Source organism: Urocitellus parryii, chromosome 2 (assembly GCF_045843805.1).
Source record: "Urocitellus parryii isolate mUroPar1 chromosome 2, mUroPar1.hap1, whole genome shotgun sequence".
NCBI classification, from domain to species: domain Eukaryota; kingdom Metazoa; phylum Chordata; class Mammalia; order Rodentia; family Sciuridae; genus Urocitellus; species Urocitellus parryii.
Genome location: NC_135532.1, coordinates 119,098,753 through 119,170,841, shown reverse-complemented (window position 1 = coordinate 119,170,841; position 72,089 = coordinate 119,098,753). Strand labels below are relative to the sequence as shown.

The 72,089-nt window shown below is 40.3% G+C and overlaps 2 protein-coding genes across 2 annotated transcripts; one reads left to right on the top strand and one right to left on the bottom strand.

Moving 5' to 3' along the window:
• Positions 1 to 33,795: 33,795 nt before the first annotated feature.
• Positions 33,796 to 37,792, bottom strand: Serp1 (stress associated endoplasmic reticulum protein 1). The gene is made up of 3 exons (XM_026408156.2): positions 37,431 to 37,792; positions 37,199 to 37,274; positions 33,796 to 35,774 (listed from the first exon to the last, which is right to left on the bottom strand). Exons 1-3 carry the CDS (start codon positions 37,512 to 37,514, stop codon positions 35,734 to 35,736), a joined length of 201 nt encoding a protein of 66 aa, XP_026263941.1. The 5' UTR covers positions 37,515 to 37,792; the 3' UTR covers positions 33,796 to 35,733.
• A 229-nt stretch (positions 37,793 to 38,021) lies between these two features.
• Eif2a (eukaryotic translation initiation factor 2A) lies at positions 38,022 to 69,484 on the top strand. Its single transcript, XM_026408153.2, has 14 exons — positions 38,022 to 38,129; positions 45,817 to 45,886; positions 49,229 to 49,303; positions 51,712 to 51,830; positions 53,558 to 53,657; positions 54,253 to 54,335; positions 57,637 to 57,710; positions 57,853 to 57,997; positions 58,394 to 58,510; positions 61,289 to 61,860; positions 63,167 to 63,280; positions 67,162 to 67,290; positions 68,283 to 68,348; positions 69,097 to 69,484. Exons 1-14 carry the CDS (start codon positions 38,102 to 38,104, stop codon positions 69,160 to 69,162), a joined length of 1,758 nt encoding a protein of 585 aa, XP_026263938.2. The 5' UTR covers positions 38,022 to 38,101; the 3' UTR covers positions 69,163 to 69,484.
• The last annotated feature ends 2,605 nt before the right edge of the window (positions 69,485 to 72,089 follow it).

Below are 72,089 nucleotides of genomic sequence, written 5' to 3'. Positions count from 1 at the left end.
ATAGAACTCAGGGCCTCGTGCATGCTAATCAGGTTCTCCACCATCGAGCTACATCCCAGCACACAGCACACTTTTAAATAACTATTGAGTCAAAGAAGATATCAATAGGGAGATTAGAAAATATCTCAAGACAAGTAAAAAAGAAGCAATAGAAGCAATATGTGAAGAAGAGGAAAGATCTCAAATAATCCCACTTTATGTCCCAAGGAACTATAAAGAAGAGCATCCTGAGCTCAAAGTCAGGAAACAAAGGACATAACGATGATTAGAGCAGAAAAGAAAAAAAAATAGAGGATATAAAAACAATAGAAAAGAATCAATGAAAGTAGTAGTTGACTTTTTTAAATAATTTATTAGTTTTTATCTAGACTAAGAAAAAAAAGAGAAGACAAATAAAATCAGAAATGAAAGAGGAGATATTATAACCAATGCCACAAAAAAGATTATAAGATATTATTGTAAATATATGACAATTGGATAACCTAGAAGAAATGAATAAATTCCTAGAAACATATAACCTATCAAGACTGAATCATGAAGAAATATCTAACTTGATGAGAACAATAAGATATTATGAAACTGAACAAAGAAAAGTCCAGGACCAGACAGCTTTGCTTATGACTTTTACCAAATATTTAAAGAATGAACACCAATCACTCAAACTCTTTTTAAAGACTGAAGAAGAGAAAATAATTCCAAACTCACTTCATGAGGTCAGCATTATTCTGACACCAAAGCTAGATAAAAATACCACAAGAAAATTACAGATTAATAGCCTGATAATATACATGAAAAAATCCTCAACAAAATATCTTCAAGCAAACTGACTTCCTGAGCACAATTAAAAGGATTATACACTAGGATCAGAGGATTTATCCTTGGGAGGCAAGAATGCTTCAATATGTTCAAATCAGTAAATGTGATGTATCACTTTAATAGGATGAAAAATAAAAATCACTTTTTATTTTTTGTAACGGGGATTGAAATTAAGGGGCACTAGACCACTGAGCCACATCCCCAGCCCTATTTTGTATTTTATTTAGAGACAGGATCTCACTGAGTTGCTTAGTGCCTCACCATTGATGAGGCTAGCTTTGAACTCTCAATCCTCCTATCTCAGCCTCCTCGGCTGTTGGGATTACAGGCATGTGCTATCGAGCCCAGCAATAATTTTGACAGATGCAGAAAAAGTTTTTGACAAAATTTAATACTCTTGGGCTGGGGGTATATTTCAGTTGGTAGAGTGCTTGCCCTACATGCACAAGGCCCTGGGTTCAATCCCTAGTACACCCCCCCCCAAAAATAAATCAATTATCTTTCATGAAAAAAAATTCTCAACACAATAAAGGCCATATATGAAAAATACCAATGATTCCCATTATTATATATAATTATAATGCACCAATAAGAAAAAAAGAAAAATCCAACAGTTAACATTATTCTCAATGGGGAAAAACTGAAATTTTTCTCTAAGATCAGGATAGAAAAGATTCCCCTACTGTTGCCTTTTGTATTCAACACAATACTAGAGGGGCTGGGGATGTGGCTCAAGCGGTATCGCGCTGGCCTAGCGTGCGTGCGGCCCGGGTTCGATCCTCAGCACCACATACAAACGAAGATGTTGTGTCCGCCTAGAACTAAGAAAAAATAAATAAACATTAAAATTCTCTCTCTCTCTGTCCCCCTCTCTCTCTCACTCTCTCTTAAAAAAAAAAAATACTAGAAATTCTAGCCAGAACAATCAGGCAAGAAAAAGAAATATAAGGCATCCAAATCAGAATGGAAGAAGTAAAATTATCTCTGCAGATGACATAATCTTACTTGTAAAAATCTCATATACTTAGAACTCATAAATTAATGGAGTGAAGTTGCAGGTTACTGAGGCCACAAGGCAAAAAGAAGACAGTGTAGGTAATCAATAACTGGGTCAGAAAGATGGGGGCTGATTCAGGAGGAAATGAAATGCTAAAACCTCCAGACCCCTGCAACCAGAAGTTAAGGAGACTTGCCTCCAGGGAATTGTTCCTCTCTACAAGGGGCTGTTAATGAAGGCCTCTTGGGTGCTCCTTCCTGCCTGGACCCCTGGGGAGCTTCCTACCCTTGGCCCACCTTTTGGTCAGGAGTCAGGTACACAGGATGGGGAGGAAAGGCCATGAGAAAAAAAATCTAAAATGTATAAAAGGGGGAAGGACATCCCAACTTCCTCGGATACTAGCTCCGGATCCCCTTTCTCCTCCAGGAGAAGTATATCTCTGTTCTATCCTTTAGATAAAACTTGCTTTCTATGCTTGCCTCCGCACTTCTTGGATACTCAGTCCTGATTGATTTTCGTCACTGGCAATATCAGGATCCAATCAACATACAAAAGCTAGTTACATTTCTATATGACAACAATGTGAGAATAAAATTAAGGAAGCAATTCCATTTATTATAGCATGAAAAAGAAGAAAATATTAAGGAATAAACTTATACAAGGAGAGAAAACTCATGCACTAAAAATATAAATTATTGATGAAAAGAAGTTAAAGAAGACACAAATAAATGGAAAGATATGACCATATTCATGGAGTGGAAGAATTTTATTAAAATATCCATAATACCTAAAGTGATAAGAAGATTCAGCACAATTCCTGCCATCCAAATCCCAATAGCGTTCTTTTTTTCAGGAATAGAAAACCTTAAAATATATTTGGAACCATGCACAATATACACATGCTCTCATGGGTGCAGGAGAGCGCATGCACGCGCGCGTGCACACACACACACATGCACGCACACAAGTGATCCTGAATAGCTAAAGCAATCTTGAGAAAGAAAAACAATACTGGAGATATTATATTTTCTGATTGCGAAATATACATGATTCTGAGGCCCGAGCTAAAGGGCAGTCAGTGTAGATAATGAACAATTGGGCCAGGAAGATGGGGGCTGATTCAAAGGAAATAAAGCACTAATATCTCCAGAGTACTCCCCCGCTCCTCCAACCTGTTGCCAACCTGCCTCCTTCCAAGGGGTGGTTAAAGAATGCCCCCTGGGCGGCTCCGTCCAGCCTGTATCCCTGGACAGCTCATTTCAGGTCCTAGGATCACGCCACCTTTTGGTCTCCTAAGCAGGATGGGAGGAGGGGCTTGAGAACAAAGGAATCTAAAATCTATAAAAGGGGCAGGACACCCCCACTCCCTGGGGCACTAGCTTTGGACCCCCTCCTCTGCAGAGGACCCTCTCCCCCCTCCTCCCTTCCCCTCCCCCTCCCCTCTCCCTCTCCCCCCTTCCCCTCTCTCTGCCTCTTCCTTTCCCTCTCCCTCTTCCTCTAATCCTTGAAATAAAACTCTTTGCTCTTGCCTTAGTGTTTCTCCAGTGTTCCATCTTCCATAGCGGGGAATGGACCGGATCCTGCTTTATTCTCAACACCGGTGTCATCTCTGGTTTTAATCTACTTAAGTGAAGTAGCTAAGATAGTCAAACCCCCAGAAGCAGAGAGGAGGAGGCAAGTGCCAGAAGCTGGGGGAAGAAGATCTCCAGGTATCCCGCCCATCGCCCTTCCTGTGGGCTGGGGTGAAGCTCGGGGGCAGAGCACTTGCCTGCCTTGTTGAGGCCTGGGCTTCCATTCTGAGCATGAGACAAAAAATTATGCAAGATAATTAAGTTCTAGAGGTCGGCTATCTGTCCTTGTGCCTACAGTTAACCATTCTCTATGTCACACTTTAAATCTGTTAAGAGGTAGCTGTAGTGAAATGTTTTACTGCAATGTAGATAAAAGACAAGAAAAAGAAAATAAATGGCAAAAAGACAAAGCAAAACAATATGTCTTAAAAGACAGATGATAATAAGAGGTCAAAATAGCAGTAAGAGTAACAGAAAATGTCATAAGGGCCACTTCTCATGGCAATAACATTTTACTTTAATTTTAGAGTTATAATATAGTTAACTAAAGTGGGAAAAAAATCTACACTTTTTTTAGAGAGAGAGAGAGAATTTTTTTAATATTTATTTTTTAGTTTTCGGTGGACATCTTTATTTTATTTTTATGTGATGCTGAGGATGAACCCAGCACCCCAGGGAGCATGCCAGGGAGCGCGCTACTGCTTGAGCCACATCCCCAGCCCCCAAATCTACACCTTTTTAAAAAAGGAGAAAAAATACCTGAGGTGGGAGGCTGTAATCCACCCTAGTTTCAGACTGTGAATCTCAGGTGAGCCCAGAGTGTGTGTTTCTAGAAAGCTCTCAGGACTGCACTTTGGAGGCCACAATGTAATCCATGTGCTTTCAATTTATGTTATGAAGATGTAGGAATGTAAGAAATACATTTTACATGATAATCCAGTACTCACACAAGCACACCTTTAATGTGTCAATACTTACAATACACGCTGTCATTTTGTATTTTATTTTATTGTTTAAAATTCCACTAACTTGCTCTTACTCTCTTACTCTTACTCTCTCTCCTCCTCTCTTACTCTCTTACTCTTACTCTCTTACTCTCCCTCTCCCTTACTCTCCCTCTCCCTCTTACTCTCCCCCTCTTCTCTCTCTCCTCTCTCTCTTCCTCTCTCTCTCTCTCTCTCTCTCTCTCTCTCTCTCTCTCCCCCCCCCCCTTCTCTTCTGCGACTGGCCACTATGGTCCTGCTAATAAAATCTCGGACAGGTAAACAGTTGTTTTGGCTTGTTGAGTTTACGGAGCTTTTCCACTGTTCTTTACATTGGTGCTGAAACCTGGGACGAGGATCCTCGTTGCTCAAGGTGGAACCCCGTTCCCAAACTCCGAGCCCAACCGTTCCTATTGTAGTCCACTCCTCTGATTGCCTGCCTGACATCCACCACCAGCCTGCAGATTGCTCCTCAGGGATTACCAGGTACTTGCCAATAAGCCAGACAACATGCACATCCAGTCATCCCAAGAAATCTCCACCAAGTGCTGACAGATGAAGATACCGAATGACAACTCCACCAAAAGGCCATCTCTACCCCACCATGCCAAAGAAATGAGCCCTTGGTTTTCAGCTTTATATGTTCTAATCTGCCTTCTCCTGGGCATAGGCTTTTTCTACTCAGCCCTACAGACTGGACGACATGCCAGAAATTAATGATGTTTCTTTTCATAGTTGTAGGGCACGTTCATGGACTTCTTCCCGGAGGAAATCCATGCCTTCAGTGCATGGATATGGGGCCTCCTGGCCCTTCTTCTCCAACCAACTGACCTACCTCCCTCCCTCTAAACGATGCCTCTACTCAGCAGGAAGTAGCCAGATCGAGTATGACGCCCCCAAACCAAAACAAAAAAGGAATGAATGTTGGTAAAGATGGCGCCCAGAGCGCTTCTCTTCCAGGAGCTCAGGTCCATGACTCACTGAATGGCGCATGAACCATCACCTCCAATCCCTGTGAATGGTGCAAACTTTGAATGGCGCACCTCCAATCCCTGAAGTGGCGGGAACTCTCAGCCAATGAAGAAGTAGCAGCCCACTTACCTTGCTCCTCCTCATCCTGCATTAAGTCCATAAATATCAACACCCTGTTCCTGTTCGATCTCTAACTCTCTTACTCTTACTCTGTCTCTCCTCCTCTCACCCTCTCTTTCTCTCCTCTCTTACTCTCTTACTCTTACTCTCTCTCTCCCTCTTACTCTCCCTCTCCCTCTTATTCTCCCCCTCTTCTCTCTCTCTCTCTCCCCCCCTCCCTTCCCTTCTACGACTGGCCGCTGCTAGGGTCCTGCTAATAAAATCTCTGACAGGTTAAAAAAAAAATTCCACTAACTTGGTATTATAACCAAGCAGCAGGTTACAACCAGAATTCGAAAAAACATTGAATCTGGCCTAAGCAGCACCTCTAAAGTTGCAAAGACTCAATACCTTCTGAGAGCATGCCTATTTGTTTTTATTGTAAAATAATAATAATCATAAAAATGAAACTCTTTTAAACGTTAAAAATAAAAGGAGGAACTTAGATTCCCCTCCCACCTGATTTATTTAAAATTTCCAAGTGTTAAGGGAAGAAATGCGAATACCATCATAGTTTTGTCAAAAACTTTCATATGACGTAATCTCACAGAAGTCTCCAATAGGGCAAGTGGTGTGACTCAAAGTATCTGTGAGATTAGTTTTTCTAGAATAAGCTGGTTTTCTCCTAATGACATGACAATGAGCTAGACATTTCATCTGAGGGAGAGGCCCTCATGGGGAAGTTCACCTTCTTGCTGAGCTCTGGCTCCTAATTTGTGTCCAGTTCCTGGTAAATAAGGAGAAATGAGCACCCCACATGGGGCCAGTTCCCCTCCATGTGGGGAGCGAAATGGTTGGATCCCTCAAGAGGCAGAAAGCAGGGCCCACTGTCACCTGATATCCCCAGAAGGGAAAGTCTTTTTTATCATAGAACATCTTGGAAAGGCCCTAATTAGGCACACAACCCTGAGACTCCCGGTGCGTGTGCGGGCCTGCACACACAGACACACACAGACACACACAACAGGTTTCATTGCCTCAGGGCACTTCTATGGCCACTAGAATTAGAACGTCCAAATATCATGGAATGAGAAACCCCTATCTTAAAAAGAAAAGAAAAGCGAGCCAGAAGACTCCTCCTGTGGATGTTAAATATCTCGCCTGAGACAGCACTTCTAACATCCAAAGAAGAACTTTAAAAACTCCAGGGATTCCTTTACATGGGATAGAAAAATATTTCAATTTTGGTGGAAAGAGAAATCTTCATTTTAAAATTAGACTTTGAAGTTCACAAATTAAAACAGACCCAACTCCCCGTTCAGAGAGGGGCTGTGGGAGGCTGGTCAGTCTTTGAAGGCTCTGTGGGGCTGCTGTCCTGGATACCCTCCCTACAGTGGACAAGAAAGGGCCAAAACCCAGCTGCCCCTGCCAGCAGGGACAAGAGGCCTCCTCCCCACCCCCCCACCCCCCCACCCACACCCCCCCCGCCCCGCACCTTTCACTCTGTGTGTCCCTGCTTGTGTCTGCTGTTTAAAGTTCCTCTTGCATCTATTTACTTTTCTTTTTAAAAATAATATCATTGTATTTTTACATTTTTATTTTGTTTGTATGTTTAATGTGGTGTTGAGGAAGAGCCCAGAGCCTCACATGTACCAGGCAAGTACTCACCATTGAGCTACAGCCTCAGTCCTTTATTTTTTCTTCATGACTGTTTTTCTCTACCTTATTTTACACATCCTCTAACTGGCCAGAATGTAATGTGGAAATATCTTTACTTTTGTTAAACTTATTTAAAGTACACGTTTCCCTTTTTTAATTTCATAGGTCACTGACTTGAGCACGCTGTGGTTCTCTTCAAAAAACTGTTTTGATGGTGCAGATGGTCTTTGAGGTCAGTGGAACACTTACAAGAAGAAAAAAAATAAAATTCTCCCTTTCTTCCATTCAGATTAAAGAACTGCTCCCAATCAACACAAAGCACAGAATATGGGAGGTGCTTTAGTTCTGTTTGGTCTCCACCTGGTGGTTGGAACTCAGAACCCAGTCCTTAAAGGAACTAGAAAACTTACTCAAAATGAAACATTTTCTAATTCAAGAGTTTAAGTTCCTAAAGTAAACTCTTCAATTAGAAAATGCTTTCGAACAGGAAAGATGTAATTATTATGAAATTTAAATAGCATAATGTATGACTTACGTTTCGTATATTGTTCATTTACAAGAACGAAGAATAAAGACATCTTCTTAAATTTCATGTTTAATTCTAGGATTACTTTCTATCAGGTTTGGGCTCTCCCAGATGTCTTATCTTCACCTACCATGGTATAGTCTTCCTGGAAACACTGTGGTTTTTAATGATCATTCAAATTTTGAAACTTAAAAAACACAGCATTGGAAGATCAACGACTGTATGACTTTTTTAAAAAATAAAAACACAAAAAAATGAACAAATTTTTCATTTGTTCATTTCAAATGTGGAAGACCCACCCCTGCCTTTAGTAAGCTTCACTCTGCACAATGAGGATCCGATGCTGTTTCTCCCCTTATTCTTTTAATGCAGCACTTTTTCACTCTAGAAATATTTCTCATGAGTACCATCTGAGATATAGAACCTTGTGATGCTACTCAGGGACCTGTTGTAGAATCTTACCAGGCTCCTTCATATCACAGGTAGTTAGTGACAATGACAGTCAGTGCTTGGTGCTCCTGGTCGATGTGCTCTCTGAGCTGCCCTGAGCACTGAGTCAGTGACCTTGACCCTGGCTCCAGGGAACCACAGGCCGGGCCCCAGGGCCTCTGGTCTCATTCTCCTTCACTGTTCAACACCTTGTCTTGCTTTACGTGTGCTTCCTTTAAAGACAGGTGACTGCTTCCTTTAGTACAGGTGACTGCTCCATCAACCCCCAGCCCAGGGCCAACTCCTGCCTGAACCACGTGTCCCCAACACTTTCTTTATGGCCCCTCTCATGTCCCTGCCCTTAGGAACACTAGACAGAACTTCAACACCACTCTTGGGGACATTTCAAACGCCAAGATCACAAAAAAAGAGCACCAAAAAAATGAGGAAAATGTGAAGCAAAATTGGCTGTGAAGAGGGACTTTGTTAACCGCCGCCCTCTCCGTCTCAGGGAGGAACACGTGGGACACAACGTCCAAGTTTTTACTGCTCTGCGCATGTCGACACACCACTGAAGAGTGGTAAAATGTTGAGAGCTTACAAATAAATTTTAACAAGTAGGTATGAGGGACTGAATTGTGTTTTTCTAAAATTCATATGCTGGGCTGGAGATGTGGCTCAAGTGGTATCGCGCTCGCCTGGCATGCGTGCGGCCCGGGTTCGATCCTCAGCACCACATACCAACAAAGATGTTGTGTCCGCCGAGAACTAAAAAATAAATATTAAAAATTCTCTCTCTCTCTCTCCTCTCTCACTCTCTCTTTAAAAAATAAATAAATAAATAAATAAATAAAATAAAATTCATATGCTGAGGCTCTGGCCCCCAAAGTGACCATATTTGGAGACTGGACCTTGAAGGAGTTGATTAGGGTTAGCTGAGGTCATAAAGGTGAGGTTCTGCCAACAGGACTGGTATCCTCGCAAGAGGAGGAGGAGGAGGCTGCAGAGAGCACACCCCTTCCCACCCCACCAAGATTCCTAGGATCTAAGCGGCCATCTGTAAGCAGGAGGGAGTCTTGTCAACACCAAACTTTCTCCCACCTCAAATGGACTTGTCGTCTCTAGAACTGTGAGCAAATGCTCTTCTGCAGTTAAGTCACCCAGGCTGCGTCTGATTATGGCAGCCCTAGCTGACCATCACCGAGGCCAACCCACCAGTGCAGAATCCCCGAATCCCGAAATTTGGGTACACTCCTCTGCTGTGGGTCCCCCTGCAGCAGTGCAGGCTGCAAGGGCACAGGAACCACTCTTCTCCCTTCCTTAGGGGCACTGTTTTTCCCATGGAAGACACAACAAGCCAGCAGTGCCGAGATGTCTAGCTTCCTTTCCTGTGTCTTTCCTTCCCCTCCTGTTGTTCTTGCACTTTTAAAACACTATGTTTCATGATTCCACATATATATATATATATATATATATATATATATATATATATATGGAGGAGTGCAGGGGATTGAACTCAGGGGAGCTTTACCTCTTAGATACATCCCTAGCCCCTTTTATTTTTTATTTTGAGACAGTGTCTTACTAAGTTGCTGAAGGCCTCCCTAAATTGCTGAGGCTAGATTTGAATAGGCAATCCTCCTGCCTCAGCCTCTCGGGTCACTGGGATTATGGTGCACCACCATGCCCAGCTGCTTTTTCATATTTTAATATTGTTGAGAAGTGAGGATGGGTCCTGCAGCCTGACTGCATCCTGTGTCTACTGTCAGCCTGGCCAGGTCTGTGACACCGCTGTCCTTGCCTATGTGTTTGTAAATGTGGCCATGCATGGCCATGTTAATCCTGCTTCTGTTGAGTTCTGTGCATCACTCCTATTGGATGTGTTAAGCTTACTTGCCACTTAAAATGTCTTCAAACATTTTCACAGCATGATTCAATTCTGAAACAAAAGGTCATGCACACCAGAAAGGCCCAGTAACAAGGGTAGGGACAGGAGCGGGATGTTTGAAAGCCATGTTCGTAGTGGGAGGAATTCCTGCAGCTCTGTTTACTTGTAAGGCAGTAAGCATGCACTTCTGAGACCACAGCAGGGAAGGCACCCACCAGAAGATGACAGGGAGCGGCACCTTACTAGTCAACAACTGGCCCACAGTGGCAGTGCTGGGCTCACCAGGGAGCGCAAGGGACATGCAGAATGCCAAGCTCTTTGCAGACCTGTTGAACCAGAACCTGCATTTTTAATAAGACTCCCAGTGATTCATGGGCCCTGTCAGAGTTTCAGAAACACTTGCCTATCACATTCCAAGAAAGGCACCTGAATGGCTTTCAAGATCTTATCAAATCTCTCAAAAGAGATGAAAGAATTGTCAAAGCAATAAGACAGTCAGTGTGACTGATTACTGGGTGGGGATCGCAGCTGAGACACCGACTCAGCTTAATGGGCAGCGTTCTCCTTGTACTGAGTGGTACATATGGCAGCGGTCCCTCCACAAGCCATGGGTCTTAGTGAAACACCATGTGGCCTTGAGATCTGTTTCCTGCTCTGAACGGTCACAGGGGTAGGTGTGGAGACCCGGGGAGACCATCTGTGATGAGTACAGTCACTCATGCAGCAAAGTCTCAGCTCATTGTTTTTCAGCATTAGGTCTTAGGAAAGCCTAGATTCAAACCCAGTGGAGCAGGGAGAGACAGACGAAGGGCCTTCTCCAGAGAAGAGAAGTCACACAGCACTCCTCAGGTGACCTGAGCACGTAGAACCACTACCACCATGACTACAGATGGATGGGGAATATAGAAGGAAAGACCCAGGAGGGAAAAGTGAGGACGCTCTTCAGGTTGAGAGGTAAATACCTTTAAAAGTCTCAATTAGAAGAACTAATTGTCGTCTCTAGAACTGTGAGCAAATGCTCTTCTGCAGTTAAGTCACCCAGGCTGCGTCTGATTATGGCAGCCCTAGCTGACCATCACCGAGGTCCTCCCCCTTTATCATTCTGGTTCCCTGTGATACAAAGTGAGCATTCACAGAATTAGAAGAAAATGAAATCATTGGCTTTATATTAGCAAGACTGATTTTTCTTAGGCATTTCTTAGTTTTTACAGGTTCATACTTGATACAAAATGTATACAAACACACATAAGATAGGTCACTTCATATGATGAGGTTCATTTAAACCCCCAGACTCTGAAACTACCAAAATCCATAATCCAGACCCCCCTTAGTTGTGCTATGCCTTTGGAAAGGCACTTAACCTCTTCATGACTCAGTTTCCTCATTTGAAAATAGAAAAATAGAAGTTGTGGTAAAGGGGTGGTAAGTAAGTCCCTGTCACCACTGTCTTGTATGTGATGAATGGCCCACATCCACACTGTGTGGCTCTTCCTGATATGACTTTTGGAATTAACCCTCTAAAGTCCCCAGACCAGGAGCATTGGGATCACCAGGGAACTTGTTAGAGATGCAAATTCTAGGAGGCCAACCCATAACTAAGCCACCAGAGGCTGGTGGAGTGGGGCTCAGCAGTGGCGATGTCTTAAGAAGCCTGGCAGCTGCTCTGGAAGCAGGCTTGGGTTTGAGGACACCTGCTAGAGGGGAATGTCCCTCTTTAGCTTCCTTCTGTTTTGCATCATGAAAGAGCCAGTAGGTGCATGCCGTCAGTTTATAATCATGTGCAAGAAGATTATAAAGGCTTGATACTGCTCCTTAAATTGCAACAAGCAAGTTAAAAGCAAGCCGTGGTAAAGATCAACCTGCAGAGGGGCCAATGAACAGGAAGCCAAAGTCCCCAAAGCACTTAAAGTACAGGCTAACACTAGTGCCAGTAGAGGGAGGTCCCTGGGTGGCAAAGTCGTGCTCCTTGTGTGTGCACCTGTGGAAGAGAAGAATCAGTTAAGAACGAAAAGGCAAGATGGCCAGAAACAGCAGGCAGCTGGGCTGTGAAGTCCAGTGCCTTCCCAGCTTGCAGGGGACCTGTGCCCTACTGTGGAGTTGGTTTAGGTATTCCTTGGGGACAGGTACCTTTAAATTTTCAACAACAAGATGCTGACAGGCTGATCTGCGTCTGACTATAAGGTGGCTGTGTGTTACCTGGAGGGCCTTTGCAGTGGCTGTCACTCTTTTGACAATGATCATGTGATCATTGTTGGCTGGACACAGGCACAGCTGAGGGAGGGGTAGATAAGAACTCAAAGCCACATGTCCAAATTCCACTTTTTCATTTTTTGGAGCCCTGGAAACCAGTCATTTTGCAGCACATCCACTAAGGAGATCTGAGATACCACACCCACCCCTTCTTTCCTTTCCTCTCCCACTTCCGCCAGGTCAAGACTAACTCTATTACCTTACCTGCTGTCCCATCTGAAGGTTTCGTTGTCTTATGCAAATGAACATAAATCCTCAGGGGACTTTTGTGATACCTGCTTGATTAAAATGACCACATAGCACTTCCAAACACTCCGTGCTATGCACTATCTTGACTATAAGGAAGCAGCACTGCTGATGAACAGGGACATGTGATTCTGTCAGGTGACATTGTTCTCCATTGAGTTGTTCCTAATTAGACAGTAGTTTGTTCAGCAGGACAAAAAGCACCAAAGGCCTGGGGAACATGTAGGAGGGTAATGCAAGTGACCAGAGGGTCATAGGGTCTGACAGCACCTGCTAGGGAGACGCGCATCTGAGGTTACCTAGCTGCTTAAATAAATGCACAAACACCATGAAGTGGCACATGATCCTTTTCTATGTACCTTTCCTCCAAATAATGTTGTCCTCAAATCACAAAAGTATTCCTTATAGCAAAAGTGATCCAAAACCCCCGAAAGTAGAAGCTACCCAAATGCCCACCTCTGAATGAATGGATAGACAAAATGTGAAACACACACACACACACACACACACACACACACACACACACACACAGCAATGTTAGGCTGCTTTAGAAAGGTTGTTCTGACATATGGATGCCCCAGCATGGATGAGCCTGGACTGCACTGCCCAAGTGAGAGCAGCCAGCGACCAGATCAAACACTGCTGATCCACTTAGGAGCAGCACCTGCAATAGCCAGGTTCATAGAAATAGAGAAGGGCAGTTAGCCTGCTGGGGGAAGGGACGGGGGAGTGGCTTAATGCATAGAGTTTCAGTTTTGTTTTTTTTTTTGAAGTTGTAGATTGACACACTGCCTTCGTTTTACTTACTTATTTTTATGTAGTGCTGAGAATCTAACCCAGTGCCTCACATGTGCTAGGCAAGTGCTGTACCACTGAGCCCCAACCCCAGCCCCCAGTTTCAGTTTTACAAGATAAAAATGGGATTAAATTTTGGAAAATCATATTAATAAAGGTTTATGTCTATATATAAGGAATTCTTACAATAATAAAAAACAAATAGCTCATTTTAAAAAATAAACAAAGGATCTAAATAGATTTCCCACAAATATATACTAATGTGTAGATGGGTGCGGTGGTGCCCACCTGTAATCCCCGCGGCTCAGGAGGCTGAGGCAGGATGGCGAGTTCAAAGCCAGCCTCAGCAACAGAGAGGCACTAAGCAACTCGGTGAGAGCCTGTCTCTAAATAAAACACAAAATAGGGCTGGGAGTGTGGCTCTGTGGTCAAGTGCCCCTGAGTTCAATCCCTGGTACCCCCCGAAAAAAAGGTACACTAATGTGGTCACGGAAAGATGCTCCACATCACAAGTCATGGGGAAATGTGAATCCAAAGCACTGTGAGATGATGATTTACAGCAGCTAAGACGGCTAGAATCCAAAAGGCAAGAGAGGAGAGTGGTGAAGACAGGAAGAACTGGACCCTTACACATTGCTAGTGGGAATACAGATGGTGCAGCTGCTTCTTAACCAACCGCTTCACCAGTTAAACAGCATTACAAATGATCCAGCCGTTCCACTCCCAGGTATGGACCTCAAAGAAATTAACACATACGTCCACTGTCCACACAAAAATGTGACCTGAGTATCCACAGCAGCATTATTCATAATGGGCAAAGGGTGGAAAAATCCAAATGTGCTGATGGATGGATAAAGGGAATGACTATGCTCAGACAATGGAATATTTTTCAACAATAAAAAGAAATGACACAAAGATGATTAACTATGTGAGGTAATGAATTTGTTAACTGGCTACAGTTAACTGTTCCACAATGAATCTGTGCCTCAAAACATCATGTTATACATGATAAAAACATACGATATTATCTGTTAGCTAAAAAGAAAAATGAGACACTGATAAATGCTGTGACATGGGTTTACCCTGAAAACAAACCCATCACGAGGATTGGATATTGTGAAATTCCATTTATATGAAATATTCAGAATAGACTGATCTACAGGGAGCAGAGGAGTGGTTTCGTGGGCCTGCCTGGGGAGTGGGGTTTTTGGGGTGAAAAAGAACAAACCCATTGCCTCTAACAGTGCCAGTGAATTTAACCAGCACAGTGCTGAGAAAGCCAGGCACCAGGATGCACATGCTGCTGGAGCAGGGACACCCGTCCAAGGGCAGGACACGACGGCAGAGCTGACCTCTGAGGTCACTGCCTGGGCACAGGGCCTTGGAGCACTGGAGTGGCCTGTTAGCGAGACCTGGAGGGACAGTGCACATGCGTACAGAATGCGCTCAGTTGCATTTGCTTACTGTGTGAGTTAAACCACGATTTAAAAAACAAAGCTGTCTGGCAAAATAAAAAAGAGCACCATCCTGCCTAGTTAGCCTGCGCACCTCCCCTCCCTCCCGAGACCACACCCACTGCCACTCTCCTCTCCTCCAGGGCCTCCTTCAATTGTCACTGCTAACTGGCTTCAAGCAGATAGGATAGTGGTGACAGGGTGACAGGAAGGAAGGGGAAGGACAGAGAGGGAAGGAGAGACTTGTCGGGGCCCAGCTGCTCCCCTGTTTGTCCTCCTTCCCTTTAGGTCATTTCTACTCATGTCAGAGCTAGAAATAAAACTTCGGGGTTGCTTCTCTCAAGGGTCCAGTTGCTCTGCATTGAATGTGGCTCCTCTCCCCATACCTCTCTCCTCCTTCACCCCAGAGAAGGCCAAAGGCCATGCATGTTTCTGTCCACGCAGGACAGGCATGGGATTCAGGTCCCACTGCCCCCGACCCAGTGAGGCCAAAGCAAAGATGGCAGGTCCTCACGGCAGGAGGCCACGCTGGCTTGGGAAGCCCAGAGTGTCCGGGGACAGTGGTGGGCCCAAGTGTCTCAGTCTTAGTGGCAAGGCGCATTCCCAGGGACAAGCCGGGGAGCCGCTCTGTGGCATCTGGTCTTCCTCTCACTGTCCCCTCCCACACCCCTTTGCCACATGTACCTGCCAGCAGCTGATGTGGAGTCACTCCCAGCTCTGTGACCAACACAGAAAAGGGAAAAAATCCTCCGCTCGCCTCACAGGACAGCTGCTAAAAGTCCCCAAGACACAGTGTTGAATACTCCTAGGAAGAGAAACACAACTACCTGACGCAAGCGACAGTGGCTTAAACTGAGACGTCACATAAGTGACCAAGAGGTCATTTTAACTATGGAAATCCAAAATTCTGGTCAGGCAGCCAAAGTAATCGAAAGCACAGGAACAGGCTCTTCTATGGGGCCTTTGGGTCCAACAAATGCCAAGTGCCCACCCTGAAATCTGAAAAGAACCGAACCAACCTCAAGGGGGCAGCAATGCTCGGAAATGACATCACAGCACTCCCAGAGCTGCAGCCGGCAAGACTCATCAGTGCCTAAACACAGTGCACAAACGGGTGGCCAACGACTGTCCAGAGGTGGGCTCAGCCTGAGGGGGGCCCTGGGTTCCATCTCCCACCCTGGGGGTGGCCAGCAGCAATAGCTGCACTGCCAACCTGCTGAAGTGCGTTCTTAGCTCTGCCCCAGGCTGCTGAAGCAGAGCCTTGTGTGTGTGTGTACCGTGAGTGTGTGTGTGTGTGTGTGTGTGTGTGTGTGTGTGTGAGAGAGAGAGAGAGAGAGAGAGAGAGAATGAGAATTTAGGACCCTCCAGGTGCACCCAGCTTCTCCCAGCTCCCAAGCACCAGCACGATGGAGGTCTTTGACCCTCCTCCGGTTCTGGGCAGAATTTATCTGCTCTGTGTGTGGTTTCAGGCTACAGCCTTGGCCTCACTTTCTGTTACCTTCCTTCAGACTCTCCTGACCAGCGCAGAGGGAAACAGGCACAGGAGGAGCTGGAAACTAGGCCTCACCCAGAAGCCATCAGACTCTGGCTGACTTTCTCAAGGTCCCAGACTCCACACCCCAGAGGCCTCAGCAATCCTCTGCTCCTATGGGTCCCCCACTTCCTGTCCCCTGTAGCACTTCCATCCCAGGAACTTGCTGTACCACTCCACTCCCTGGCCTCTAGGTCCCAGCCTCCCACCCTCCACAGTCCCACCCTCCAGAGTCCCACCCACAGTCCCATCCTCTTCATCCTCCTTTCCTTGAGCTTTTACAAAAGACCTGGGAAAGTTGAACTTTGGGTAGCTTCTGCATTTAATCCTGCAAGAAGAGCCCAAATTTAAAGAGAACTAACGCAAATTAACATGGGCATTTCCTACTCTCACTGGAGTAATCTGATGGTATATGCTATTTAACACCCTTTGGTTTATATAATAACAGGAAAAATATGAAAAGTTGCAAACAAGTTGTAATTACAACAATAAGCAAAAGCGTATTTTTCTCTTTCTTTATCTTTGCTTTTTAAACAATTATCAAATGATTATTATGGACACATTTATCAAAATATAATTTTCAAAAACATACACAAACCTATCACAATAAAAAAGAATCCGTTGAGTTAATATGTCCTGTATTCCTTTCCCATTTTATGGATAGATCAGTACACTTGGTATTTTATATCCTTTCTCAGTTACTATCCATGAGTTCCATGTTACTACACAGCCTTGTGAAACTAATTCACAGGACCGCCTGGAACTGACTAAAATATGTGCATATCTTTCAATATACTAATTCCACTCTCAGAATTCCATTTACACAAGCATTCAGAGCAAGTTTTTCAGCCTTCTCTCCCTGGGAAATCTTTCACTTCTCCCTACATTAGAACAAACAGAATGCTTGGAGAATTCACCCCATCCCCAGACTCTCCTCTGCTTGAAGAAGCAACTGCCCATCAAGTGCCTCTGTGCAGGACGCTGACAGACAAAGGCCTGGCCACTCCTGAAGGAGGTCAGTTTCCTGCTCTCCCCTCTCTTCACTGTTTTCCTAGGTGGGGCTTGCAGTTCCCTAGGTGGGGCTTGCAGTTGAGTTGCCCACAAGGTGCTTGAGGAGCTGTCATATGGCCAAAATCTGCTTCGTCTTCCTTCCAAAAAACAAGTGCTAAGGCCCAACCCTGAAATCTGAAGGAAAGAGTCCTGAATACAGTTCATTTTTCAAACTCCTGTACAAAAAAAAAAAATGAATACAATTCATTTTTCAAACTCCTGTACAAAGGAGCTGTCTGGAAGGGTCCGGGGAGAATGGATTTCTTTCCCCAGAACTTTGAAGCATTTCTACAAATCAACAGCAGCACCTGCTACCTATCCAAAGGGAACTAGAATCAAATGTTCATTTAATACTCTTAGATTTTCTCAGAAATTTCAGGAGGAAATAGGAGAAATGTTTAAAGTACAGTTGGTCTTCCATCTTGGTAGACTCAACCACCACAGATGGAAAATATTTTTTTAAAAATTGTGTTTGTACTGAACAGATTTCTTTCTAGTCATTATTCCCTAAACAATATAGTATAACAACTATTTACATAGTTACATGTATATTTACAACGTACATAACAACTGTATACATTGTGTTAGGTCTTATAAGTAATTTAGAGATGATTTAAAATATGCAGGGTGTGTGTGTAGGTTCCATGCAAATGCCACATCATTTTATAAAAGGGACTCAAGCATCCTCAGATTTTGGTATCCCAGTTGGGTCTTGGAACCAGCCCCCTGTGGACACCAAAGGATTAATGTAGTAAGAGATGCACCTTAGAAAGGAAACAGAACCTAGAAGAAATGACATGCAAGAAGGAAAGGTGACCTAGGCAATGGAGGAGCATGGAAGAGCAAAGGAGGGAGGGAGGGAGGCAGGAAATTCATTAAAAACAACAGCAATAGGGGCTGGGGCTGGGGCTCAGTGGTAGAGCAGTCACCTAGCACTCGGGTCCTCAGCTCCACATAAAAATAAATAAATAAAATAAAGGTACTGTGTCCAACTACAACTAAGAAAAAAATTAACAAAACAAAACAATGGTAACAGCTTATGTGGGAAGCCATCTGTGAATTACATGAGGGTCTTCTCTCAGAGTGGAAGCCAGGGAGATTTAGGTTTGGCCTTGGGAACTTTCCATGGCTCTCCCACAGCAATAGACTGCCCAATGCACGTGACCTTTATCTCCACTCTACTAGGAAGCTCCCTCCTAGTTCCTCCAGAGATGGGTATAACCCACTGGGAACTGGACAGCCCAACTTTAACCTTTTCTGGTGAAGAACATTCTATGGAAGGCCTTTGATGTTTCCTGATATAAATGAAGCAGGCGCAGGCTCATTTTGCCAGAGTCTAGAAGCACAATCCATCTGGTCAGCCTGCCCGGCCTGCCCCCGCTGTTGAAACTGCTCTCTGTGTCCTGTGTTTTTTCATGGTTCTACTTTTCTTAGCTGTTTTTTCTCAGCCAACCCATCCCACCAGGGGACCCCTTGCCCACCCAGGGAATGGGAGTCTCAGCCAGCCCATCCCACCAGGGGGACTCCATGCCCACCCCAGGGAGTGGGAGTCTCAGCTAGCCCATCCCACCAGGGGACCCCATTCCCACCCCAGGGAGTGGGAGTCTCAACTAGCCCATCCCACCAGGGGACCCCATTCCCACCCCAGGGAGTGGGAGTCTCAGCCAGCCCATCCCACCAGGGGACCCCATTCCCACCCCAGGGAGTGGGAGTCTCAGCTAGCCCATTCCACCAGGGGACCCCATTCCCACCCCAGGGAGTGGGGGTCTCAGCCAGCCCATCCCACCAGGGGACCCCATTCCCACCCCAGGGAGTGGGGGTCTCAGCCAGCCCATCCCACCAGGGGGACTCGATGCCCACCCAGGGAATGGGAGTCTCAGCTAGCCCATTCCACCAGGGGACCCCATACCCACCCCAGGGAGTGGGGGTCTCAGCCAGCCCATCCCACCAGGGGACTCCATTCTCACCCTGGGAGTGTGGGTGAGAGTTTATTTTTGCAGAAGATACTAGACATGAACATAAAATAGGGAAGAGAGATGGTCCTATCCGTCATTTAAAGGTCTTTGTTGGAGAAGAAAGTAGAGGTCAGATTAATTTTAGACTTCACCAAATACAGCTGGTGAGGTGGAAAGGGTATTTGTTGGGAACACAGAAATAGACCGTGTAGTCAAGGAAGGCACAGAGGGGACAATGTGACAAGGACACGCAGGCCGCTGTCCTGCTATACAACAGCACCAGGTGGCCCTGGTGTGTCTCACACACTGGGGGGAGGTGGAGACCCAGACCTCCACTGAAGCGCTGCTAAGGAGACGTGACAGCAGGAGAGGTGAGGATGTGACGGATTCTGAACTGCCCTTCAAGGAGAACGGACCAGCAAGCCCACGTGAGGGGAATGTTGGGAAGTGGAAGCAACATGTTTCAATGAAATTGAAAAGCAATTCGGAAATAGTCTTCAGACTTTGCATGGGTGAGCCTGGGAGATACTGCCTGGCAGGGCTGTGATACTTTATGTCATATTCCAACAAAACTGCACGTGGAGCCTCTCGGGACAAGCTGCAGCAGGGCAGGTTCCTTGCACCCTGCAGATGGTGCCAGATGATGGCCTGGGAGATGACGGTGACAACACTGAGAAGTTCTAAATCCAGCTCAACGCTCCGCAGTTCTTCTGAAGATTGCCACACAACCTAGATCAAGGCCACATCCAGGAGGAAGACTAAAGGGGATCGGGATGAATGAAGAGCGCTGGACACTGATTTCCAAAGTCTGTTTTAAAGTATGTTTCTTTACAAACTCACAGTGCTAAATTATCCTAAGTCAAATGTTAAACCCACTTTGTTCTTCTGTTGTCATGGAATTTACTTGGATCAAAGAACACACATCTGCTTTTTAGAGAGAAAGGGGAAAAAAACGTGTTGCTAGTTTTCCTGATCTGACTACTTAGTAACTTTATGTTTTGAATAAATTCTCTGCCCTAAAATGATCCCGGATCATGTGTAAAGCCCCCTTCTGACTAGCCTGGACACTGACCGTCGTCTTTTTCTAAACTCCTGCTCCTTCAATGTACCCTTGAAATTTTGATGGCGTTTTAAGGAGGGCAGAAAGGCTCTGATATTGCAGTGACTGCGCCTGTGTTCGTGGGGCAGGGGCTCGGGATTATTTTTAGTGACATCAAACACATCCCTTTCCTAATCTTCTGTTGTCATCACAAAGAAGTCAACACCACGATATTCCCAGATAGTTGATAGTTGGCTTTGATTTTATAAGATTAGTAGTTGCAGAAATTGAACTCTGGGTGGCACCCAACTACCATCAAAAATACTATTGTGCTCCTTTTTGTTTTAATAATGTGAACGGAAAATTCCACAAGCAAAAGAGATTATCATTTTAATCCTTTGCTACAGCTCAAGTTTTAAATCTTTTTTTTTTTTTAAGTGCTGGGGATCAAACCAAGGGCCTTGCATATCTAAGCAAATGCTCTAAAACTGAGCTATAGTCCCAGCCCCCAAATTTTTCCTTGGAAAAAAATTCTAACTTTTAAAATATCGTGAAAATAAAAATAGTGCCCAAACAATATGCCCTTTACCCAGATTACTCATGTTAAATCATTCACTTTGTGCTGCTCTGTGTGCGCGCACATGTGTGCAGATAAATCGTGTCTCGGGTCTTTACCCTAAATATTTTAGTGTGGTTTTCTTCATAACAGGGATACTCAAGAGTATTCTTTTGATGAACAAGCATTATAGTGAATATTTTTACAGTTCAAAAGATCATGAGTAAAATGTCGTTTTTCCCCAAAAAAGCTACATTGTAAGCTATAGTTCTATGTGCTTTTGTAAGCTTAAATTATGACTTATAACTGAAAAAACAATTTCATATTAATTTCTACAAAGTAAGCCTTTCTTGAATTAATCCCAAATTAGGGGAAGAAAAGGAACAATCACTTAATGAGAAGAAAGTATTGGTATGTTCAAGTTCAATCCCCAGCACCTGCCCCCCAAAAGGTGAATGTATACATGTATTTATTATATATGCCATTTTGGATACAGAGGAATATATTTGATTATGTGTTCTAAATAAAAATACAAATTGAATATATATTTAAAGACTATATATACATATATCCCACATCAAATATAGTAGACTGTAGTGGAGAAGCTTTATTAGAAATTAGGATGGATATTACACATTAAAAAAGAAAAATATCTTGAACTTGAACATGCCAATCAGAGCCTAAAATATTTAAAGTAAAAATTTAAAGAATTATTGAAAGAATGACAAACCTATGAACCTCTATCAAAAAGTTAAAACGACTAATAAGAATCTAGATTTAAACAACATAATTAACAACATGAACAAAGGAACAAATAAACCTGGCCTTGTGGTCCAGAAAACACACATTGTTCAAGCATAAATAGCACCAAAAGTGACCAGCTAGGGACACCGCACTCCATCACACTGCTGATGGGAATGTGCAACATCAATGGAAGGGCATTTGACAATCCCTAACACGTGTATCCCTTGACGCAGAAATCTCACTTCTAAGGATTTATCCTCCAAATACACTTGCAAAAATATGAAAAGACATAATACCCAGGGCAAATATTTTTTCCGTTCTCTATTTGTAATAACATGAGGTGGTAAAACAACCCCAATGCCCCTGAATGATGACTGGTTGGATAAGTTATGGCGCGTCCTGATTGTGAGGCTACAAAGTGATTGGAATAATTTCTGTTCGTTTAAGTGGCCAGATGCTCAGCATATAATTTTTTTTTCCTTTTCTTTTTCAGGATATATTTTAGGTAGAAGAAATAGGGTGGAAAAAGAGCATCTGTGCAGTGCTGCTATTTATCTAAAAAAATGAATAATTATACACCCAGAGCTATCCATCTAATTACCTCTCTGAATGACAGAAGAAAGCAAAAAAGTTTTGTTAAAAGTTACAATGGAGTATTACGCAGCACTAAAAATAGACAAAATCATAGAATTTGCGGGGAAATGGATGGCATTAGAGCAGATTATGCTAAGCGAAGCTAGCCAATCCTTAAAAAACAAATGCCAAATGTCTTCTTTGATATAAAGAGAACAACTGAGAACAGAACAGGGAGGAAGAGCATGAGGAAAAGATTAACATTAAACAGAGACGAGTGGGGGGAGAGAAAGGGAAAGAGAAGGGAAAGCATATGGAAATGGAAGGAGACCCTCAATGTTACACAAAATTACATAGAAGAGGTTGTGAGGGGAAAGGGGGGAAAACAAGGGAGAGAATTGAACAACAGCAGATGAGGTAGAGAGGGATGATGGGTGGGGAGGGGAGGGGGGATAGTAGGGGATAGGAAAGGTAGCAGAATACAACAGTCACTAATAGGGCATTAAGTAAAAATGAGAGTGTGTAACCGATGTGATTCTGCAATTTATATTTGGGGTAAAAATGGGGGTTCATAACCCAATTGAGTCAAATGTATGAAAGATGATATATCATGAGCTCTGTAATGTTTTGAACAACCAATAAAAAAAAAGTTACCTAAAGTTCAGCAATTCTTATCCGAGGTAAATACTCGAGAGAGAGAAGAAACACACATGTTCAACACAAAAAAATGTAACTGAATGTTCACAGCAACATGGATCATAACAGACACAAATGGAAACAACCCAGATGTCCACCAGCTGATGAACGGATACACAAATAAAAAGAAATGAAGTCTTAATTCCCACTGTAAAATAAATGAACCTTGAAAACATCATACTAAGTAAGAGAAGTCAGTCATAAAAGGCCACATGTTGTATCATTCCATTTATATAAAGAGTCTAAAATAGGTAAGTCCCGAGAAAGAAAGTAGATTACTGCTGCCAGGGGCTGGGCTGGGCTGGGGAAGCGAGGCTGCATGGGTGCCGAGTCTCTGTGGGAGGAGACAAAATATTCTTAAAGGGGTGAGAGTTATAGTACATTAATTATATCTCAAAAATGTCAATCTTTAAACAACTCAGTGAGCTTCTGTCTCTAAATAAAATACAAAAAAAAAAAAAAAAAAAAATCAGGCTGGGGATGTGGTTGAGTGCCCCTGAGTTCAATTCCTAGTACTCAAAAAAAAAAAAAAAAAGTTGATCTTATCAATAGGAAGAAGCAACAAAGTAGAAATGATAGGAATAGAAACTGAGTTTCTCTGAATATACCTTAATACGTTTGAAATTAGGATCATGTTAAATAAGGCACATGGCTATAAAGGTAAATTGAATTAAAAGTTAAAAGACGACTCCTAACATTCTACCTCTGGATGGCAACGTGAACCCTCCTGGGCCTACTCCACAGTGAAGTTGCTGAAAAGCATTTAAAAAATATTTGAATTCTCTGGAAATTGCCTTAGGGCTGTGCAGCAAGTGAAGAAACATTTATTCAAGAAAAGAGCTATTTAAACTAGGAAAGAATAAGAAGTCTGTGACACCAGAACCATGACCCATCTCCTTCCCCTTCCCCTTTCAGAGTTATGGAAACTACTTGGGATAAACGAAGCTGAGAACACAGGCCCCCTCTGCCCATAGCTCCAAACCCAAGGAGTAGTGTTCTACGGTATTCCTTCAAAGAAGGCTGGGAGGTCTGCAGTTCTCATAAACCCTGGGGAGTTGGCCATACCTGGCCCCCAGCTGGGGTAGAGGCTGTGTCTTTAGTTAGGTGCATTGAGAACATCTAGTCTGATTTCCTTCCCCCAAGTTCAGCCATAAAGCCAAGGATAGGCAAGCCAGGAATACCATCAGCTATGGAGCAGAAATTAGAGAAGCTGAGAAGAGGGAAAACAACAGAGAAGGTGAATGAACCTAAAGTTGGTTCTCTGGAACAACAAAGTTGACCAGTCTTGAGCTAGGCTGATCAAATAAATGAGAGAGGGGGTGGGGAGGGAAGTCTCAAATGAAAGAGGAAACATTACTATTGACATTTAGAAATATAAAAAAAGACTGTGAAGAAGTATTATGAACAATTGTAAACCAATAAATTATATAAACATCGAGAAATATAAGTAGAAATAAGTAATTTAGAAAAATGGGCAAATTCCTAAAAAGACAAAAACTGCTAAAACCAAGTCAAGAATAGAAAACCGAAGTAGACCTACAACAAATAAAAAGGTTGAATATGAACAATAGAAATAACAAGAAATCCATAAAGAAAAGCCCAGGCCCTGATGGTTTCCCGGGTGAATTCTGCTGAACATTTAAGGAAGAATTAATGCTAATTCCTCACAAAGTCTTCAAGGAAATAGAAGAGGAGGGAATAATTTCTGGTTCATTCTAAGAGGCTATTGTTATCCTCACACAAAAACCTGCACCTCAAAGTAAGAAAACTTACACCAGGATTGCTTATGAGATCTCTTAAGATACATACATACAGAAATCCTCAACAATATGCTACCAAACCAAAATATCTACCTGAAAAAAAAAAAAAGGCATCTACAAAGAATCCACAGTTAACATCATAGTTAGGGATGACAGAGTGCTGTGTAGCCACTTCTACATTGCCTTGAAACAATCTCACGTTCATAAATTGGAAGACAATTTATGAACTGAAGTTGCAATGCTTCCCAAATTGATATAGAGATTTAACACAATCCCTATCAGAATACCAACTGGCTTCTTTGTAGACTGACAAGCTGATCTGAAAATTCATATGGAAACTCTAGGAACCCAAAATAGCTAAAATACTCTTGAAAAAGAACCATTCTGGGTGACTCATGCTTCCTGATTCGAAAACCTAATACAGCTGGGCACAGTGGCACATGCCTGCCATCCCAGCAGCTCTGGAGGCTGAGGCAGGAGGATGGCAAGTTCAAAGCCAGCCTCAGCAAATTCGAGGTGCTAAGCAACTCAGTGAGACCCAGTCTCTAAATAAAAGACAAAATAGGACTGGGGATGTGGCTCAGTGGTCGAGTGCCCCAGAGTTCAACCCCTGGTACCAAAAACAAGCAAACAAAATCAAAATCAAAAACAAAAACACAGGCTGGGGCTAAGGCTCAGCGGTAGCACACTTGCCTGGCATGTGTGAGGCACTGGGTTCAATTCTCAGCACCGCATATAAATAAATAAAATAAAGGTCTATCAACAACTAAATAAATAAATAAATAAACAAATAAAACAAAGCAAGGGTAATCAGGCACTGGGACTGATACAGGGCTAGACATACAGATCAATAGACCAGAACTGTGAGTCCAGAAATAAACCCATATGTATATGGGTCAACTGATTTTCAACAAGAATGCCAAGGTGATTCACTGAAGAAAAGTGGTGCCAGCACCTATAATCCTAGCACTCAGGAGGACAAGTCAAGTATGAAGCCAGCCTCGGCAATTTAATGAGACCCTCAGAACCTTAGCAAGACCCTGTCTCAAAATGAAAAAATAAAAAAAGGACTAGGGATGTACCTCAATGGTAAAGCATACCTGGGTTTAATCTCCAGTACCAATATATATTGGCATATATATTTAATTTAAATATTTATTTATGTATATTACACTTACACACACACACACACACACACACACACAACATCAATGAAGAACCAAAACTATAAAACTCTTAAAAGAGAGAAACATCCTCCTGACCTTGAATTTGGCCATGGATATCTTAGATATAAAAGCAAAAGCAAAAGCTACAAAATTAAGAAGTAGGTAAATTGGGTTGTGTCTAAATTTAAAAATCTGAGTTAGGTGCAGTGACACATGCCTGTAATCCCAGCAACTCAGGAGGCTGAGGCAGGAGGTTGAAGGCAGATTAAAGGCCACCTCAGCAATTTAGTGAGGCCCTAAGCAACTTGGCAAGACCCTGTCTCAAAATAAAAAGGGCTCATTATGTGGCTTAATGGCAAAGGGTGCCCATGTCCAATCCCTAGTGACAAACAAATAAAAATAAAATCTTCTGGAATCTAAAGGATACTACCGAGAAAGTGAAAAGACAATCCACAGACTGGGAGAAAATATTTGCAAATCATGTATCTGATACAGGGTTTATATCTAGAATATATTTTTAAAATGCTTATAATTAAATAAGAGATAAATAACTTAGTTTTAAAAATGGGCAAAGAATCTGCATAGATATTTCACCAAAGAAGATGCAAATGGCCAGTAAGCACACGAAGATCCTTAGTCATCAGGGAAACAAATCAAAGCTCCATGAGATCCCACTGCCCATGTGCTAGGGTGGCTGGAACGGAGAAGACAGGCAATCACAGGTGTTGATCCAGAGGAGAAACTGGAACCCTCTCACCGCCAGTAGGAATGTAAGATAGTTCAGCGCTTTGCAAGCAGCCTGCTGTCCTCAGAAAGGTAGGCACACGTGCCACTTGGCCCAGCAGCAGTACTCCAGGGCGTGTGCCAAGACAGATGGAACGGGCTCTCACAAAAATTGTATAGGAAGGCTCACAGCAGCCTCTGCCATGAAAACCAAAGGTAGAAACTACCCAAATCTCCACCAACTAATGAGTAATCCACAAACTACAGGAGAGCCGCGTAATGGAAGGTCCGAAAGAGGAAGCGTTGATACAACAGGGGTGAAGCCAGTCCCAGAGACTGCAGATCCAACCATATGCTGATCGAAATATCCGTGCAAGGCAAATACAGAGGCAGAAAGTGACTTCATGGTTGCTCTAGGCTGTGAGGGGTGAGAGTTGAGCAGTGATAGTTATAGATTCCTTTTAACATAATAAAAGCATCATGATTATGGTGATGGTTGTACACCTCTATAAATCCATTAAAAACCAATTAATTATATGCTCTAAATGGGTAAATTGTATGGTATGTGAATTTCTTCTCAATAAAACTTTTCTCTTTTTTTAAAAGAAAAAGAGAGAATTTTTTTAATATTTATTTTATTTTATTTTTATGCGGTGCTGAGGATGGAATCCAGAGCCCCGTGCATGCCAGGCGAGCCACATCCCCAGCCTGCCTTTCCTCCCTCCGTCCCTCCTTTCTCTCTCTCTCTCTCTCTCTCTCTCTCTCTCTCTCTCTCTCTCTCTCTCTTTCTTTCGCCAGGAACTGAAATCAGGGCATTCAACCACTAAGCCACATCCCCAGCCCTATTTGGTATTTTCTTTAGAGAGAGGATCTCACTGAGTTGCTTAGCACCTCAATTTTCCTGAGGCTGGCTTTGAACTCTTAATCTTCTTCTCGCAGCCTCCTGAGCTGCTAGGATTACAGGCATGCTCCACGGTGCCTGGCTCAACAAATTTTTTTTTTAAGAAGGAAGCTCTTGGGGCTGGGGATGTGGCTCAAGCGGTAGCGCGCTTGCCAGGCATGCGTGCTGCCCCGGTTCAATCCTCAGCACCACATACAAACAAAGATGTTGTGTCGGCCGAAAACTAAATAAATAAATAAATATTAAAAAAAAGAAGGAAGCTCTAAACATAAAAATCAAACGAATAAACCTATGTGTCCAGTTAGTGGCATAACAACATATAAACTTTGGGTGACTTAAAAGCAGGAATTTGATTCTACACTCCTCAAGAAATATTATCTAGGGACAAAAAGGAGTGCAAAGAAACTTTGAAAACCAAACTTTTCATAATTGCATTGCTAGTAATAAAGTTGGTATTGTTATTCTGCAAACATTGTGTAGGTAATAAGATAAAGCAGCAAAGCAATTATTTTAACGTTAGGAACCAAGATTTTCAATGTAAAGGGGGGTTACAAACAGAAAGTTAAGGACATAAGTGAAGACCTGTAATTTCAAATTTGAGTTGGCAGTATCAGTGTAAATTCATGGTACATTTTCTCTTAAAACAACGTGTTCTGGGGCTGTGGCTGTGGTTCAGCGGTAGTGCACTTGCCTGGCATGTGTGAGACACTGGATTTCATTCTCAGCACTGCATATAAATAAATAAAATAAAGGTCTATCAACAACTAAAAAAAATGTTCTGGGGACAGCTCAGTCATAGACAACATGCTTAGCAACATGTATAAGGTCCTGGACTCAGTCCTTCCTCCCCAAAACAACAAAAATAAAAGCTTTGTTTACTAAAGTCTTAGAAGCAAGGCAGCACAGTTGCATGAGTTCCCTTAGAGTGGACATTGCAGTCTCTAAATCCACATCCTGATGGAAAACAGCAGGCTCCTTGGGGAAATGGCTTGTTCAAGCCAGGGAGGGAAACATCTCAGATGAACCTGGGGCTTCTGCTCTGCCCCACTCACTTCTGCACGCTTTCCATGAACAAACCCACCTAATCTTGATTTTATACTTGAGGAAACTGAAATAGACTGCTCAAGGTCACATAGGTACAAAGTGACAAAACAACAGAAACAAATCTATAATTAATTTTGTAAGATGTAATATAAAAGGAAGCTAAGTAGAGGATATACAGGAATTTTCTATACTGTCTTTGAGACTTCTCTGTAAATCTAGGTTTATTTTAAAATGATTAAAGGTATCAAATCAAATTCCATACATTTTCCCTAAATGGTTCTCCATTTGTCTTAATGGGGACCCAAGCATTTTCAGGGACAAGGCTATGAGCCCATGTATCTGTGAAGGGCCTTTTCACATCCAGGTGGCTTTGGTACCATCACTGCGCTTCTCCAGTGGTGCTGATTTGGTTGTAGGTAATAGAAGGGGTGCGGTAAGGATCACCAAAGCAGGTTGCTGCTGTGAGGGAGCCATCTTTATAGTTTGTTTTTAAAAAGTTTTGTTTGCTTGTTATACAACTTACATCAAGGAAATTATATAGAATGAATGAGCAAGCTCTGGGAACAACAAGCTCTCTGATTTCTCCTCAATTTTCCAAATGCCAACAGATCTTCCTGGAGGACTGGCACATGGCAGTCACTCCATAGCTGGACATGACTCACAATCTTACAGGTTTCCAGTGGTCCTTCAGAGGCAAAGCTTTGAAAAGGCTGAATTATAATTTGGGGTCTGTAAGTAGCAGATGATACTAAGAAGATGGATCACCTCCTGCCAAATCAAAGATGAAGGCTATTCTTCCTTTTATTTGGGGTGGAGAAAGCACTTCGCCCTATCACAAATCTGTTTTTGCAGTTCACAAAGTCGGTCTTATCTTATTTGCAGAGTATTTTTAACTTTAAGTGTTTTTGTCATTATTAGATTTCGTAAGGGCTGCTTGAGGCAGAGGGTGTTTCCTTCGCCACAAAGAAAAGGAAGCCTGAGGAGGTTGTGGGATTGATCACCATGGAGCTAGTTAGTGCCAGAGCTGGATGAAAACCCAAGCCCTTTCAATAGTTCTCAAAGTTCTCTGTGCAGGCAGATCACCAGAGGATCTGTAAAGATGGAGATTCAGTTGGCCTTGGGTGGGGTGGGAGATACTGTATTTCTAACAGGCTTCCAGGACTCTGCTGGTTCCAGGACGATACTCTGAGCAGATTAGCCCAGGTTAGGCATTAAATTTCACTGGTCAGCTTTCCTTGTGTGTACTTGGCACCATATGGATTTCCACAGCATGTTTTGCAAAATAAATGTTTCTCGCTTCAAAACACATCTTAATACTGTTCTCATGCAAGAACAAGTGACTAAGATTTGGGGATGGATTTCATTACCTGTGGTGCCTTCCTTCTCCTTATAATCCACTGGTAATTAACAGGTGGGCTGTGCACCAGTGACCAGGGCTGGAGTTAGGTAAAAGCATGCTTTAATGCCCCCAATGTTTACATACCTTTATGATTTGGGCCTTATAAGAAATTATGTCTTAATTCCAGATGGATTTGTGCTCAGGAATCTGTAGTTGTGCATTTATTTGTGCATCAAATAGAGGTTTCCTCTGGTCTCAAGGGGCTCCTGGTGCCAGGAGCTGAGCTGTGTGGCTCCTGTGCTCTGTGTGGCTCCACGGATGGTATTTTCCCACAAGGGCCTAGGGAGTGCCCCTTGCACAATGTATGTGGTCCGGTTTGGTAACCACACCATATTCTAAATGCTAGTCATGTGGTGTGACCCTGCTGTGAGGGAGTCTGTGAGGAGGAGCTGTCTTCCCAGGGCTAGGTCTGGTTTGAGAAATGTCCACAGGCCTGGTATGGAGAAGAGGCACCCGGGTGGTGTCCTGGCTTTCCTGAATCCTGGGATGGAGGTAGGCAGGGGCAGCTGACAACTCACAGGCACTCCTCTGCAGGGCAGGCACAGCTGTACTTCTTTCCTGTAACTGGACTGACTGGTTGGTGAAGTGTTAGCTTCTTTGATACAGCACTATTTGGTTTTCTCAATGACACCTGCTATGACTGTTCTAAATATGACTGAAGGACAAATATCACTCTGTTGAAATATTTTCAAATATCAAGCCTATCCTGTGTGACTTTGCTTCGTGGGTAGAGAAACTGAATTTTCGTGCTGAAGGCAGACATTAACCAGAGATCACTGGACTGGAAGTAATGGGTGACTGTTTTGCCAGGGTTAGAGGATTTTACAAGACATGTTTCCTAAAGATTATTATTTTTATGTTTTTTTTTTAGTTGTAGATGCATACTTTTATTTTTTTATTTGGTGCTGAGAATTGAACCCAGTGCCTCACACGTGCTAGGCAAGTGCTCTACCACTGAGCTACAGCAACAGCCCCGAGATTATTTTATTATAAGGCATTCATTGCTCTTTTTATCACTCAACAATGTTGAGTTCCCACTATGTGTATAAAGCTCCATACTAGCCTTGGGGGTGGTCAGAGTAGAAGACAGTAAGAAAAAAAAAAAAGACTTGGCCCCTCTCTATACTTGATCTGAGAAACCCAGAAACAAAACATTTCAATATGGTCTAGTGCTAACTGCCCAGTCATCAATCCCCAAGTGCATCTGATTTCTAGAGGAAAAAGAAACTTTACAGAGGAAGTGAAATGAAAGCTGGGTCTGAAAAGACAGGTAGAACTTTAATGTGGGAGAATGAGCAGAAACATTTTCAAAAGTATTGGAAACTGTGCAATGAGGGGAAACTGGGGACAAGGCTGAAAATGCAAGTTTAGCCACGCGGTGGAGAGCCCTGAAAACCAGACTCTTTCAGATTTCACCTCTATGAAAAACCCATGGGGCCTCATGAGATTAATACACAAGGTAAAAGGAGACCTGTTTCCTCAGGTGCTGGGGATGTGACCCAGGGCCGTGCACAGCCCAGGTGAGCTCTCTACCTCTGAGGCACATCCTTACCATACTGAAAAGCCAGTTTGGTTTTTCTAATTTTTGTTGTTACTGGCACTGGTGGGAGAAAGATTAACTTCTCTTGACGGTCTGTCATTTCCTCAGATATAAAGAGGCCAATGAAAATCATATCTAGAGCATCTAAATAAATTATTCTAGTTCTAAATCAATTATTCTCATCTTCCTGCTGGACCAACAGTGAGAAAATGCCCGTTTCTAGTTTATCTACTGACTATGAAACAATCTTGTAAAATTCTTTTCATAAGTTTCACAAATATGCTTTTTTTAAATATTCTTTTCATGTTTCATAGATTTTTTTAAAATTAGAGCTTTATATCAGTACATAGCAGTTGGGTGAAACCATTGTAATTACTTAAATTTATAGATTTAGTTCTATCTGCATTCCAAAATAGAAACACACTGAGCCTTTGGTATCAAAAGTATCTTTGGAGAACGCTTGTTACATTTCTTGAACTACTAGACTACCTAATCATTATTTTTAAAAATAAGTTTATTGTAGGATTATTCTTAAACATCACAGATAAAAAAAATTAAAAACAAAATACAATAAAACTGTAGCAAAATAATTCTTAAAGACATAAACCTTACTAATTTGATCTTTGATTTTTCTGCTATACAAGAAACACCAATAGTAATTGTCACTTAAATTCACTCTCAAAAGAAATTGCACCCAAAGGATCAGATAGGGAGCGAAAGGGGAAGTGCTGAAGAGTGATATTGGTCAAACTATGTTATACTGTGTGCATGTACAAACATGTAACAATAAATCCCACCATTATGTAACCATAAGGTACCAATAAAAATAGTGGAAAAAGGAAAAAAAAATTCACCCATTAAAGGATAAATTTTTGATTAGCAACCTGAAACAATAAATATAATTTTTCTAAAAGCAGAAGCAAAGTGCTCATGAAAACAGAAGTGCTATATACGTTTTGCAATTTCTGTCTTCTTCAGTGAGTCAAGAAACCTCAGTTCTGTTTCTGCTCCCCAATAGCTCTGTGACGGCAAGATCATTTATCTTTTCCTTTGAAATATGTACAATTATGCTTTCTGTTATCTGCTCCCCTCCACCAGATTGAAAGATACTTGAATATTGGGACTCTATTCACAGCTCTATTTAGATCTAGCATGTTACTGAGTATTCACTGAAAAAATGATATTTTATCTGTAAGTTAAAGCGGTTCAACTAAATTCTCCATGTCCTGTTTCTGTGAAATGTATGAATTTAATTTGAATTATCAAAGCTCAGTTAAAATTTTCCTTTCAGTTTTTTAGCCTTTTACTGCTCTTAATATTCCTTCCCAGTATGGACGTGTCCTAATTCCACTTGAAGATAAAGTAAGAGTGGAACTACATTTAACAGGAAAAGCTCTAAGAGAGTGACAGAATTTGTTGTTTAAGTCAACTCCTGAAGTTAAAGTCAAAAACAATTAAAAAAAATCTAACTAAAAAAGTAGGTAAAGTCAAATCAAACCTAAGAACAATTTCTAACTGGAGAATCTGATGATATTCTAAATTTTCAGATGCTAAAGCACATGGGAATTTTGTTAGTGGATCCACTACTGAGCCCTACAATACAGCTGTGCCTGCTAGTCCTTTGAGCCAACAGAACCCAAGTAACCTCAGTGAGAATTCACGGCTCTGCGGGTGAATGTACCATGTACATCTTTTTTTTTTTAAAAATATTTATTTATTTCTTTAGTTATCGGCAGACACAACATCTTTGTTGGTATGTGGTGCTGAGGATCAAACCTGGGGCCGCACGCATGCCAGACGAGCGCGCTACCGCCTGAGCCACATCCCCAGCCCCCATGTACATCTTTAATGTTAGTTAAAGTCTAGTACGTGCACCCCGTTACAATGAGAATCTTATTTTGGAAGCCCATTTAGTTTGAGCAACATTATATATAACCCAACAGATGCAATGAAATAACTTGACAACTCCTAAAATATTAGAGCAGAAATCAGAGTAAATAGATGATGGGGACAACCCCAAGTAAGCACTTATTCTCATGTTGTGCTCAACATCAGATGATCTGTAAAACTGAACTGAGAAAGGAGATCAAAGAATTGTACTTTTTCCTTGAATCAGACTTGGGTAACGAAATGAAAATACCCTAAGTAGAAAAAGTTCTTAATTCATTTTACTTCTTATATATTTTTCTTTTTAGTCACTTTTTAAAAATACTTTAATTAACAAATTAATTAATTTATCTGGTACTGAGAACTCAACCCAGTACCTCACACATGCTAGGCAAATGCTTTACCACTGAGCCACAACCCCAGCCCGCTAGCCCCTTTTTACAAATCTTATATTTGTGCCTCTCGGTATTATTCTTTTAACTTAAATGTAAGATAATACACTCAGATAAGAACTCTGTAAAATCATTTTCTTTAAGAAGAAAAGCATCAAATATTCAGGGAACTTTATTTTTAAACGATAAATCAAATAGACACAGCTTTCATTTACCCAAACATGCATAATCCAACCTGAATATAAAACGCACTCAATTGGCAAATTACACATGAAATACAAAGGGAATGCAATTTTACATATGTGAAATGATTGCCAGCTATAGCAACTTAACAAATTAAAAATATTGTACATTAAAAAACAAAAACCACCTTAAAGCCAATTATCTATAGTAAACCAAGGGCAAGTTTGATATGGAATGATTTGATTCAAGCAAAGAGTAAGGCACCTGCTATGAATTTACAGCAATAACTTTCATTTTTAAAGTTACAATAAAATAGAATTAGATAACCAAGACTTGTTTCAAAGAGGAAAACAAGTACAGGGATTGATTTACTGAGTGAGAAAGGCAGGTAAAATTCAGCTAAAAACCTGCTGGCCCAAAGTTGGCCAATTCCTCTCCTAGGGGAGCAGTTAAGTTCCTAGATGCCCTTAACCACTCCTCCCCTTTACGCTCCTCCTTCCAGGAGGGTTTGTCGGGAGTCCCCTATGAGGTTCGCACTGTGTATATATTAGGTAGCAGATTTCCCTTCTGTTCCTCTTAAAACAGCTTATTTTAAAAGAGATATCCTGAGGCGATTAACAAAGCAAACATAAGCAGCCTTCTACCAATTCATTAGTACACACACGCTGCTCAGGCTTTTTGCATCAAGTTATGGCTAAGTAGAGCCAACACTTGCAGTTTTCAACAGTACTAGAAAACACAGAATCTGCCTTATTACCCTCACCCTTACTATTAATAAGAAGAAAATCTGATCAATCATGACCTATAAAATCATATAAGGGAAGACTGAAGACTGATCCTATCAGTAAACCCATTTAATTTAAAATGCCACTATACACTGATATATCTAGTACCCATCCTAAGGGCATTTTAATTATAAACCTAGAAAAAACACTTTCAAACCTTAAGTGGAACTTATTAGTTGATGTGCCTTTTTGGTATTAAAAAGTGCTATAGATATGCTAAGATGTCTTATGGCACACTGGACTCAATGGTAGGTCTTGATGACACAGATTTCTAGTAGCATTTTTCCTTAAAATTTTGTCTAACATAGTAAACTCCTTCGATATATTAAAATAATCCTGGTGAAATCAATGTGACATAAACCTTCCCTGACTTCACTCCACCATGGCAATTTTTAGTGAAACCTCAGTGACTGATTAAGTTACAAAATACCTTATTTTTTTTTTCCCTAAAAATGGGATCTTACATTATGCTCACTCATGCAAAATCCAAGGTAGTGTAACAGAAACAATATCATGAAAATAGATGTGGCTTATATATAAGCATCTCTGCTTATATTATGCATTCAGAAGCTTTTCAAAATTTTTGGATGCTAATTGTTATGGTAAAACTAGGCTGTGTTCCATTTATAAGCACCTTATTACAGGACAGTTACATGACCCTATAATGGAGTGTGCTTTTGATTCAAGAGTAATAAAGTGCCTAGCTATATAAAAACCTCAAGATTCCAAATTTTAAATTAAGCTAACTACACTTTACATGTTAAGAGTTAACAAAATCTAGACTCCGTCTACACAGATTTAATCTAATTATTCATACTGCATACTGTTTTAACAACCACATTAAAAAAAAAACTTACACTTTACTAAGTAGGGTCCACTACTGTAGTTTAACAATCAAATTTTATTGCTTTATTCATGTGGTGCTTTTTGCAAGGCACTGTGGTATGAACTAGAAAACCTGGAATGACTCGTGATAAACCTTGGAATGACACATGAAGGATGCTATGAAAGTCATTCTGAGGCAGGATGCTTTACTGAATCGGTTTTAACCAGGGTATCAAACATCAGGAATGAGTTCAAGTTAAAATTCACAGGAGAATGGAAACATCTTAAGGTGAGTGACTTCACATGCCCATCCTGATACTCTGAATAATCTGGAAAATTGCTGTGAAGAGAAAGAACAAATGTTAAAACAAGCTTTGAATAAAATACACCCAGCAACTACAAAATTACCTATTAAGGTAGTTAAGAATCTGAGGATACTCTTATAATCATTTGCAAAATGATTATCTATCTATCTATCTATCTATCTATTTGCAAAAAGCTATCTAGCTTCACTGTAAGAAGACAGACCTATCTTAACAAATAAAACAATTAAATGCTCATAAACTTTTATTATTTTCCAGTGCTAGGAAATGAACTGAAGGCCTCCCACATGCTAGGCAGATGCTCTACCTCGAAGCAACATTCCCAAATCAAGTTATTTTTTAAATCCTAGCTTCCCTAAATTTTATGTTAAGTGTCCAAATGAGCCTGCACATAGGAAATCATTATAGAAAGAACTTAAAGCCAGCCTGGGAAGCAGAGGCAGGAGGACAGTGAGTTCAAAGCCAGCCTCATCAAAAGCAAGGTGCTGAGCAACTCAGTGAGACCCTTTTTTAAAAAGGCTAGGGATGTGGTTCAGTGGTCGAGTGCCCCTGAATTCAATCCATGGTACCAAAAAATAAGTAAATAAAAATAAAAAGAACTTAAAACACCAGCGTATACAGGTTTTTCTAGATAGAATGATTTTGGCTTATTCCTAAATAATTAAGCATCCTTTAAAGCCCTGGCCAATAACATATGCATGTTTCCTCATTCTCACAAAGCTGAAATTCAATCATCTTTGGGTTATATAAACTGCTTGGCTCTCAGCCATTTATCAGGAAAGCTTCCAATTGGTAGGTTTAGGAGAAAGGCAAAGCAAAATGTTAAACAGAAATCTCAGAAACATCAGAATGTGGAAAACAGAATCATTTACCTCAATATGAACAGTGGGCATAATAAGGTAATAAATGAAAAAGGCCATTCTGTAACTCATTTGCAGAGGCAAGTGCCTATTACTCTACAGCAGGCTGCCCTGGTAACTAATCTTTCTTGCCATATGTCAAACGTTCCTTTTATTAACATAAAAACACTTGTCTCACCAATTAAATTGCCAAGCGGGTACATGTTCTCTACACAGAAACACGTCTCTGGATTAGCTTTACTTTCATAAAACGTGCCACCTTTTGGACACAGACATTAGATTCTGATATGGTCAAATCAAGTACTAACACCAGGAGTGCACGTTGGGAAGTCTCTCTGCAAGTGACAATGAAATAGCACACAGTCCAAGTTCTCCTTCTGTGCGCGCTTCTTTTTGTTTAGCCTTAAATGTCCGCCAGCCTGACCGTCACCACGGACCTGGCCTCTGGTCTCCGAGCACCGATGGAGCGCGGAGAAGTTGCGGGCACTCCGCTCGGCGCCGCCGCGGGCCAGGAACCGGGGGTCGGAGCTGGGCGGCCTCGAGCCCCCCCTCCCCCAGACGGCAGGCCGCCCCGCACCTACCGGAGCCGCAGACGACGAAGATGAAGAGCGCCAGCAGCCAGGGTCCCACCGACGCCTTCTCCTCGGGGGCGTTTCTCTGCAAAGGGAAACCCGGTCAGAGGCGCCGCCGGCCGGGTGCCGTGGGCCGAGCCCGCCCGCCCCGGCCCGCTCTCCCCCGGCCCCGGCCCCCTCCCCGGCCCGTTCCCGCCCCCTCCCAGGCCCCGGCCGGCCCCCGCCCTCCCGCCCAGCTCACCGAGGTCTTGGCGACGTTGCCGCGCTGCGTGATGTTCTTGCTGTGCTTCTCGTTGGCCATCCGGATCCGCTGCTTGGCAACCATCTTCGCGGCGCCGCCTCCGCCCGGCCGCCCCTCGGCCTCGCTCGCTCGCCTCCCGGGCCGCTGTGAGGCTCGGCTCCCGGAGCCCGCGCCGCCGCGGGCAGGAGGCGCTCGGGACGGGCGCCGGCGGCGTCCGCTGGATCTGGGCGCGACGAGCGCGAGGCGCTGGCTGACGGCGTCGGGTCGGCGGGTCGGGCCAGCAGGGCGCGCGGGAGCACGGAGCAGACCGCCCGGAGCGTGGAGAGAAAGAGGAAGCCGACGCAACAACCGGACGGTGCAGCCCGCCGCCTCGAACTACTTCGGGTTCGGCTGCCAACGTCAGCACTGGGCGGGCTCCGCCCCGCGGAAGTGCGGACTCCGCCCGCGGGAGACCGGGGGCGAGCGCCGGCGCGGCCGGCCCTTCACGCTCAAGCAGGAGGCGTCGCCGAGCTGCGCGTGCGCGCCCCGCCGCCGGAAGTGAGTCGGCCCCGAGGCTGGCGGCCCCGGAAGCACTCGCTCGCAGCCTCCACGCCTGGGGAGACGTGTAGGGGCCGGGTTCGGCCCTCGTTGAACTCTCACCCCAGCGCACGGGTTTCTTTTTCCGGGACAAGATGGCGCCTTCCACGCCTCTGTTGACAGGTGAGTTCCGAACCAGCGCGGGACTCCTTTTCTTGGGCGTGGTCTGTCTGTGTCTTTGCTCTGGAGAGCCAGCCGGCGGTCCCTGGAGTCCGACCCGCGCTTTCTCATGGCTTGCGGAGTGCCTGGCCCGTCACACGGGCTTCTTGCTCCACCGCGTGGCAGTCGGAAGTCAGGCCCTTGTCGCTGGTGTCCCCCCTCCCAGCTGCCGTCCGCCCTCCTCCCTGCGCTCCGGCCGCTTCAGCAGCGGGAGCGGCACTCGGCGGCCTTGATGCGGGCTGCAGTGCTGCTGTTGCGGGTACCGCGTTCAGAGACGAGCCTTGAGCCCCCGAGGCCCGCGGAGCTCCGACTGCGCGCTCCTGGCCCTGGTGGGGCTGCGGCCGGGGGCCCGTGTCGCTCGCGCTCCTCGAGGCTCCGTACCAGGGTGCGATGGAGACCTCTGGCCGACATGACGTGGAGATGGTTGTGGACGTTTTGGAAGTAGAATGTTACACGGCTCCTGGGGTTTTGAAGCTGAACTCGTTTGTACTGTTGAAGATGAGGTTTCGGACAGTGCTGGGCGGGATTCGATGTCAGTGTGAAGGAGAGGGCGTGGGAAGGGGAACAGGTCTTAAGTCGTGGTCACCGTGTAGCTGGAAAGGAGAAGGCGTGAAGACGGGAGTCTGCTCTGGAGGAGGGGGGTCATTTCCTCCGAACCAAAGGAAGCCATAAAATGCTTTTGCTCTGCTGGACGCAATGCTGCACACCTGCAATCCCAGCGACCCCAGGGCCAGGGCAGGAGGATTGCATGTTTGAGGCCAGCCTCAGCAACCTAGCAAGACACAGTGTCAACACCAACAAAAGGAAAATAAAACAAACAAATTAACAAAGAAAGCTTTTGCACTTATTGCCATTCTTGCCATTCAGCACTTTAAGATCCATGCTCACTCCTGTTCAATGGAGTACCACAATTCATTCACCCAACATTTATCAAATGCTGACTATAGTCTTATAGATAAAATGCTGGGCTGAGACTACTTAAATGGCATAATTATGTAATTAAATGATTTCTCTAGCTTCACAAACCTAACTGTATAATTTTTGAATACTAAATGGCTATTTGAACTCTAGTAAAAATTAGTAGATTTTAAAAAGTGGTACCTCACTTCTTACAATCTATTCTTCGGCTTAGGACTATTTTGACCTTTTTGTAGAGGCAAACCTCTTTTCATCTATTAAAATTAGTTTCAGATATCATTGCTCTGTGAAGGCTTTCTCTTTGTTCCCATATAGTCAGTCACTCCCTGAACTATTTCTGAACTTCATGTGTACTTATTATTTTTTTTTTCACTTTTCACATAGGATAATTATCCAGTTGTACTAGACCCTTAGTTTCTTTTTTTTGTTTTGTTTTGTTTTTTGGGTGTGGGGGATTTGAACTCAAGGGCAGTAGACACCTGAGCCACATCCCTGCCCTATTTTGTATTTATTTAGAGACAGGGTCTTACTGAGTTGCTTACTGCCTCCCCTGTTGCTGAGGCTGGGTTTGAACTTGGGATCCTCCTGCCTCAGCCTCCTGAGCTGCTGGGATGACAGGTGGGTGCCACTGTGCTTCTTGATGTTAAGAGCAGAGTACTATTCATTCCTGCCTTCTCAGTACCTAGAACTGAACCTGAAAAGCAATAGGCACTCTAAATGTGATAGTGGAGAAATAAATTAATGAAGGGTAGCTCGTTTATTTCTTGTCAAATTTACTAAGAATGACAGTTTTCTTACAATACCCATACACAAGGATTTTGAAAGAGCTTAGAGGTTATTGTTCAGTCTGCCTCTCCTATGCTCATATTCTTGGAGGCCAGAGGCATTACTTCATCAGAGTCATACTGCGGATGGCAGAGTGATGATATGCGCATTATTCCATTTCATGCTCTCTTTTCTGTCACTAAAACACACTGTTTAATGTTGTAAACATTCTTAGTTGGGGTATTTCATTTAATAATAGATTTTTTTTAACTTCCAAACTCTTTTGTTAAATTAGATTCATAGGATCTTAGAGCTGTGAATAATTTGGAAGTTATCCAGTAAATTTTATTAGTCACAACTTTTAGTTGGAAATGATGAGAACCAAAAAAAAAAAAAAAAAGGGCAGGTGAGAAAGGGAGATTTTCAAAACTCACATAACCTAATAGCTTCCATACTACTGGATTCAGTTAGTCACATGACTCCAAAAATCTGTCTTCATCTGTAGGCCGTGTTCCTTCTGGATTCCTGTATTTTCAGCCAGCTCGGGCACCTCCAAAGGAAAGAGAATATTTTTGCCATTGGTCCCAGCAAATCTAAAGACTGCCATCTTTGGCTTGTCTTGTCTCGTCTCTTACTCGTCTTTGTATTAGTTTTTCATCAGAAGTCAGGACCAAATTGTATGCTCACCTGTATTAGTGTGGCCTAAAAAAGAGGGGCTTGGTGCTGGGTATGTAAAAATAGCAACATCCATTACAAGAAATTCTTATTCTTTTATTTTTTATTTTATTTTTTTAGAGAGAGAGAGAAAGAGAATTTTTTAAATATTTATTTTTCATTTTTTTCTGCGGACACAACATCTTTGTTTGTATGTGGTGCTGAGGATCGAACCCGGGCCTCACGCATGCCAGGCGAGCGCGCTACTGCTTGAGCCACATCCCCAGCCCCAAGAAATTCTTGATGTCTAAGTAGCTTGCCTGGATGAGGTCATTGAAATAATTTACTTAAAATTGAGTCATTTTTCTAAATTGATGTGTAGTTCAGCAAATATAACACGTGGGAAAAGTATATTTTAAGAATCACCATATCCCTGACATATGACCCTGTTTGTTGAAGCCCAGTGTTTTTCTAATTCTAACTCAGGCCTAGAGTAATAAATTGTATGAGCCTCAAAAAGGCTAGTAAGCTTAGAAAAGATTATGTAGATACAATAGTTGTTGTAGTTATTGTTTTTTAAACAGTTACCGTGTTAAACTCTAATATTTATTGTTTTAGAACTATTCCATTCTGTTTGCTGATCCTCTTTTACTAAAGAAGTAAATCATCAAACCCCAGATCACATCAAGTGTGAACATATGCTCTCAAGCTAGTTTCACACCCTGTTCACTGTTTCACCTTCAGATATTAACTCAAGTGATTTTTTATTAAAGTTTTGTGTAGAATAAAATTGTTGCAGTTATGAAAAAGTTTGTTTTGCATCCATATTTATTTTTGCTTTTATTAATTTGTAAAATAGTTTATGTTCTCCTATGAACTTGAATTTGTTTTTCCTAATAAATTTATGTATCCATTTATTCACATTTTTATAAGGAAATTATGCAAACTGGTTATTTAATCTAATAAAGTTTCTTATAGGTCCAAAATATTAGGCTTCAATATAGCAAGATATGAAATAAACCTGTTGTTTTAAGTGGTTTATATGTATGAACAAAACTATAATAATCCAATATGATTTTTATTCTGAATTCTCCTGTGAAATATTATGTGCAAAGAATGCCTAGTTTAATGGGCATTGATAGATCATCAACTTCATGGTAGCTTTGGTTTGTATTGTTGTCTCATAGGATATGTTTTTACCTTTGTACAAAAATCTTGGTCTTTTTGATATTTGATTATAACTTTACAATTTTATCCAATATTTCCAACCAAAATAATTCTTGGGAAATGTTGAAAAACTTTCATTTGATTTGTTTCCCCTTTTTTTGGCTGTACTTTAAACAAAGTATAACCAAAATGATGTTGCATTTTTTAAAAGTTTTTAAAATTTGTATATAATTTAAGACTCAGAGAAGTTATAAAAACAGTAAAGTTCTATGTACTCTTCACCCAGCTTTCTCCAGTGATAACCTGTATAACTGTAGTGAATTATCAAACCTAGGAATTTGACTGGTACAATAGTACTTATTAAACAAAATTTCTTATTCAGATTTTGAGTGTGTGTGTAGTACTAAGAAATTTTATCATATATAAAATCGTACACCCACCACTGTCAGAATATAGAACTGTTCTGTCACCAGCAAGAAATTCCTGTGGTGCCCTTTATAGTGAAGTCCTTCTTCCAGCATTAATGCCTAACAGTCGTTGCTCTGTCCTGTGTCACGGTAGTTTTGTCATTTCATGAATGTTGTATAAATACAATCATAGAAACATAATCTTTGGATTTTTGCTTTTAAAGTTGCGTTTATTTAGAATGTGAACATATGTATGTTGAAAAGCAGTTGATTAATTTGACTTAGGATTTTGCGTCTCCAGAAACAACAAAACCAAAAATTGAAGACCCCATGAAATTTAGTTTCTTGAATGGGAAGGACATGTCACTCTCCACACTGGCACTAAAAATGTCATGTGTGCCTTCTAAGATTTGAGTGAATATTCTACAAGGAAAATTGTCACTTTTGTTGTCATTGTGAGTGTTTTTTGTTTTTCTCACTACTCCATTGTGATTTTTCTCCCTGTATTAGTTTGGGACATAGGTCTGAAAAACAAATTTTAGAAAAGGAAAACCTACTGGTTGCCCTGAATAGCCTGAGAGTTCCCGCTGCTATAGCCAGAAAGATAATCTTCATGAAATCTGGGGTGTAGATGCCACTTTAGTAATGGATAAGATCTTTGAATTTTCCCTCAAGTAAACATTATGTAACATCAAAATCATCAAATGACTACTAGTTACAATTACCACTAGAACACAGGAAGCCAAGATGAGCCGGGGAGAAGATTTTTGCTTTATCTTCTTTGCCCATCAGTTCTGGCCTGTGTTCTTGGTGTCAGTAGTTAGGGTCCTTAGAACATAATTTGATTTCATCAGCATTTTCTTTTTTTTTTTAATATTTATTTTTTTAGTTGTAGTTGGACACAATACCTTTATTTTATTTATTTTTCTGTGATGCAGAGAATTGAACCCAGGGCCTTGCATGTGCTATGCAAGTGCTCAACTGCTGAGCCATAACCCCAGCCCTCATCAGCATTTTCTAATTAACTGGGACTACACTGACAATGTGCCATTTAGGCATCCTGGACCCACGTGTTAATTTTGAGAGAGCTCTCTTAACAGTGTTAGATTTTACTACAACTTATGAGAAGACCCTCATTATGCTGGCAAAATTGTATGTAGTATAGGAATAGGGTGTAATCTGATAATTATAAACTTTCTAATTTGAAAAATTCACTTTTGGTTAATTCCCCCAATGTCTGTTAGAACTTCACTTATAGTATTAATAATGGCCTATTCTATTCTAAATCCTAATGTGTCACATGAAATATCGAAGCAGATGATTGATTTGATAATGAAAAATAGCACTTCTTTGCTCATGTGGTGAGAAAATTTTAATGCTAAAGAAATAAACTTTAGGCTGGAAATGTATCTCCATGGTAGAGTGTGCTTAGCTTACCATGAGCAAGGCCCTGGGTTCAATCCTCAGTATCACCAAAAAATTAAAAATAAAAAAGTTTAAAAGTTTTAATGTTTTAAAATTTAAAAAATAGAAGGAAGGAAGAAAAAAACAGTTCATAGTCTTTAAATTTAGGAAAACATTTTCTGGCACAGATGTTTTATAAATTTTGACTGGTACAATAGTATTTATTAAACAAAATTCTTATTCAGATTTTAAGTGTATATGTAGTACTAAGAAATTTGGTAAATGTCATTTGAGAATTTTAGAATAAATATCTTAAGTGTATAATTAAAATTGTAACAAGAGACCAAACTTTTTCTAAATCAGTCTCTTGAAAGCAGTGATAGATTGTTACTTATTTTAACCCCCAGTGGTCAGCACATAGTACAGCTATGCAGGGGCCATGTCACAGACTCTAGGTACCATGGTGGTGGGAGTTGGGTTCTGAAATATGAAGAGCACTTTGCTGGGCTCCGGCCTGTTCTAGTGCTAACTCACAGGGACAGTTGTTTCCCAACACCTCTCAGTAGGGTGTTCTACACATGCAACAATAGGGGGTCCAGCTCTGTACTTGGAGGTGTCCTTGTTCAGTGCTCTGTGTATCACCTATTTACTCTCTCTCCACTAAGTTGGGAGCTCCTTAAGACATGGGTTTATTGTTGTTCACTAGTAGTTCTTTGGGACCATTGGATACCTGAAATTTGAGCTAGTTAATCACTAGGGAGAATATAATATTCTAATAACTTTGATTTGACTCTTCTCCAGAAGGGGAAGGCAGTAGGGATCAGAACTGGAGCCAAGGCTGGCCCTAACTGTAACTCTGCTGCTTTTCCAGTAACCCAGAGAAGGCTGGGAGATGTCTGAATAGCTAGATGTAAAGGTTGCCAGGGACTCGGTAACTTTCTTTTCTTCAGCTTTTATACTGTTGCTACTAGCAAGAATTCTAGAAAAGATACCAACTCATTCCCAATTCTGTTAGTTTTTTTCTCCTATTGCATACTGAGGTTTCATCTGTACTGTCCCACCATGGTCTGGGTTTCCCTAATCTCCTGTGGGACTCAACAGAAGCATTTAAAATAGTTTCCCCATGTCCAGTCCACTCTTAATCCTTTCCTGTTCATTTTCTACAGTGTACTAGATTGACCTTTTCAAAATGCAAATCTAATTTTAATGATCCACCTAAACCTCTTGAGCATTTATTTATTTATAGTTGTATATGGACAGAATGCCTTTAGTTTATTTATTTTATATGGTGCTGAGGATCAAACCCAGGGCCTCACATGTGGTAGGCAAGTGCTCTACTACAGAGCCCCAACCCCAGCCCCCAGCATTCTTAAGATAAACCAACATTGCTGAGCTCAGTCTTCTTTGTGGTCTGAGCCCTGAGCCCTGTTTTCAGCTTCCACTTCTTCCAGCCGCTCTGGCCTTTGTCCCTTCCTCTGGTGCACTGCCCTTTCTTTGGCATGGGGGTTCTGTATGTGGCCTTGTTCTCCTTCCTGTTAACTGCTGTTCATCCTTCTGCTCCTAGCATCTGGGGACTAGCTCAAGGACACTTTCCCTGTCTTCTAGTTTGGGGGCAGAGCTCCCTGTCGTGCCCTCTGATACCATATGTTTTCCTTTGTAGTTCTCAGTCTGTGGTACTCATTCGCTCACTGTAGGCTGAGTTCAATGAAGTCAGGCATGAGACAGGTTTTCCTCCCTCAGGTGTCTCCGGTACTCAACCCAGAGCCTGGGAAGGGGTTTTCCTTCTAGTAAACATCTGTTGAATGAATCAGTCTGTATATTTGAATCAGCTTTAGATGCATCCAATTCAGCCCTTTTGAAAAATAATTAGTGCTCAAATGTTTTATTTGCTTATTTGTTCTTGAACTTTGTTCCCATTTAAATTTTTTATATATTACTGTTATTGGGATTAGTGAATGAGTGTGTTTCATTCTACTTGTTCTTAGTTTGGGAGACTGCAAATAGTTTGTGTTCTAAGAACTTTAAACATGTGCTGCATTTTATGTTATTTTATATAAAGCATGTGGCTCTGCTGTATGCCAGTGTTTCTGTTTTATAGACGAGGCAGAGGTTCAGAGAGTGCCACATCCACAGGCTCCCAGCTGCTACACGCCTGCTGCCTCCGAATTGATGGCTTTATGTCATGATGTGTACCCTTTTAATGATAACATTCTCTGGTACAGCTAAGTGTTTAACTATCTTACTATCTTGAACACTTTTCTTCTTAAAAACATTTACAAATATAATCTACCCTTTATTAGCAAAGGGTAATGTGTTGGTTCTTTCATGTTCTTTAGTCCGAGGATCAGAAGGATTGTACATGGTGAATGGGCCGCCGCACTTCACGGAAAGCACAGTGTTCCCAAGGTATGCTTTATTTTGTTGAGTGATGTTACCAGAGTATACAGTACATAGTAAATGGGTTTGTGTAGTTTGATGTATTTTCCACGAGAAAGGGAAGGGATAAGCTAGTTTCTTGGAAAATATTGTGTGATATTAACAGGAGATGGAAAAAATATATATTCTTTATCAAGAAACATGATCTTTAGATTTGAAAGTAATTGTGTAAACCTGTTTAGAAGAGGGGGAAATAACAGTAAGGAAAAGTGCAGATACTGTGTCATTGAATGCAGCCTTTAGTTTGGAACCAGAGTTTTATCTTGGAGAAGGAGAAAAACTGGCAACTATGATAGTCAACCTGCTACCAATAATCTTCATGAATTAAAGAGAATGAAAATGGTATTAAAAAAGGAATAAAATAGAATATATATGTCTAATATGTAGCTAAAGAGATATATTTGGCCCCAAAAGAAGCAATGCAAGGACAAACCAAAAACTAATTAAAATGGTTTCCTTGGGAGAAAGTGTAACAGGATGCTGGAGATGTATCTGTGAATGAACTTTGATATATATAGTTATGACTTTTAACCATGTAATTGTTTTAAATAATAAAATTAAATAAAGTAGAAAACTGAAACAAATGAACCTAGCTCTGTGTCAAGGTGGTAATATAACCATGTGAAATTTCGCAAAGTTCTTAAATGCAGTCAGTATTTTATTGTTAACTGAAAATACATGTCTTTTGAAGTGTTTTTTATTTTTTGTGGTGCTAAGGATTGAACCCAAGACTTGCTAGGCAAGGGGTCTACCAACTGAGCCACATCCCCAGCCCCTAGATATTGTCATTTCAATCTATTATAGGATAAAGTAAATGAATAATTAATTATATTAATATCACTAGAAACCAAGATCTTTAGCGTGAGTGTAAAGAGAGGGAGTTGCATATGTACATATGAACTTGTGATTTTTTAAAACATTTGTATTTCTTAGTCTTTCCACTAAAGAGTCAAGAAGCAGTGAAGATGGGCTGGGGTTGTGGATCAGTGATAGAGCAGTTGGCTTGCATATGTGAAGCACTGGGTTTGATTCTCAGCACCACATACAATTAAATTAGTAAAATAAAGGTCTGTCAACAATTAAAAAATATTAAAAAAAAGAAGAAGAAGAAGAAGCAGTGAAGACCCTGTGCACAGACAGTGGTTTTCTGGGTACCACCCCTCACTAAATGGAATCAGTTCCTTGGGGGACAGGTCAGCTCTATCTAGGTCTAGAGCAGCAAATGTACAGGTGAGGTGGGAACATCTTGTGCCAGAAAGCAAGGAAACCGCAAAGGACCAGTGAGGTCTTTGAAAGGGCCATAGGAGTCATCTAGTAGGGAGGGGCTTAATACCAACCTGAGATGGAACAGTTTGAGCCTTAAGAATTATAACTAAAAGAATAAAGCATGTTAAGTATATCAATAATAATTTTTAAAAAACCTTCTAAACCTTATTCATTGCATTAGTGGTTGATTGAGTCCTTGCTTATTGCTTTGAAGATTGGTAAAGGGAAGGAATCAGGCATTTCTCTTGCCTTTTCTGTACAAACTATATTTCAGAATAACCAAATAGTTGATGACAGAACGTTCTTTTTTTTTTTTTTTTTTGGTCCCAGGGATTGAACCCAGAGGTAATTAATCACTGAGCCACATCCCAGCCCTATTTTGTATTTTATTTAGAGACAGGGTCTCACTGAATTGCTTAGTGCCTTGCTTTGGCTGAGGCTGGCTTTGAACACACAATTCTCCTGCCTCAGCCTGCCCGGCTTAATTTTTTATTTTGAGACAGGGTTGCTGAGGTTGGCCTTGATCCTCCTGCCTCATCCTCCCAGGTTGCTGGGATTATGGGTGTGCACCACTGTGTCTGGCTTCATTCAATGTTCTTATAAATAATTTAGATGATCACTTAGAAAGGATGTTCTCTAATTTTACTTCAAATGGATTTGTAAGAAATGACTAGTATTTTAAAAGAACAAATCAAAATGTAAGTAAGTTTTAGTAGGGTAGAACATTACACCAAAACCTGTGAGGAATTTAATAAAGACAATATAAAATTGTGCCTTTAGGTCTGGAAGTGAGTTGCACAAGTGTAGGAGTGGGGACATCTTGTTTACAGCTGTCTATGAGGGAGAAATGTTTTTAAAAAGTTTCACTAATTGGGGCTGGGAATGTGGCTTAAGCGGTAGCGCGCTTGCCTGGCATACGCGGGGTGCTGGGTTCGATCCTCAGCACCACATAAAATAAAAGATGTTGTGTCCACCAAAAACTAAAAAATAAATATTAAAAAAATTCTCTCTCTCTCTTTAAAAAAAAGTTTCACTAACTGTAAATTGGGTATTAGCTACCATTATTGGTTTGCAGAAGCATAGATATCATATCTTGATAAGTCATTCTGAAGATAATGTCCAGTTAAGATGCATACATCAGTTCTCAGTGCATTTGCTTTATTAGTTTCTTATCTAGTGTGACTGTGCCAATAGACACCTGAGTGTATGCAAACGCACATTTCAGTTTGGGTCTTACTTGGTATTAGGAGATGTATTCACAGTGGCTATCTCAAGTAGAGAGATAACAGTACTTACAGTTTTGATTTCTTGATAGAATGTTGCCAGGTAACCGGATTTCCACAGATGCAGTCCAGAATGCTGCTTCGTTTGTTAAATGTGAAGATCCTCTTATTATATAGCCTGTGTCTGTACTGGAGGAGTCAATGGAAGGCCTTTGTCCTTTAAGCCCAGGGCCACTTGAGGATGTTCTGTTCTCCATTGTTTTGCTATGTAGTCTGGGACATTGTCCACAGCCTCTGTGTTGAAATTAGCCTTCTCAGATCAGGGTTTACAGCTGGCTACTTTTATGTTTAGTTACATTTTGTGGGTTCCCACACAAATAGTTCACCTAAAGGGCTCTGTTTTTCTTTCAAGATTCACAGGTTGGTATAAAATTGATGTCCAGCTTACTTTAACAGTGATTATTCTCAGAGATAATGCTTTTTGGCAGAATAAAGCCTTTTAGAATTATTTTCTTATTTTCTAAAATGTAAGTTTTTAATCATTAAATTAATAGATTATAGTCTTTTTTTAAAAATAAGAGGCTCTGAACTATATATATATATACACACATACACACACACATACACCACACATACATACACACACACACACATATATATGAATCTTTATTTTTATGTGGTGCTGAGGATCTAACCCAGTGCCTCACACATTCGAGGCAAGCACTCTGGCACTGAGCCCCAGCCCCAGATTATAGTCTTTTTAATCACATTTTTTGGAAAACTATCAAAGCTTATTAATTTAAACTGTTTTTGTTATTTTCAGGGAATCTGGGAAAAATTGCAAAGTCTATGCCTTTAGCAAGGATGGAACCTTATTTGCCTGGGGCAACGGAGACAAGTCAGTGTTCATTTACATGGCATGGTATTCCATGTGTGTCGTGGGTATAAATGTAACTGGCATGATTTGAATAACATGTATTTAGGTGTCATTAATAAAGCCCATCTTCTGATGTCATGATGTAGTAAGACAACTTTGAACATTTTCATAGGTATATATATATATATGTGTGTGTGTATATATATCATACCCCAAATCTAACCTAAAGAAATGAGAAGTTATTTTAAATAGTGCTCTGGTTATTGGTTAGCATTTCTTAAGTTCTGCACTAACAAAATAGTACTCTTGCTTGTTTGTTTTAGATTTAGATAAACTTATTTGCTGTTAAATTAACTGTAGTTAATGCAACTATTAGTCCTATTATAAAAGCATATAAATTATTTAAAAGAAGATTTAGTATAATCTGTAGTGCATAAACCACCAAATCACAAGATTGGTCTTATTCACAATGTTAATGCGTAGTCTTAATCTTAGCTTCAAAGTGTAGGAGTGGGGACATCTTGTTCTCAGTTTTTTGTTTTTGTTTTTGTTTTTGTACTGAGGATTGAACCTCAGGGGCACTCAACCACTGAGCCACATCTCCAGCTCTATTTTGTATTTTATTTAGAGACAGGATCTCACTGAGTTGCTCGAAATCCTCCTGCCTCAGCCTCCTGAGCTGCTGGGGTTAAAGGCATGCCCAGTTATATTCTCAAATTTTACATCTTTTTATACGACCTAAGTAATTAAGTTTTGTTTTTTATCCATAGTTTCAGTTTATACTATTTGGAGTCATTAGATATTTACTGCCTAGTGAGATATACTTCTTTTCATTGTCTTTTTTTTAAACGTTATCCTTTATTCTATTAGCTTACTATATTGAATATCTATTTCACCCTGGCAATTATTGTTAATGATTTTATATATTTCATTTATATTCTCACTTAGCTGTCTATTGGATTCAACTTTCAGTCTTCCATATATCCCCATATCCCTTTTTAAGTGTCCTGTCCATCACTTAATAGATAACTTTATACCTAGATGCTGGCATTTATTTCCTGTGGCTTTGGCCATAGTGGTTCATAATGTCTCTAATAAAATATAAAAAAGGACTGGGCATGTGACTCAATGGGGAAGTGCCCACTGTACCAAAAAAAAAAGAAAGAAAAAACAAGAAAACCTCATGTCATTTTTATGCTTATTTTTTCCATATTTTTTAATTGGTGTGTGATAGTTGTACATGTTGGTGAGATTTGTTGTTACATATTCTCATGTCATTTTAAAATACGTAATTTACAAGGGTGTGTGTGTGTGTGTGTGTGTGTGTGTGTATTAACAGTATGCTATAATCTTTGATTCCTATCAGTTACTGCTTGTCCTAACCATGGTGTCCTCTTTAAACTAGAGTAAAACAAAGTTTCTTTTAGCAATGTCTGGAATAAAATGGAACATCTTTTTTTGTTTGTTTTTTTTTTTTTTTAACTCTAAAATGTTCATGTACAGAAAAGTCAGCCCGAACTGATTCAGAAGCTTGGCCCTGGCATTTATCAGTAGTATGATCTTGGGCAAATCATAAACTAGTTCAATTTTTTTGTACTGGGGAAATGAACCCAGGGGTGCTTAACTACTTAACTACATCCATAACCTATTTTATATTTCATTTAGAGACAGGGTCTTTATGAGTTGCTTAGTGCCTCGCTTTTGCTAAGGCTGGCTTTGAACTCTTGATCCTCCTGCCTCAGAGCCTCCAAGCTGCTGAGATTACAGGCAAATGCTACCATGCCTTGCTAATTTTTTTTAAGTCTTAAATTTAAAATTTTAAAAATAGAATTGATGAGACTATAGAGGATTAAATATGGAACTGCTTTTATTATATGGTCATCATCATTTTTGTCATTATTGTACCATAATAATTTGTATGCCTTTTGAAGATTGCTTTTGAGATGTTAATAGACATCCAGAGTTTTCTTACAGACTTCCTAGCTGCTTTGGTTTGCACTTATTCAAATGAAGACAATATACTTTGCTGTTCTTGCCTCTCTGCCTTCCCTTAGTTTGGAATATCTCAGCTTCTCTGTAGCTTAGCTTTTTCTTTTTCTTTTTTTATCCATCTTTTTGTCTGTAGCTTACTTTGTGTTCACTTATAGAACTTGTTTCCTTTTCAGAAATCGAATCATCTTTTATCTTTCTCTTATTATTTTCAAACATTAGCCTGCCATAGGGTCTTTTTTGTAAAATGTCCTTTTGTTTTTAAAGTTAAGGTGTTTTTGGATATTTTCTAAAACTAACTAAAAATTGATTTTTATGATAAAGAAACATTTTGAAGTGATCCATATTTGAAAAGAGGTGTGAATGTTTTGGTTAGTGTTGGCTATTAAAAAATATTATAAAATGGTATTTTATCACTGAAGTCGTTTCTTTTGAACCAGAGTAAATACCATCAGTATCACTAACAAGGGACTGCTGCACTCCTTCGACCTCCCAAAGGCAGTTTGCCTTGAATTCTCGCCAAAAAACACTGTTCTGGCGACGTGGCAGCCTTACACTAGTAAGTACTTTCCCACTGTATACCTATTCTGGCAGGACCAATTAAATTTAGTGGAAAAAAAGAGATTTATAACCTTATAAGACAGTATTTGTGTAATAGTAAGTTTGTATTTGTAATCAACAAGTAATGTCTAATTCTCCCAGTACAACATACTGTTCATAATTTTAAGGTAAGGTAATATCCCATATCCACAGGGGTTATGTTCTTACTGGATGCCTGAAACTGCAGATAGTGCTTAATCTTTTAATTGAATGCCTTTTCCATCTTAACTAGGCATTTACCTATATTTTTATAGTTTGAGATGTCACAGCAAAATTAACAGGTGTTTCTCTTTTTTTTTCCGCTATTTCCTGGATAGAAGATTTGTTCTTACTGGTGATCTTGGCAACTTAAGCAGTTTTTTTTTTCTTATATTAAATAGTTGAGAACTCTCCAACTTTTCACTTAAAAGAAATGCTTTATGTGCATATCTGAATTTCTAGCTACTTTTCCATATCCAAATAACTTCTTTTGTGGTTTGAGCCATTACTGTGTAAATAAATTATTACTTGAACTCAAGTGCTGTGTGCTCCAACAGTCAAAATGGTGACCAAGATGGCTCCTAAATGACCAGTGGGTGGATAGCATATGGATATAGCATGGATACCCTGATGCATGGGTGATTCATGCCCTGTGTGGGACAGAGCGGGATGGCACTCAATTTAAAACTTATGAACTGTTTATTTCTGGAATTTTCCACTTAATATTTTTGGTCCTTCGTTGACTAAAATAACTGAAACCTCAGAAACTGAAACAATAGATAAGGGAGAATTACTGTGTATAGTAAGTTAGCAGGAAGATCAATCATGAGATAGAGGGAAAGAAAAGGCTCAAGAGAAAATTTAAAAAGTAAATAACTGCTGGCTAGAGATGATCATTAAAGATTAAGAAGAATAATAACTGATAAATATCATCATTATAAGTGAAAGGAAGCATCATAGATACGACGTCTAAGAGGTGTGTGTTATATGACTGTTGGAAATGGTGTGTTATTTTCTTACACATTTAGATATCTCATGATAAGATATTATATGTGCATATTATATAGCTGTGGTTTAAAAATGAGTGATAAAAATGAGTGATAATAGGTCATTGTTGGGCTGTAAACATGGGTTTTATTCTTTTAAAAGAGTCATCAACTCTGGAACTGGGGTTGTAGCTCAGTAGTAAAGCGCCTGCCTGCCTCACATGTGTGATGCACTGGGTTTGATCCTCAGCAACACATAAAAGTAAATAAACAAAATAAAGGTGTTGTGCCCATCTACCACTAAAAATTTTTTTTAAAAAAGTAGTCATCAACTCTAATGAATCTTACTGTTCCAAGTAAATAAAAGGGAAATTGAAACTCATGAATGGTTGTAACATTTTTTTCATAACAAATTTCAAATTTTCATGATTTTAATCCATCTGTTTAACAGAAATGCATTTCAAATTTAATAAATAAGAAATCTCAAGTATTCTAAAACCTACAGTGGTCACTGCCTATCGGAGTCTCTGGACTGGCTCAGGCAGCTGTTGTCCTTGTGTGGGGAACGAGTGATCAACTCCAGAAGGATGGCCAAAGAGTTGATTTGGGGAGACTTTTTAATTTGATCTTCATACTCCTTTTCAATTTTTTCTAAGTCTGAAATTTTTTTACAGCTGTTAAACAATTAGTGCAAAATATTTTGTTTTTGTTTTTATTGCAGCTTCTAAAGATGGCACAGCTGGATTACCCAACCTACAGTTATATGATGTGAAAAATGGGACATGTTTGAAATCTTTCATACAGAAAAAAATGCAAAATTGGTAAATAAATGCTTTAAAGTCTAATTATTTACATAATATTTTAAATATCATGGTATAATATTTGTTTCCCTTGTATTGATTTTGAAAATACTTCAAACAAAATATAGATCACTTAGGGATTTTGTATATAGGAAAATAAAAGAGTAAAAATGTGATCTTGATTTTGTCTTTAAAAGGAAAGGAATTATATTTTCCTATATGTATTTTTTTAGTATTCATTTATATTTGTTTTTTAATATCTTTTTTTATATTTAGTTTTTAGTTTTAGGTGGACACAATATCTTTATTTTACATTTATGTGGTGCTGAGGATTAAACTCAGTGCCTCCTGCATGCTAGGCAAGCACTCTACCACTGAGCCACAACCCCAGCCTCTATTTTTTAATATCTGTATTTATTTATTTTTATGTGGTGCCACACATGCTAGGCAAGTGCTCTACCTCTGAGCCACAACCCCAGCCCCTGTATTAAACATTGTTTAATAAAACTATTAGAAATTGACTTGGTAGGTATTTTCCCTTAAGTAGTGAACAGTGTCACAGACCTAACATGGTAACATAATGTTGTCCTCTAATTTTGTTTTTGTTTTGAGATAGGTGTCCATCCTGGTCAGAAGATGAAATTATTTGTGCCCGAAATGTTAACAATGAAGTTCACTTCTTTGAAAACAACAATTTTGGTATGGAAGGATTTATTAAAAAAAAAAAAATTGTTGTTGTTGAGAACCTTTATTTTTATTTATTCATTTATTTATATGTGGTACTAAGAATCAAACCCAGTGCCTCACACATGCTAGGCAAGTGCTTTATCACTGAGCCACAACCCCAGCCCTGAAATTATTTTATTATTTACTTTAAATGTATGAAGTGTTTATTATCTTATGTAGCGTCAAAGGATTCTCCTAAATACTAGTAATTTGCTAATCAGTAATTGCTGTTATATCCACTTGTAGAATTCTCTGTAAGTCTAAATACCAATGAAATTTAGTACCACAAATTTTAATTTATAATAACATTATTGTTTGATAATTGGTATTAAATGAAGAGATTAGAATGTCTCTTGCTGAACTTAATTGCTGTTGAAATTCTGTAACACAGATTTTTTAAAAATGTCTTACTGTATAGAATTTCAAACACCAAAGTGGACATCTGGCTCCTATTCCTCCTATTCCTACCTCTGTCCAAAGAACATCTCTGAGCTAAAGCAAATTCTAGAGATCATATAATTTTACTAGAAAATATTTAATCATTTATCTCTGAAGATTAGAGCCCTTAATTTTTAAAACTTAGCCACAATTAATCACAATATCACAAATCATTAAATTTTGGTTCAGTGTTCAGATTTCCAACAGCTGCAAATGTTGTGATTGTTTTAAAACTCAGGATCTAAATAAGTTATCACGTATTACAATTCACTGATACATCGTAAGTTTCTTTTAATCTATAGTTTATCATCACATCTCTTTTTTTCTCTTGTAATTTATTATTTAACAAACAAGATTAGGCTGCACGTGGTGGTGCACACCCGTAATCCCAGCTAATTAGGAGACTGAGGCAGGAAGATTGCAAGTTAGAGGCCAGCCTCAGCAACTTAGTGGTAAAGCACCCCTGGGTTCAATCCCCAGTACTGGAAAAAGAGAGAGAAAAGAAAAACATCAGGGTTATTTTTCTTAGTTATTTTCCTGTGGTTTGAATTCTGTTTTTATGTCCCACGGTATAATTTACATGTTCTTTTGTTCCCTACAAATTGCCTTTTAGATTTAGAGTCCTTTTTGATTGCAAGGGTAAGAGTTTATCATATGGTGGTATTCTTTTATCAAGTAGTGTTTGATTGTCTCGGTTTTTACAGGGTTAGCTGACATTCATGTTTAGTGCCTAGGTCAGTGGTTATAAGCTGGTGATGTTCTCATTTTCTTCCTTCTGTTCTTATTTATTAGCTAAATTATGTCTACAAAGATTAATTTCCCATTGTACTATTTGGTTGCCCACAGGGTGTTTATATAGAAAAGGCAGGAATAAATATTCTTTTCCTTGATCAGTTTTAACATAATATGTTCTCAAGCAGCCTTCATTGTAAGCATTTAATTCTTTACTCCCATCCTAATAAACGGTGGATTTAAAATATCATGTTTCCATCTATTGTACTTATTATTCTTACTGATGCTTAAATTGCTCCATCCTTGTTCAGTTAGCTCTCAGTGATTTCTTTGCTATGGTGATGAGTTAAACTATTCTAAGATTAACGTATGTGTTTCCTGCTACAGAGCTAGGGTCAGTTAATCCTCTAATACACCCTAGTTTCATGGTAGAAACTGTAATCTAGGTTCCAGGGGTTCGCATTGCTTCTGTGTTGATCATTGTTTCTCAACTGTTTTTTTCTTTTTTAAAGCTTCCAATTAAATGAAAGACTACAAGTTTTTTTTTGTTGGTTGGTTGTTTTTTTTTGGTGGTGCTGGGAATTGATCCCAGGACCTTGTGCATGCTAGGCAAGCACTCTATCAACTGAGCTATATCCCCAGCCCAATGAACAATTTTGGGGTGAGGGGAATGGGGGGTACCAGGGATTGAACTCAGGAATATTCAACCACTGAGCCCCCTCCCCAGCCTTATTTATTTATTGGTACTGTGGAATTGAACTCAGAGGTACTCAACCACTGAGCCACATCCCTAGCCCTATTTTGATTTTTATTTAGAGACAGGATATCACTGAGTTGCTTAGCACCTTGCCCTTGCTGAGGCTGGCTTTGAACTAGCTTTGATCCTCCTGTCTCAGCTCCTCCGGAGCTGCTGGCATTACAGGCGTGTGCTATTTTGCCCAGCTGCGTTACCTTTTGGTGATGTCAAGAATCCTATTTCTCTGGGATAGTAGGGATGAGAGTTGGGGAATATCGCATTCACATAAGTATTCATTTATTCTGTTCCACATTATCTGCATAGTATTCTTGGAATAATTATACCAACAGTAACATGATCACTGAGAACAGCTTTATTTTTTTGCAGTGCTGAGGAATCTAACCCAGTGCGTCACACACATAAAACAACCACTGTACCACCAAACTACATCCCCAGCCCCTAAAAATAATTTAAAGAGAAAGGATTGCAGTTGTATTTGTTTGTTTATAGAGTACCCTATTACAATTGTGCACTTGTGAGCATGTCATGGAGTAGCAGTTGGCAAGTCTGTTCACATGCACCAAGGATGGTCAGTGGGCTGACCTCCAGCAGCTTCAGCTTTCCACAGTGCAGTGTGCACTTCATCTCCCTGCTTTCCACTTCTGCCCCAGTGTGTTTGATTAGCTTGCTTTTGGGCTTGCCTCTTGGTTAGCATGCCAGAGGAAGGAGCGTCACCAGGTAGGGAGTTTGGAGTACTTCTTTTGAATACTGTTGACCTCTGAAATGGAATAAAGAAAGTAATAAATGGAATAAAGAAAGTAATAAATGGAATAAAGAAAATAATTAACTCGGGCAGCAGTATTGTTAAAAATGTGAATTCCAACGTCCTGGCATAGAAGAAACACTCAATAAATTTCAGCCATTGTTACTGTTGTTTTGATCATGATTATGATGTTACTACACTGTTACAGAATTTCCATATTTTCATTCTACAGTAGCAAGATCAATCTTTTCCATCTAATAGGTTGTAAAACTGCTGTATCTCAGAGGTTTAAGAGAACTGACATTTATTAAATACATACCTTGTGCCTGACACTCTGTTCTTGAAAATAGTCACCGGGAGTAAGGTGGTGTGATCCGTTACTGTGGGAGCTTGACAGCTAGTAAATGACTTGAGTAGGAAATCAACCTGTGTCTGTCTTGTTGCCACCCAGACCTTTTGCACTGTATTGCACTGTCTCACCCACATTCGACTACAATGAGCAATATTTGTACGTAGTTACAGTGACCTTTATAATACATTCAGAGTTTAACATGTTCCTGTTAGTGGCTCTCATCCATCTAACACCATTTATTCTTTACTTTTAGATACAATTGCAAATAAATTACATTTGCAAAAAATTAATGATTTTGTTTTATCACCTGGGCCTCAGCCATATAAGGTAATTGCTGTTTTTGTTGGTTAATGTGAAGTATTAATTTAAGCCTTTTCCTAGTTATTTTGGTAACTATTAAAACATATCCATCTTACTTTACATACTTCAGAACATTAAGTGATGATTTAATGATTTGCTTGTGTCTTAGGTAGCTGTCTATGTTCCAGGGAGTAAAGGTGCACCTTCATTTGTCAGATTGTATCAGTACCCTAACTTTGCTGGACCTCACGCTGCATTAGCCAATAAGAGTTTCTTTAAAGCTGATAAGGTGACAATGCTATGGAATAAAAAAGGTAAGGTAAACATTTTATTCCTCATTTTGTTTATCATGTGTTAATTGGATTTAGACACGTACATGTATTTAAAAAGGAGTATCGGTGATGATTTGTGGGTTTTTTTTTTTTTTTTTTACTTTTTTTTTAGTTGTAGATGAGCACAATACTTTTTTATGTGGTGCTGAGGATTGAACCCAGGGCCTCACACGTGTGAGATGAGTGCTGTACCGCTGAGCCACAGCCCCAGCTGGTTATTTTTTAGTTGTAGATGGACACCACACCTTTATTTATTTTTATGAGGTACTGAGGATCGAACCCAGGGCCTTGCACGTGCTAGGCAAGTGCTCTACCCCTGAGCCACAATCCCTGCCCATGACCTGTGTTTAAATTTAATTAAAGTGTTTGCTGTTGCAGCTACTGCTGTGCTGGTGATAGCCAGTACAGACGTGGACAAGACAGGCGCTTCGTACTATGGAGAACAGACACTGCACTATATTGCGACCAATGGAGAGAGCGCAGTAGTGCAGTTACGTGAGTATTCCTTTGTCTTTCTTTGATAAAACAACAGTATAAAAAAATAATATGCCACAAAGATGCTATAATCTAAATCTTGGTCAGATAATAGAACTCAAATTCTTTAATATAAGATATAGTTCCTCTTAATTAAGAAACTTAAAATTATTCGTAGACATACCCAATTTTGACAGAACTCAGTTAGTTTATTTGCATTATGCCAACATGCTGATAGTTAGGACTTCCTGAATGTGGCAATCCCGTTGTGTTATTTCTTCTAGGACGTACTTGACTAATTATGACAGCAAGTCATTCTAGTGAGTTGAGAATTACTTTCAGAATTGTGAATAACATCCAGGAATGTCACCACTGTATCTCTTGTTTTGATGAACTCAATTAGTAATAGTTTTAACATTCTAGCAGGTCCCTGATTTTTTTCTATTTTGAATTGAACATGTGTAAGTAGAATAATCTTGCATGCAAAAAACTATATTCTCATTGAAGTCAGATACAAAACAAGAATGGCTAAAATACCTTGCAAATGTAAGTGATCAAAAGAAGTAGAATATGCAATTTGGAAAGGAGAAAACTGAATTATCTTTGCTGGTATGGATGAAGTATAAAAAAACAGCCACTTGAATAATGGAAGAAAAGTTTCCAAATATAGCACAAAAATAAAATGTATATAGGACTATGGAAGGAAAACTTTATAACTCTTCAAAAATTATGACCTTTAATTAAAAGCAGTTTAAAAGATGTTATTTCTCCCAATTAGTCTAAAAATTAAATTTAAGTCATTGTTGCTTTTGTCTAATTGGATAAGCTGGTCCTAAGGTTGATAGTGAAACATGAACATACAAGAATGTTTTGAAAACTTTTGTAAAAGAAGAGCAATGATAATTACTTGTTTCTGACTTATAGACAGGCCAATAAATCTGTTGAATAGAATTGTCCAGAAAGAAAACTGTATTTCTATAGGCATTAATATAAAGTCAACATTTGAATCAATGGAGAAAATGATTGTTTTATTTGTGGTTTGGGGACAACTAGCTAGCCATTTGAAATAAAAAATTGATATTTCTACGTCTTCACCAAAATAAATTCCAGTTAGACCATAAAATTATATAAGACTGCAAAGGAACTAGAAGAAAATATGAAAGAAATTTTTGTCTAATCATCGGGTAGAAAAAGATTTTCTAAGAAAGACAGAAGTCATATGTAAAAAAGTTGAATATGTTATAAATTATAGATTTCTACATTGAAAGAAGAAAGGAGTTAATCAAAGCAAGCAAAAAAAAATATGTGAAATATATTTTTTTAGAGCAGACAAGGGATGAGTATGAGAAAAGGTAAATATTCTTAATATATCAAGTAAAATCCAGTTTGTAACTGGGAAGAAGAACAGGCATGAGACAGTAAGAATTGTCCACAGGAGCAAAAATTAAATTGCTTGTAATTGATTAGCTTATAATTAAAAGAGTAGAAATAAACGTAAGGTACCAATTTTTACTTAATAAACTGGCAAAGGTGAAAGCATGAACCTTTATAGTACCAGAGCCAGGGGACCTGCATGGTCACATGTTGTTGCTAGGAACATGCGCAGGCACACCTCCTGGGAGGGCACTATGGTGGGCGAGGAAGTGCGCATGCCCTGGTAGCTCGCAGCTGTATGCCTGCAGATGCGGTGCACACTCTGTGGGAAGGAGGCAGCGGGCTGGTGATGGAACGCTGTGCGGCTGAGGAAGAACTGACCAGCTGCACGTGCCCATGTTGAAACCCCAAGGTGGAGACTAAATCAATAACAGGTCTGGAGCTGTGTCACTTATGTGTCTATTTAGGAGACAGATGCTTTATTTCAACAAAAATATTCTGAAAGAGTATGCAAGAAATATAACAGGGCGGGGATTGCCTTTTTTAGAGGGACTTATTTTTGTGGCATGTATATCTTTATATAGTTTATATTTTTATTACCATTTTATATATTACTCCTTCAAAAATAAAGACACACTTGCCAGGCATGGTAACACGTGCCTGTGGTTCTTTCTTGTCCTAGCCCACGGCAGGCTGAGCAAGAGGAGCCTGAATTGAGGAGTGTGAGATCAGCTGGGACATAGAGCAAAACCCTATTTCAGAAAAGTGTGTTTTTGTTTGTTTTGGCTTTATTTTTAACATTTTTTTAAAAATATTTATTTATTTATTTATTTTAGTTGTAGTTGGACACAATACCTTTATTTCGCTTATTTATTTTTATGTGGTGCTGAGGATCGAACCCAGGTTCTCGCATATGTGAGGCGAGTGCTCTACTGCTGAGCCACAACCCCAGCCCCAACATTTTTTAATACTTATTTTTTAGTTGTAGTTGGACACAATAGCTTTATTCTATTTATTTATTTTTTTATGTGGGGCTGAGGATCGAACCCAGGGCCTTGCATGTTCTAGGCGAGCACTCTACCGCTGAGCCACCACCTCAGCCCTTGTTTTTTATTAATAATAATAAATTCATATTGGTTTCCATGAGTCCATATTGCCAAAATGTTTAAAATAAATTAGGATTCCATAAAAGTTCTTAAATAAACTTATGATTACATATTAATGCTCATAATATATCATATAGGAATATTCTAACTTCAATATGCCTTGAAATTCTTAGAGGTTTCTTTTTTTTTACTGTTTGATATGTTATGTTGTTATTTTACTGTTTGATATGTTTATGATTTCTGTGTATTTATAACTTGTGCTAATATAATATTCATATAATTCTTTATTTCTAATTTGGATTTTGTATTCTTTTTCTAGCAAAAAGTGGCCCCATCTATGATGTAGCCTGGAATTCCAGCTCCACCGAGTTCTGTGCCGTGTATGGCTTCATGCCTGCTAAGGCGACGGTCTTCAACCTGAAATGTGACCCTGTGTTCGACTTTGGCACTGGGCCTCGAAATGCAGCCTACTTCAGCCCTCATGGACACATATTAGTCCTGGCTGGGTTTGGAAATCTGAGGGGACAGATGGAAGTGTGGGATGTTAAGAACTACAAACTCATCTCTAAACCGGTGGCTTCTGATTCTACATACTTTGCGTGGTGCCCAGATGGTGAGCACATCTTAACAGCCACGTGTGCTCCCCGGTTACGTGTTAACAATGGGTACAAAGTCTGGCACTACACTGGCTCTGTCTTGCACAAGCACGATATGCCATCGAACGCAGAGTTGTGGCAGGTCTCCTGGCAGCCATTTTTGGATGGAATATTTCCAGCAAAAAGAATAACTTACCAAGCAGTTCCAAGTGAAGTGCCCAATGACGAACCTAAAGTTGCCACAGCTTACAGACCTCCAGCTTTGAGAAATAAACCAATCACCAATTCCAAACTGGTAAGTAAAGTTTTACTACTTTGATAGGAAAAAAATTTTCACTGTGTAGACTTTTCTGGACCTATATCTTGTGTCCTGTGTGTCTTAGTATCTGGTAGGGTCCAGATTAGGGCAGGAATTGTTGAGAACCTGGAGCTGAGGAAGTCCAGCCGCGCACCCTGTTAAGCTGATGAGGAGGTCACTCTTGAGGAGGCCAGGCCACGCCAGTGGAGTGAGACAAGGCAGGCCCTGCAGCTGGGCTGCCACAGCTGCCGCTTCCCATGGGGATTCTTGATCCAAGTTGCCCAAATGTTTGAACTTCAAGAAAATATGGTCTGATTGCCTTTGTGAAATTTCTGAATTTTAAAGACACTGTTGGTCAAAAACACATTTGTTATGTTTAGGCCATTAGTTACCCACCATTGCTGTAAAGTTATGACCATAGTGTTGCTCAGATTCTGATATTTTTTTAAAAAGTTAGCATTTCAGAGCTTAGGGAACACCCTGGGTTTCTAGGATGGTATTAAGAAATAGAGGTGCTCTAAGAATAAGCAACAGTATTGCTGGTGTTATTATGAAAGTCACTGTACAAGAGCTATGAACTGGTCTGTTCATGTCAATTGGATGTACAGATAGCACTTGGGGAAATAGATGCCTTTGAAGATTAAATATTCTTACATCTTCCTTATGCCAATCTTCACTTCTACATAAACAAAAACAAAAGACCAGTGCTTCCTCCTTGACTGCACACAGTGACTGTAACTGCTTGAGTTCTACGGAAGGGTCCCATTCAAACATGGCTAGGTCTGGGGGAGGCCCAGTGGCAGAGCACTGCCCAGCGGGTGCAAGGCCCTGGGCGCCATCACCAGCCTGGGAAAGTTGCTCATCTTTCCCATCTCTGGTTTCACAAGTCGAGGCCTGGGGGGCGGTCCCTGTGTGAGGAAGGTGTGAGGCGACTGGGTTCCTGCTGAAGGACAGATACCAAAAGCAGCTCCTGGTGGTATCCCGTCTTATGAGCCCTGTGTCTCTAGTTGTGCCAGAGAAAGAAAAACTCCTTTTTTGAATAAAACTCAAGTGAATTTTGCCAGCTTTTAGAGAACCAAAAGATATATGCAAACAAGTAGAAAGATCCTCTTTCAATCCATTATGACAGTGGGCGTGTGCTACCACTAATAAGAGTTTTTCAATGATCTTTGTCAGTGATTTTAAAGTAAAATGATAAAATAAGCTTATCCTATACCAACAAAAGTATATTATTTGTTGTTATTATATGTATTTTAAAAAACATGGACTCCATTTCACAATTGTTTGTTTTATGTTTCCATAGCATGAAGAAGAACCACCTCAGAATATGAAACCACACACAGGAAATGAGAAGCCATTATCAAAAACAGCCCTTAAAAATCAAAGGAAGCATGAAGCTAAGAAAGCTGCCAAGCAGGTATTTGGGGTACTGATCTCTTCAAAATAGAACAAACAAACCCAAAAGAAAACCAATTGAATTTTAGCTTTGAACCTTTAAATGTAATGAACTTTGGTTTTGAAGATTTGAATGTTATGTTATAAAATGTAGCTGGAGTTAGACTTAAATAGCCAGAATTTCTTTTTTGTTTGCCTATGAATTTCTAAGTAATCCAGTCTATATGATGGGTGACTATTAGTTTTCTATCACTGTAACAGAATACCTGAGGTAGTCACCTTATAAAGACAGAAGGTTTATTTTGACTCACAGTTTTAGAGTTTCAGTCCATGATCTATTGGCCCTTTGGCTTTGGACCTGTGGTGGGTAGTACATCATGGTAGTAACCTGTGGTAGAGCAAAATTGCTCACCTCATCATGAGCAAGGGAATAGAGAGGAAGAGAAAGGGGCTGGTATCCTACTGTCTTCAAGAGCATGTCCCCAGTGGCCTGAGAATCTTCCTTTGACTCCACCATCTAAAGGCTATCTTTCCTCCCATTAGTACCACCCTGAGCATCAAGTCTTTAACATATTGGCTAGCAGTGTCTGGTTAGTGAGGTTACAGTGACAGCATTTTTAGGTTCAGATAGAGTGGGTACTGTAAGAAAATACCTTAGACTGGGGTTTGTAAACAACAGAAATTCATTCCTCATATTTCTAGAGGCCTAAAAACAAGGTATCGGCAGACTCTGTGTCTGGGGGACTTGTTTCTCATTGACATGGTCTTCTGTGTGTCCTCCTGTGATGGAAGAGTCCAGGGAGTTCCTTGAGGCTTTTAAGAATTCTGATACACTCCTGAAGGCAGAGTCTTCCTGACTTACTCACTTCCCACAGCCCTGCCTGTCAGTTTCCCTGGCATCAAGCTCTACCAACATTCAGACCAGAACAGTGGCGTGGATTTTTAGCAGCTAATTGCTGTATCATGCCTTCAATCTTGCTGGTAACAGGCCTAGGTTGCTTAGGTTTTTTGATAGGAGTACTATTTTAAGAGAATTACATTATGTAACCATATTCTGCTAAAATCTTGGCTTTTAAAAAACACCATGGTTCTCTTTTGTAGTTAATATGTTTCATCTCCAGAAATATCTTAAAAGGTCACCTTTAGGTTATTTTAAGTAAAAAAAAAAAAAAATCCATTCTATGCATTAGATTTGTATAAAAGCAATTTTGTCCTCCTGGTAGGGATCTGTGCTGGGGCTGGTTGTTACCAGAAATCGGTGTCTTCACAAACACTGTTAGGTCAGATTACTCTTCCTGGAGATTGAGGGTCCCTCTGAAATCTACTTAACTTAGAATCCTATTTTCATAAGCAAATTTTCTTCATATTATCAAAAGGTATTTTAATATGATCATTGTTGATGAAGATTCTTTTGTGATAAAATATTAGTTTATTTTGTATGCTTTTCTGATATTTGAGCACATAAAATTTGGGGGAGATTATAGAATCAGTGTGTCTTATTTAGAAAAAGTAATTTTAAAATAGTTAAAATTTTCTTAAAGGTAGTCTTTGTGTCTCTTTTTAAAAAAAATAGTGCCATTAATTTAAAGCATAGTAGTTACAGAAGTTCCCTAGTGCATCCATGAAGCCATACAGACACCTACAGTTGTTGGTGCCACTGAACCTCTCTACAGAGGTGCTCTTTGCTGTTCTGGTGGGCAGAGGGTTTTCACCTTGCAGGTACTCTGTGAGTGCATTTTAAGATGACTGGCCAGAGTCAGTAAAAGTTACGGCTATGTGATTGAGTGGAGCTAAATGCCCTATGACAGGATCGTACCCTTCCTGGATCTTCCAATCCTGACTGAATTAAATAACCAAAAATAGCATAGTCAGGTTATGATTTTCTCAGCTTATCAACTTTACCATAAAGAGTTGAGACTTAAGAAATAAATCTTTTCATGTACACATGACCAGAATTTAAGTATAATAAAGCAGACATTTTAACTTACTTTTGGTTAGTTTGTGGTAGAAAATCAAATTTCATGTTTTACCTAATTTTGACATTTTTTCACATTTATAACTAATCTTTCTTCCTAGAAAAAAAGATACATTCTCAGCTCATTACAAATAACTAAAGTTTTAAATTTTTATCTGATATCAGAATTGATTTCTTTTTTTAAAATTTCTTTTGGGTTCTGGGGATTGAACCCAGGGGTTCTTTATCACTGAGCTCCATCCCCGACCCTTTTTTTATTTTATATTTTGAGACAGTGACTGAGGCTGGTCTTGAACTTGTGATCCTCAAATCTTAGCCTCCTGAGTTGTTTGGATTACGAGTGTGCACCACTATACCTGACCAGAAATGAATGTTGGTGGGCAAAATATCCATCTTCTTCTTTAAGCCACTTCTATCATCTATTTTTATATTACGAAAAATGAAAAATACCAGACTTTACATTATCAAAATTCATAGGCTCCTTAAGAATAGAAACTAACACTGAGCCCAGTGGGACACACCTGTAATCCCAGCTACTTGGGAGATTAAGGCAAGAGGATAGCAAGTTTGAGACTAGCCTGGACAACTTAGGGAGGCCCTATCTTAAAATTAAAGCCAGGGGCGGGGGTGCACTAAGGCTGTAGCTCAGTGATAGAGTGCTTACCTAGCATGTTCTAGGCCCTGAGTCTGATTCCCAGTACTGGGGGGAAAAATTAAAAATAAATAAATAAATAAAAGCTAAATATTTTCTTTCTAAATACTCTTAAGTGCTTAATATAGTGTGTTTTCACATAATAGGAAAAAGTGACACCAATATGCCTTTAAAAAAATGACTACAATCTTATCCTCTTTACAAAATCTTAGGCAGGCTCTTTTAGACTTGGAGAACTAGAGTAACACCCTATCTGTGTTCTTCCTGGGATGCACTGGGAGTTAAGAATTTCCCATCTAGAAGGTTTCCAAGGCTTGGGGCACTCAGTGTTCTGTTGACCTTCAGAAGGAAGAGCAACCCAACCTTTGCCTGGAAAGACTTGAATAGCTTTTTTCCTCCTCTCGTCAAAGCACGTATCTTATAATTACAAAGGAGAGTTGTGGTTTTGCTCTTTTCGTTTATTTAGCGTATGCATTCAGGCCAGTGCTGTGCTGGGGAGCCAGCTGTCCTGGGGAGTACCTGCCAAGGGGGGTAGCCTGGGATAGGTGCAGCTAACCCAGATCTGTGGTGTGGGAACTTCCCAGGAGGCCTAGAGGCTGGGTAGGCCAACGGGTAACTTGTGGGGAAGTATTCTAAACATGGGACAGTGTACATAGAGGCAAGGAGGCAAGAGTGTATGGCACCTTGGGGATGTGAAAGTGGCTCACAGGTGGTCCTTCAGTAAGGAGGGTGGAGGCTAGAGGGAGTCAGAGGTCTGGTCGTACTGGGAGCATGCAGGGGGAAAAGGGCAGCCTTCCCTGGTACCTGGCTGTAGAGTTGAGCTAGTCTGGAGGTGAGCAGTGAGCTGCTCTCTTTCTAGCACCCTCTGTTACACGGACTGCCCCTACACACTCTGTGCATTGGGAGGGCATCACAGATCGAGACGTGACATACCTGCATGCTGGCAAGGTACCACAGAGTGAGACGTGACACATCTTCATCAGCAAAGCCCTCTACAGTCCCAAACCATCCACAACACTGTGGCACATCCCAGAGTACTGGTCAAGGAACCTCTTGGTGCACCCCTATGTGGTCATTATGGGAACACGTAAGAGCCTCCGATGTGGTCATTATGGGAACACGTAAGTGTCTGACGAGGCCTTTAATCCAGGTTCTTCAAATAATAAAGTGTAGGTGAAATTGACATTTGGCTTTCATGTTACATGTCAAGATTGTGGATTGAAATGCTTTAATGTCTTCATTTTTAAAATTGAATTCTTAAAAATATTTCCTGTAGGAAGCAAAAAATGACCAGAGTCCAGATGTGGCACCAACTCCTACTCCGCAGAGCACATCTTGGAACACTGTCTCCCAGGCAACTTCTGGTGACCCTGAAGTAGATAAAAAAATCAGGAACCTAAAGAAGGTAAGAGACTTTTAAATGAAAAGCAGATGTGTGTGTTGAAAAGAATATACTTGAGAATCACATCCAGAAAAATAGCAGTGCTTAGCTGCCCAACAACAGGGAGCCAAGATGCTTGCTTTGTTGTTTTCTCACTATGAAATACTGTAATTAGAATGGCACTCATTTTAGTTCTCATCACAAATGCTTAAGGGCTACTTTCATTAATTTTTGGAGTAATAAGAAATAATGTGCATTTATACAGAAAATGCTGATACTTTACTCACTATTTCTTTAGATACCGGTGATATTTTGTCCCAGTTTTAAGATGAAGAAGTTTATTAATTTATGACATTTCCCCTGTGGGGTAGGAGGTCTCTGAACCTTATCTAGCTGTATGTGAGCTGCTCTTACGGCCTCAATTGTAGTCCGACATGGTGGGACGTGTCTGCAGTCCCAGGGATTCAGGGGCTGAGGCAGGAGGATCGAGAGGCCAAGACCAGCCTGGGAAACTTGGCAAGACTTTCTTTCAAAATAAAAAATATAAACCAGGTGGGGATGTATCCCAGGCTCCATTCCCCAGTACCTGCTGCCAACACTCACAAGGCCTGTCGTCATCCAGGTACAATGGATGTCAAAACAAATGGCAAAATAAGTGATATATTTAATGATAACTTAATTAAAAGCTTGAAAAAATATTTTGCCAAATCTCATGTTTTAACTTGTACAGTTTTATTTTTGTATTTTGGTGGTGCTGGGGATGAAACCTAGGGCCTCATGTGTGCCAGGCAAGTCCTATGCCCTCAGGCTGTGTTCCCAGCCCTAATATACGTGGTCTTATATTTAACTTTAAAAAAAAATTAGTTTACCCCAGTATTTTCACAGGCCATTCTTGATAGAAATGTCAGAAATTTCTCCTTATTCAAGTTTTATATTCATATGATTGAGTTGTTAATAAGAAAATTTGCATGAGGACATGACTTTTCTTCCTCTTGACCCCTGTTTGATACTTACAGAAACTGAAAGCTATTGAACAACTGAAAGAACAAGCAGCAGCTGGAAAGCAGCTAGAAAAAAATCAGGTATTTTTCTGCATTTTTCCTTTGGTCTCTTAGTCATTACCATCATTTCGTGTTTATTACAAGCAATTATTTAATCAGGAAAATGAACATGTGGATTTAACTTGTTTTGGAAACTGCATGCCAGATTCTTTTTTTTTTTTTTTAATATTTATTTTTCAGTTTTTGGGTGGACACAACATCTTTATTTTACTTTTATGTGGTGCTGAGGATTGAACCCAGTGCCCCACGCATGCCAGGCAAGCGTGTTACCGCTTGAGCCATATCCCCATCCCCTGCATGCCAGATTCTTTTGGTGGTCACCTTGGACCAGTGTCAGACTGTGGTAGGGAAGAGTGGATGTAGATCATGGCGAGTGTGCCACTATTCCTGGGGGCACTGGTGCTGGAGCTGCTCTTTAGAAGAGAAGAGGCAAATGTGGGGTCTCTCCCTTCCTGTGGTTCTCGCTGCAGTACTGCCTGCCCCTTCTCCTCAGCACTCTTAAGCCCAAATGAGGAATGGGAATTTCACTGGACTGAAGGGACATAGTGAGACAGCTTCTGTCTTTTGCCCTTTTGATTCACCGTAGATATCAAATATAGAATTTGTTTCTTATATATGTTTTTTATCTGTTTATCAGTAGATCTGATAAAGTATAAGCAATCCTCCTTCTCTAAGTGGTTTCTCTAATCTCCTCTAAGTTTGTTCAGTTATACAGGCAATAATTATTTTATTTCCTATTTAATAACTTTACTGTTTCAAACTTTTCTAGTTGGAGAAAATTCAAAAAGAGAAAGCCCTTCTCCAGGAGCTGGAAGATTTGGAATTGGGTATTTAAAGATTCACAGAAAGCAAGGTGGTTACCATAAACCAGTACAAGCACATCTTCTGTGAAACCCATTTGTGTTCATGGAATATCGATGTGCCAATATTTAATGTTGGTCTGTAATTTTAAGGAGTTGTGCAAGATTCCGAATATGTATGAAATTATTTAATGTCTATTAAATTGACTTCTATATCCTGCATCCTGTATCATGTCAATATGTGATGGAAAAAAGATACATGAGATTTTTAGCTAAGTTGACACATTGAGAGACTTTTTTAAGTAGGGTACAGTATTTGCTATATAAATGAATAAAGACATTTTAAATTTAACTGTTTTTGCCTTTAAATTCGTCAAGTTTTTTATCGGGCTAGTTTGTAGCTCAGTGGTAGAGCAAAAGCACTTGCCTAACATGTTTGAGGCCATGGTTTCAACCTCCAACACTGCAAAAACAACAGCCATCCTGTAGTAGTTAAAGCTTGGCATGGTGGCACATTCCTGTAATCCCAGCAACTCGGGAAGCTGAGGCTGGAGGAGAGCAGGTTTGAGGCTGGCCTCAGCAACTTAGTGAGGCCCCTAAGCAACTTAACAAGACCCTATCTCAAAATAAAATACAACAGACTGGGGATATCACTCAGTAGTGGAGTCCCTCTGGATTCAACCCTGAGTAAAACGTTCTTTGAGTTTACAAAGTGTGTGTTAAATTATTTAATTCTCATAACAAGTCTGTGAGGTAGATGCCAGTGTCACAAAGTTGGATATGAGATCCTAATGCAGGCAGTGTGAACCCAGTGTGCTGTGGGTCACTGCAATGCACTGCTTAGACACCATGCCCTTGCACACTCATTTGGTGTTACTGAAGGGCATGGTTCATTTTTTCTTCTTGCAGTGCTGGGGATTAAACCTAAGGGCCTTTACTACTGAGATACATCCTCAGCCCTTTTTATTTTGAGGCAAGAAATTATGTAGTTGATGAGGCTGGCCTCATGTTTGCAGTCCTTCTGCCTCAACCTCCTGAGTCACTGCACTTACAAAGCATCAATCATTCTGCTGGGTTGTTTGTCCTTTTCCTTTGGCATTTCTCTATTCGATTGCTTGTCCTTCTTCTCTTTAGTTGGTGTGTCCTCTGTAGGAAGGGCTTATATGGAATATTTAATGGTTTAAGCAGCACACAAAGGCATAAATGAAATGTATCTCCTGTATTCTATAGCAGCAGTGACCAATTTTGGTGTTTCTAAAGATGGGTGGCATACCTATATTCAAGTAATTGTATATCCACAATTCTGTGTACTCTTTTTTTCCCTTAAAGTATTATAGAGTTCATTCTGTATCAATACCTCTCCGTTTTATATATATGCAATCCATAATAATACATATGTCAATGTATCATTTCACCTGGTGCACAGGATTGCACGTTTAATTTTTAAAACTAGGTTGAACATATATACACATACTTAAACAAAGTATAGGTGCTTATCTGTGTTCTGGAATTGGGTATATCCCAGGTTTTGAAAAAGTAATGTAATCTATAATCCCAGCAACTTGGGAGATTGAGGCAGGAAGATCACAAGTTTGAGATCAGCCTCAGCAACTTAGCGAAGGCTTAGTGAAAACAACCTGTCTCAAAATAAAAAAGGCTGGGGATGTGTCTCTGGGTTCAATCCCCAGTACCAAAAAATATATATTAAAAGCATTTATTCAAGTAAGATTTCAAACAACTCTTGGGCTCATTCACCTGTTTAGTTGCATTAGTATCCAAATCTGGGCAAACTGGCAAGAGTTTATAAGTAGTGGGGCTGGGGATTTAGCTCAGTGGTAGAGCTCTTGCTACCATGCATGAGCTTTTGGGTTAGTCCCTAGCAACACACATACACAAAAAAAAGAATTTATAAGTAGAAATGACTGTGACAAGCCTAGCTGTTCCAGTCTTACCAAAGGTTATTTGTTTTGTTCTGCAAGGAGAGGGAAAGAGGAGAATAAGCCCACACAATGTGCCTGCTTTTTTAGGTCATACTCGGCGGCAAACCATCAGGTTATGCCAGATTTGGAAATAATAGCCTTCACGCTTTTTTCTTCAAATTATATGGATCAGTTTGACAAGAGTTTTTTGGTACAGTACAAGTTACAAAGGAATGCAGTGTATCATTTAGAAATATGTATCATTTAGAAATATCAGATTATTTGTAGATATATTTATTTGTAGATTTATAAATTAGTTCATGATATGAAATAGAAGACAAGATTCAAGACTTGGAACAAAATGATGTGGCCAGGGAACATCATAAAGGCAAGCATTCAGTGTATGGTGATGTGAAAATATAGGAGATACCCATGCTCTCCTATGTTTCCTGTTCTCCTCTCCTGGGCATGTGGAGAACCACAGTTCCCCACAGTTAGGCACAGGTAAGTATGTAGTAAGCACATGGAATGGTAGGCAGAAGCATGGTGTCTTGTTTCTAAGCAAAAGCATTTGTGAGCCGTGGCTCTTCATGCCTTCTCTCCAGCTGTGTTGGTCCCTGAGGCCTGGGGTTGAAAAGACAGTATCATAAATGGTGGTCTTGAGTGACTCTAGTAAGCAGAGTCTCCTTGAGACTCATGTTGGACTCATGTTCTCATGTGAATGAGAAATATATTTTTTATTTTTAGGCCAGTGAGATTAAGCCCAGTGGTTCCCAAATTTTGCTGCACATTACAGTTACTCAGGAGCTTTCAAAATTTCTAATGCCTAAATTCCCCTTACCAACTAAATAAGAATATATTGTGTTAGAGATAGAGATCCATGTTTTTCTAAGGTTCCCCAGTGGATTCCAGTGTGCTAGCAAAGTTTGAGAATCCTGGATGGAGCCTGTGATATTCAGACGCCCACAGTGTGAGTCATTATCCTGAAGACAGGAAAGAGTCAAGTGAAGTTGTTTCTGTTGGGTATGTTCATCCCTAGAAAG

Bases quoted from the DNA above. Each gene is read 5' to 3' on its own strand.
- Serp1 (XM_026408156.2), bottom strand. From the start codon at position 37,514: ATGGTTGCCAAGCAGCGGATCCGGATGGCCAACGAGAAGCACAGCAAG. The intron at 37,275-37,430 runs GTGAGCTGGGCG...TTCCCTTTGCAG, and splicing joins GCAACGTCGCCAAGACCTCG to AGAAACGCCCCCGAGGAGAA. The intron at 35,775-37,198 runs GTAGGTGCGGGG...TTCTCTTCACAG, and splicing joins CTTCGTCGTCTGCGGCTCCG to CAATTTTCCAGATTATTCAG.
- Eif2a (XM_026408153.2), top strand. From the start codon at position 38,102: ATGGCGCCTTCCACGCCTCTGTTGACAG. The intron at 57,998-58,393 runs GTAAGGTAAACA...TTGCTGTTGCAG, and splicing joins AATGCTATGGAATAAAAAAG to CTACTGCTGTGCTGGTGATA. The intron at 61,861-63,166 runs GTAAGTAAAGTT...ATGTTTCCATAG, and splicing joins CAATCACCAATTCCAAACTG to CATGAAGAAGAACCACCTCA.